This window comes from Serinus canaria, chromosome 2, assembly GCF_022539315.1.
Source record: "Serinus canaria isolate serCan28SL12 chromosome 2, serCan2020, whole genome shotgun sequence".
In the NCBI taxonomy this organism is placed as follows: domain Eukaryota; kingdom Metazoa; phylum Chordata; class Aves; order Passeriformes; family Fringillidae; genus Serinus; species Serinus canaria.
Window position 1 is genome coordinate 122,479,799 of NC_066315.1, and position 72,089 is coordinate 122,551,887.

At 39.9% G+C, this 72,089-nt stretch overlaps 1 protein-coding gene and 1 long non-coding RNA gene across 3 annotated transcripts; one reads left to right on the plus strand and one right to left on the minus strand.

Moving 5' to 3' along the window:
- Nucleotides 1-1,750: 1,750 nt before the first annotated feature.
- Nucleotides 1,751-13,144, minus strand: IL7 (interleukin 7). The gene is made up of 5 exons (XM_030230734.2): nt 12,046-13,144; nt 8,217-8,359; nt 5,043-5,129; nt 4,147-4,299; nt 1,751-2,827 (listed from the first exon to the last, which is right to left on the minus strand). The coding sequence occupies exons 1-5, from the start codon at nt 12,053-12,055 to the stop codon at nt 2,681-2,683; spliced, it is 540 nt and encodes a 179-aa protein (XP_030086594.2). The 5' UTR covers nt 12,056-13,144; the 3' UTR covers nt 1,751-2,680.
- LOC127059336 (uncharacterized) lies at nt 8,366-58,291 on the plus strand. Of its 2 annotated transcripts, XR_007777034.1 has the most exons (4): nt 8,366-11,993; nt 48,075-50,273; nt 54,674-54,739; nt 58,155-58,291. It is a non-coding gene; the product is annotated as an uncharacterized LOC127059336 (long non-coding RNA). The 2 variants fall into 2 exon arrangements; XR_007777033.1 differs by lacking the exons at nt 54,674-54,739; nt 58,155-58,291 and having other exon boundaries at nt 48,075-50,885.
- Nucleotides 58,292-72,089: the final 13,798 nt, after the last annotated feature.

Sequence of the window (72,089 nt, forward strand, 5' to 3'; positions counted from 1 at the left end):
TTGGTGCTCTTTTAGTATCTTCATCACTGACACAGTGAGATTGAGTGCACTCTGAGCAAGTTGAAGGACAGGATGCCATCCAAAGGGACTGGACTGCCATGACTTTTCAAATATCATGGATGGTGACTTAGACAGTTCGTCTGCCAGTTCCCTCAGAACCCAGAGATGTATTGCATCAGGTCCCATGGACTTGTGCACTTTCAGGTTCTTTAAATGGTCTCAAACCTGAACCTCTTGCAACAACATTGTAAAAATCCTTTTAATTTAAATACCTAATTTTTTATCCTTGACACCTTCCCATAAATTCCATATACTTCTAAATCCTGGTTCTGACCTACTCATTTCTTTTCTGTGACCAAATAAGTAAATAAATGCATAAGTGAAGGTGGCAGGGAGGTAAGCATTATGGTGATGATAACATGCACAGTTTTCATTCCTTTGCCTATTCCTGAAAAGCACTTTAGTGCCACATTAGTAAGTTCAGGAAACCTGAGGAAGTTCTCAAATTGAAGGAACAAATCAAAGAGTGCAAGTCAATGCATTTAGCAGTTAGTGTTTACATGTAAGTGGTGGCAACAGGAATCAGACAAGCAGGATATTTATTAAGAGAAGTAATCAGAAGAAATCAACAATTTCATAAACACTTCATTTAAATTTCTGCTCTGGATCTACCCTAGGTCTTTGGCCCAGGGTAGTCCTGGAATTGCTTTATTTCTCTCAAGACTTAAGTTGTGGACTGCTGCTGAAGAAACTTAAACTGACTGACCTCTCAATTTTGTAGTAGCTAATACTGCGTCTCTGAATTTTTGCTTTAACTCACACTGCCCTTTGCTTGCCAAGTGGTTATTAGGAAATAAGTGCTGGCTTTCAACTGTTCTTGAATTTCCAAAAAATACCAGAACAACTGTTCATCAGTCTCAGGGACCAACTGAATCCACAGTCTCCCGGGTCCTCTTTCAGATGAAAGGATTTCCAGCGAAGTCCTTGCAATTGTGGTTACGTTCTCTTTATCTGCAGTGTGATACTGGGAAATGTTTCCTTTCCCTGTTCCATAAAAGATTTATGGCTTGGGGTTGGTTTCAGTTTTTTAAGGTGTTTGGAGTTAAAGTTGCTATCTCTTATATGAAGAGCTAAAGAGAATATGTGAAAGTCACAGTTTACAAAGTTACCCCTCCTGCCTCATCATCACCATAAATACACGGGGAGTTGGAGAGAGTGGATTTCAGGAAAGCATGGCATGCTTTGCTCTTAACCTCTTCCCTCTCAGATTCAGTACAGCAATCTTATTCCAGTCAAATACATAAACTAGCGCTGTTTTACAATCAACTGAGCAAACAGTTCTTTGAAGCACATCTTACTGCTTTTTCAGGTGTCTGTTCTGAATACCAACATTTTTACAGAGTAGTTTTACAGAAAAATTCTTTTACCACAGATAAAACAATTTATGTTAGTTTACTTCAAACCAGGAAACAACAGGCTGACTTAACTAAAGCTTTCCTGAAGTATTCAGTCCAAGGCAGATGGCTGGTATGAAATGTTTACCTAAACTGGGCAGGTTACAAGCAGCTAAGAAATGGGTATTTTAAGACAGGAATTCCCCAGATGGGCTTCAAATGACTGACTATCTCTGAATAAGCCCTAAAAAAGGAGGGAGTAATGGTAGTCAAAAAGTGAACAGCTCAATTTCACAGAAGACAAATATTTTATTACCAAAGGAGTTATATCAAAGTAAGAAACTGCAAAAGTGTAATAACTATAAAAATACTTCTATTTATTCAAAATAAAATATGAGCACTTTATTAGTTAAATGCCAATATATTATTCTCTGACAATATTCACATATTTTAAGTCATGTTTGCCTAACATCTTAAAACATGTTACATAAAATAATTGCATATGAGAAATCACAATCTGAAGCTAAGGAATTCTAGCTCCTCCTGCAGCTAACTCTGGGTTGATCAAATTAATGAGTGTAGTGCTGTTTCCAGTCAACTGAACAACTCACATTCAGGCATCTTTTTCTTCTTCCACAGGATTCAGTCTTGCCTGTGCTTCAGCCAACAGAAGCATGCTGCATCTCTCAAAAATCAGTATCCTTCCTAAGTTTTTCAAAAAGCTAACTTTTTCCCTGTTTTTCCAAACCCAAATCAGTTAGCAGACCTATCAGACCCACACCAAAAACACTTCTGTGTCAGGAGAACATATCCAAGATAATCTGCTGCTTTGGTAAATTGTTACTTTTGGTCCTTGGTGTGTTTTGCATAGATATAAAGAAACCAGCTACTTTTTTGTACTCTTTTTCTTCATCTGCAGATTCCAAGATGTTTTTTGTAAATTCCAGTAGACATGTAAAGTGGCTGCTTTCAAATGACAGTATTATAAAGTTACTTGAAAAATCAGGAAATTCAGAGTAGTTTCCAGAGCACAAAGGTTGGACACAGACTTCTGCAGAGTTCTTTGTTTCAAATGCTGGTCTTCTATTTCCACTTCTCGGACTTCAGCAGCTTGCTTCAGCCATTTGTGTTTCTGTCATCTCCGGGAACAAGGTACAGTAGCCTTCCATCAGAATTCTGGCATAAAGTGTTCATATAAGCGAGCAAGTTTACTTGAAGAATGCATATAAAATGCAAAGATACCAAGTAATGCCACTTTGAAAGAAAAGAGCAGGATTCACCTGGAATCACCTGGAAATGATTTTTTCAAATTTATTCCAGCAGGATCGAAGGCTAGATATATTTTCTTTCAGTTCACAAACTTCTTGGTTACATTTCTTTTTGGACTGTTCACCTGTCTCTGTATCTTCTAAACGAAATACACGTGAGCAAACCTGAAACAAAACAGATTGTATTGTTATCTGAGAACTGCTTATTCTATTCCTGTAGCCATTTTTCAAAGCAAACCAATTGCCTTACATCTGAATACTGGAGAGACCCTGCCCGTGGAACTATGAGAATGTGGCTTTAACTCAGAGCAAATAAGGACACCTGAAACAAGTGTGTCCAGCTGAGAATATGTGCATACTCCACCACAGATTAAAATTTATCGTCCGTGGTCTGAAGGACTCAGAAAATAAAGCCAATTAATTTGTGAGCCAAATTTTGACTATATGTGTTGAGACTAGTGGAGCAAGACAGACCAGTTCCAGGGGCTGGTGCTGTGCCCTAGTGTTCAAGATCTCAGCCAGACGAAACTACCGTGGTTCTTGTTCATAATCAATGACTGCTCATAATTTTTTGCTAAATTACTTTAATTGGTCTTTAAGTAAAAACAGGAGTCCATTAAGTTAGGCAGGGGTTGCAAGGGTGGCACTAACTTCTATGTCTTGACTGGGATACCTTTACATTAAGGCCAATGTTGGATTCACCAGAGGTGACAAAGCAAATATAGACGCCACCATTACTTTGAAGTTCTCATCCCAGACTGTAAGTCTCTCCACTTCAAGGAGAAAACTAAAAAGCTAAATGAAGCCTTCTGAATCCATCTGTTTAAGCATTATATTTTTGGTGCCTATGTGGAGACTTTTTGATGTTGGTTAATATTTTTGTATTCAATAGGTTACACTGTGCCACACTTAAAAGCACACTCTTCCTTTGCTACAGTAGTCAGTAGATCACTGTGCTACATTTAAGTGGCACCTCAAAAGAAGATTCTGCCAAATAATAAAAACCAAATATTATCAAACCTAATCGTTCTTGCTGAATTTGAGAGATTGTAGTTAAAATGAAGACCAAAGAGATTACAGAAAAGTGAGAATCTCACCCTAATTGTTTGTTGAGACAAACCAAATTAGACATTACTCTTAGGGTTAGTGAGAAGTTACAACTCTGATTATACTCCAGAGAAGCTTAAATGCCTTCTTTGCACAAGTCTGGTCCTTGTCTCTCACTGGAGATTTAAGTGAAATTCAGTTCACTACTGAACCAGAGCAGGTATCTTCACCATAGACTTCCAGGTGATTTCTGAGTCTTTGCACTGGGCTTAATGTCTATTACAAGACAAATGCTATATAGAGGAAACTTCCTTTGGCATAGAACATGTGCAAGATAGTTGTATCTTTTAGAGGCAGATGTGATATCTGTGTTGAAGAGCTCTAAAAAATAAGGCAAGTAGTTAAACTATTACTCACTAAAGTTGACTAGAACTCACCTTTTCTTTTTTAGGTCTTTCACACTTACACTGTAGAACTTGTAATGTCCCACATGAGACAAATGCTGCTTTCTGTCTAAAGGCTTTGCTGATTCTCTGCTTATTAAAGAATCTAAGCATGTTGCACGCCATGCTCTGTAGTGATTCTATTTCCTGTCAAGAGAGCAAGGAAAATGTGTCCTGAAAAGCTGGTGCACCATTAATTATTCGCAATGTTGGTTTATCTTTAAAAAACCCCAAACCCTCCATCAATTACTATTGGTTTCACTTGCATTCATAGTGCAAATCTTTGTCAATAAAATACATAACTAACCTGACTTACCTGCCATCTTTTTGAGATATTTAAAGCAGCAATTTTTAGTAGTAATAATAGTAGTATAAGAATGTTAGGGAGAAATCACAGCTGTAATCAAATCAATTGATGCAGCCAGTCCCTTTACCAAGTCATGATAAAATCTGTAGCAACAAAATTGTGCTTTCTGGCATTTGAGATCTGCCCAAACTACTATTTTAAAGCTTTCAGGTCTGAAGTGAAAAGCTTAGCTAATATTAGTTCCTGTAGAAAAATTAAAAAAAGAGATTGGGAAATCATAATGTTCACTTCCATTGGCAAAAAGAAATGTGTCTGTTTTGTTTAAAAAATATAGAAGAATCTTTATAGTAGGGAAAAAAAAAACCCCATGTTTCTTGGACATGGAATTGCTTAATATTTAAATGTTTAAAATACCAATTTACTCAACACATCATATAATTCCAGATTCAAAAAACAAACCATCCTGAATATTGTGATTTGACTTTTAAAACAAAACATTATCCTATCACACTATGTTATCCCGGAGTGTACAAAGAACACATTTGGATTTGTATGCTCTACATTCTGAAAAGTTAAATTTTACCTCAGTATCATTGCAGAAAAAAACTTTGATATTTTGATATTTTCTATTCTTGCCGCACCTGTCACAATTCTCTGCAGACATATTTACCTGTAAAATATCATATATGTTTAGACATGGAAGTACTGTGTCAGTGCTCAGTCACCCTCCCAGTAAAAAGCTCTTTCCTGAAGTTCAGAAGGAACCTCCTGCGTGCTGGTGTGTGCCCACTGCCCCCAGTCCCATCACTGGGCACTGTTGCTAAGAGCCTGGCTCTGCACTCTTTGCCCACTCACTTGAGGTATTTCTACACATGGATGAAATCCCTCTGAGCCTTCTCTTCTCCAGGCTGAACAGCCCCAGCTCTCTCAGCCTTTCCTCATTAGAGGGATGCTCCAGTCCCTTCAGCATCTTCATGGCCCTTTGCTGGACTCTCTCCAGTAGCTCCATATTTCTCTCATACTGGGGAGCCCAGAAATGGGCACAAATCTGTTCAATTTAAATCTTCATATTCTATCGAATTGCTTTGTTCTTTGGAAATTTTGAGACATGGAGCAATGTTTAAATCTTACATTTCAATTGTAACATTGAACACAGTGTTTGTCAGTGTTTGTCTCAATAAATACATGTCTCAGCTCTAAACAGATGGTAGCACTCACTTTGTATATATAATAACAGAGGATGACGTAAGCAACATCATATGGTCTTTTGCCTGATTATAATATTTTATCAATACTTTATCCTCTCTTGTAGTTTTTTCTTCCACTTTCACACTTGTCATCAAGATGACAATGGAAGTCAATTCAACAGAAACTTTGTCTTCTTCAGCCTGTATCCAGACGTTCCAGCTAAACTGAAGAGCTTTAAAAAAGGCAGCTCAGGACAGTATTGTTTTAGATCTCTTCACTTAGCCATGCGTATGAGCACGTCAGACACTTAATTCTTAAAGTTTTTCTGCAGAAATTGCCTGTATTTCTGAAGTTCACCCAAGATAAACAGAACTTTATCCAGAAAGTGTTTGCAAAACCAAGAGTTTAGGGAGTCAAATATTCACTGACAAAGGAAAAACCACAAAACAACAAAACCAAATTAAAAAACCCAAACCACCAACATCAGGAAGCCAATGCACATCTTTTCTTGCAACACAACAGATATTGCTGCAGTCACACAGCACCAAAATTTATAATTATATATATATTTATATATAATCATCCTAAAAACTACATACCTGTCACTTCATTGTCTAACTGCTATGAGATTTTCTCATCCTCTCTAGTTTCCTCAGATCACCTTTAGTATAATGTACAGTAACCACATCTGAAGGCAGTTTATTGGCTGTGTCTAAACCAACCTAAGGGAAATCCTGAGCTCAGAAAAGGCATTAGTGAAAATTTAATTACATTACAGAGATCTAGTAGATGACTCACGATCCTGCTCTGCAGCAAAACCGTAGCTGCTCCAAACATCTGGCTGAGGAACTGAAAGCTGTTGACTTTGGCTCTGCAGTTGCAGGAAAGTGCCTGCTGGGGAGTTGCTATCACCCACACAGCACGCATATTATTTGCTGTTAATATAGTGACAATACACTGATTATACATAGAAGACATATTTCTCTTAAACAGTGAAAAGTAAAGACAGAAGAAAAAAAAGAAGCTTACACAGTAGTTGCTTGTGTATGTCTTCTAGGAGGTAAAAGCTTCAGAGCTCAGTACATTCCCATTAGTTTTCACAAACATTAATTCATGAAGGTTTCATTTATGTATTTATTTTGATACACAACATCAAGCTCCGTCCTACAAAAGGACAGTGGCAAGGCATTGCCCTCTCCAGGCCAGGACAGACCCCCAGCCTCCCTGACCCTGCATCTTGAGCAGGGCTGGGATGCACCTCATGGATCTCCACCACCAGAAGGCAGCAGGATCTGCCTCCCAGAGGGTGTTATTCCTTCATATAATTTCCTCTTACAGGTCAGCTATCTTCTAACTGCTCACCAAGAGAGTTTGGTTTTGTTCTCCAGGGAATACTTATCTTTGTCAGAAATATGGCAGTCAACTAAAGGGAACATTCATCTCATCTAATATGGCCACTAATATTCTCCCCAAATTTGATGCTTCATTCAGGATAAAGTCATTTATCTGCAGAGAAATACCTTCCTCTCTTCATAATCTCAACCAATATAACATGATCAAAATGTTAAAAGATGATTCCCTGAACAGCAAGGTATTTTGCTTCCAGATGAGGGTTGATGTGTCTTGGTTTGGAGGCCACTGCCCATAATGCTCTGAAGGATGGTGGTAGTTCATTAGTGTGAAGAAATGCAATAGCTCCTTGGAAAAAGGCTGTATGTTATTTGTATTTCATGCAAATAGATCTTGATTTAAGACTGCAACAGTATGACGAACTCTCATTTAGTAACAACCTGTCAGGAAAATCACTTTTTTTTGTGGGAATGCCTCTACTAATACAACTGTTTTAAGTGTTCCCCCATGTAAGTGTTCTTGACAGATTAATTTAATTGCTAATAATTAATGAGGAAGAATTAGGCAGTAAATTTTGGGCATGGACTGGTAAACTGTTAAGAAACTATTTTACAAAGCTATAATAAATGTGGCTCATAAAGCCATAATAGAGAAGATTTACACATGAAAATGTTAAGCTTTTCTCTGCTGCTATCTAGAAAAGATAATTTCTGTTGGCTAAATAAGATATATTAATAGGTACAAAGAAACCTATTAAGATACAAACAAACTTTTACTGTCCATTGAATACTTTGTATTCAATGGACAACATAAAACTTCAGTCAAGAACTCTAATTAGTAGAACAAATTACAAGTGTAATGCTTTCTTCTCTTGATAAAAGCATATAAACAGAACTAGTCATGAAATTACTTTGGAAAAAAATACTTTCTAACCAAATCTATGATGTATGGCCAAATAGTACATGTATCTAACTACATAATGCACGGCACAAAAAACTGTATCACAGTATTTGTACATGCAAATAGGCACTATCCACAGATTTCAGAGATTTTAAAGAGACTGAATTGTTGCACTCCCCTCAAATAAAACCAGCATTCCAGCATAAGGTGTGACTTTAAATTGGTATTTTATTATGTTTTAGCATTAGAGCTTTTATTATTAATTGTAGGCACCTAGAAATAATCAACATGTTTTGGAAGCCCAAGAGCTACTACCTACCAGCTCATTGATGTCGTGACTTAGTATATTCTCATACTTCACACGGATTTCTGTTGTTTTATTTCCCATTGCACAAGTAGATGCATTCACTGGAGACAGAACAAGGAGCAGTGGCAGAACTGGTAAGGTAGATCTAAAAAAGGCTGGATCACAAGAAGAACAGTTAGGTACATGTTAGTTAAAGTCACAGACTGTGTGCTGTATTAACAAATACATTCTGTAATCTGTTAAAATAGTTTAAAAGGGATCTTTGTACAACCAAACGACTTGTGCCTTGCTAGAGGGAAGGATTCACCTCCATATTAAGACACTCTTTGGGTGTCTAAACTCCCCATACCCCAAGATGATTCAGCCAGTGTGGATAAGTGTTGAGGTGTTGTTGAGGGTCCCCAGGACGAGGTGAGAGATGAGAATTTGACTCCAAGTTCTCAGAAGGCAGATTTATTATTTTATGATTATATTATATTCTAAGAAATTATATACTAAAACTATACTAAAGAAAGAGAAAGGAGACATCATGACAAGAATGAATGATAAAAATTCGTGACTGACCAGAGTGTCCAACACAGCTGGACTGGGATTGGTCATAAAATAAAAACAATTCACATGGAACCAATCAAAGATGCACCTGTTGGTAAGAAACGTCCAGACCAAGGAGGAGGTTTGCTCAGATTCCAAGCAATCAGATAATTATTGTTTACATTTCTTTTCTGAGGCTTCTCAGGAGAAATATCCTGGTGAAGGAATTTTTCAGAAAATACCATGGTGACAGATAAGAGCCTACAGCTATTGAGCTGACCAGCTACTTGGTGAGTGCTTGGACTGAATTCATCCTCAGGGTTCACTGCAAGCACTGAATTTTATTGGACCATAACCACATTGGACACATGTAGAGGAGTGTTTTAATCATATATGTTTAGACATTCAAGTGTCTTAACCTGCAGCTGAATCTCATCTTGACTGTCCCTCTTTCCTTTGATAACTTCTACAGATCCCCATGAACACACCTCTATAACAAAGGTGTGTTTAAACGTATTTTCAGGCTGACCAAATGTACAAATCCATGCTACTACTATCCATGTAACATGACATAAAGCAGCAACACAACCTTCTCTGCAAGATTTCTGCAATCTTTTTGAGCAAACTTCACTGCCCATCACTTTGTTTGTCCCTGTAGTGGACTGCCTTCTTTTGCTCTGACCCCTGGTCTTTTGTCTTTGTATGACATCCAGGAAAACATGAGGTCTGTGAGGATGGGCAGAGAGAAAAGACTGAAACATCAAAAGAGCCTGAAGAGACTGACAGGAGGCTGCAGGTGATTCACCTGGTACTGGGAAAGTAGGAGACCAAGTATATGATAATAAATGATTAGGAATAATTGGACTCTGGCCTATCGATAGTCTGGCTAGGATAATGCTTCAATTTAAGGTTTGGGAAAAAAAACCCCAAAGGTAGAAATTTGTGATGGAGGACTAGCAAAGATCACAACAAGTTCCTGGAGGAGTATGCAGTGTTTCTGCCCATCTTCAACACTGAGTAAGAACAATTGCACACAGAGTAGCTGTGGGATAGCAGCCAGGAAAGGAAGAGGGGATGCCCTGGCCCCAGCTGCTACTTCCCTTCCTCTCTGTCAGGGATGGGCTGTTGGGTACAGCCAGTCTAACACTCAAGAGATGGGCATCTCTGGACCTGGGCATCACAAGTAAATCACAGCCTCAGAGAGCAATTTTGAACAACTAAGAAAGCAGCAATAAAACTTGACCATAATTTGCATTGGCCCACCTGTATTCTGCAATGCAAGAACCACAGGCACACCACATGCTCACTGCCATTAAACAAAACACAGTCCCTTACAGCCCACCCCAACCAGCTCCCACCACACACATCAGACTGAATCCTCAAAGAAGAATGCATGCTTTTCCTCACTAGTGAAACCTTCTCTTTCTGATAGATTGCATTTGAACATGTGGTTATGTACACCTCTGTCCTAGAAATAGCAATGGAAAAATTTTACCTGTACAAGCTAAATCACAGAATTCTTGAGCAAGCTGCCTGACAAATTCTAATTGGAAATTTCATGGGTTGAAAACCAGATTTTCTGACCTTTTCATATACTGATCAACCAAGGTCTATTAATGTCTCAAGAAATCTAGCCTGATGAGCTAAATGAATCTTAAATGGATCCTACATGTAGTAAATTTAAAAACTCTGTAAGGTGACTCTATTATGATCTTCAAGCTCCAACTGGACTTCCTGACTTCCACAGAGCTTTATCTTTGTAAATCTCTATGCTAATTATATCTCTGTTGCATGATTTATCAGTTTGAAGGACTAGGATTAGTATTTTAAAAGACACAAAAAACATTGAAGAACTCAATCTCCCATTGCACCTCTCAATTCCAGAGCAAAAGATGAACTGCAATGCTTGTTCACCAATAGGGTAGTACAAACAATTTGGATATGCTGCTTCACAAACATACTTGAAGGGACAAAAATAGCAATCCTCTAAATTAAAACAATCTGACCCCAACACTTTAAACTTGGCTTGTCCAGCAACAAGTAGAGATATGAGATAAGATATTGTACAGATCACCAATCTTTTTTAAATGAGGAAATTACAGAATAAAAGTAGATCACATGTTGCACACTCATGAAGTCCCTTGAGCCACTGCAGGATGGTGATCAAATTTTTTCAGGCATTCCTAAATGAGTCTTCTGGAAAAAATATTACACAAGTGTCATAAAAAATTCTAAGGGATGTAAACTGAAAATTGAAAGGGATTTTCTTGAAGTTAGGTAACTTTGAAAGAATCGGAGTTTACAGCGCTCCATATGGCCAGCAATTCAAAAGAAAGAGAGCATCACTGGTAATAACCCATATTTCCAGTAAACTCCCTGAAACTCCTAAGTCATATCTGGAAAACCCCAAAAATTCTCCTAGAAAAGCCAGGAAGAGCTAATTTTCCAGTATTTCCACATATTTAAATAAATAAATAAATAAATAAACATAAAACCCCAAACCTCTTGGCTTTTTAACATTAAAACATCCTCCTGTGCATACGCCCCGAGGCACGTCCTCGGCGGCACCCAGCGGGACCCTCGCAGCAACCCCGGTGCCTCACAACCCACCCCAATCTCGGCGGGCCGCTCCCTCTATCCCCTTCCCCTCTCTGCAGCCCGCAATTCCGGCGGGGAACGGGTCACTGTCATTCTTTTCCCTGCGTCCCGCTGGACCCGTGCGGAGGGCGGGCGGGCGAGCGCTCCCGCCCGGGGGCGAGGCACCCCCGGCGCTGCGCCGCACCTGCTCCGGGGGCACCCGCGGGGCTGCAGGTGCCCACGGGAGGCAGGCGCCCACAGGAAAGGAGGTGCCCACGGGAGGCAGATGCCCACGGGGTACAGAAGCCCACGGGAAGCAGGTGGCCACGGGAGGCAGGTGCCCATGGAAAGAGCGGTGGGAGCAGCGCGGAGCGGCGCGCAGCAATGCCTCCCGCAGCTCCCCCACCCAACGCTGTCCCGCTGCCTGTGCCATTCCCGAGCCGCCCTTCCCGGCAGCAGGCGTGATGGGAAGCGGACTCTTTTACTTTCATTCTGCGGGGAAAAGAGCGAAAAATAAAAGCAAAACTGGGAATTTCCCCAGCCGTCACCAAGGGTTTAAAAGGCACCGGGAAGCACCGCGCCGGCAGAGCAGGAGGGACGGCGGGGCCGACGGCTGGGAGGCAGCGGAGCAGGTGAGGAGCCAGCGCGGCCGGGGTGCGGAGCGGCGCCAGTCCGGGGCAGGTGAGGCGGGGCGCCTTCTGCGGAGCGGGGCGATGCGGGGCGCGCTCCTTACCATGGAACATGGTCCGTGCGGAGGCTGTCGGGGAGCTGCGCCGACGGGTCCGCGGTCATGGTGGCGGCGCCGCCTCGGCCATGACGCCCGCAGCCCGCGGAGCGCCGCGCAGGGGCCGGGAGGGGCCGGGCCGGGCTCAGCAGCCCCCCGGCGCCCGCCCGCCCGGGGGGACCGCGGCGCTGTCCGAAGCGGCGGCGGGACGGCCGGGCTTTGCCTTTCCCATGGGGCTCCGCCGGCCGCGGCTACTTTCACTTTCTGCTCCGCCGCGGCGGTGCTGCCCGCGGGCCGGCGGCGGGCGCGGGCGGCTGAGCGGCCCCCGGGGCGGGCGGCATCCCCGGAGCGCCTCGGGCCCGGCGGAGCGGCAGTGGCGGGGCCGGGCTGTGCCGGCGGGGATTACATAGAGCCCCGGCTACACGCCCAGTGAGTGCCGTGTGTGCGGCCGGGGAGGGAAGGATGGATCTTGGCACTACGCGTGGAAAGAGCCGCTCATCTGCGGGGAGGATATCCTTGGAAAAAAAAAAAAAAAAAAGAAAAAACAAAAGAAAAAACAAATCACTGCATCACTGCGTGTTGTGGAGTCGCTTTTTCAGAGGAGAGCGGCTTAGCTTGAAAGCTGATGCGCTGCCCTTTCGCTCCCTCAGCTGCCCTTGGATGGGTTGTGGAAGGCGGGACTGCCAAGAGGGCTCTGTCTCCGGTCAAGGGTTACCCCAGGCTGTTGGCAAGGGCTCAGAAGCGAAAGTTGGATGGTTTCTGCACAGTTTGTCGTCTACGCCCTTTCCCCCCTACCCTCCGCCGTTCTCTTCGCCCGCAAAATCATTTTGTAGAATCTGAAAGGATTGAGAAAGAATGGTGGATGGCTCAGGAAGGTGTTTCAGCCTGGAAGACACCCAAATTCTATAAGGCAAAAATGTAGAAAGATGTGGTTTTCTTGGTGAATTCAAAATGCAAAAAATTTTGTGTGCAGTTCAAAAGGCTTGGAATAAAACAGGCTATTAAATATCTTAGTAGAGTCCCCTTCACATCTCCTGCCCAAAAACTTTCTGAGTTTTGAGTTCTGCATCACTCTTCCTGCTCTGCATGAGCACAGAGAGCTGATTCCATTACCCCTCTTTCTTATCACAAGACTGCTTTTCTAAGGGGAGATAGATATTGAGGTGAGAATATTAAGGAGCAAATATATGGAATGCTCAGGATGGTTTCCTCCCATTCTCTTGAACTGAAATTGTGCTGCTTCCTTCCTGTGTGAGGAGGTCCTTCATCCCTGTTAGACTCTGCTTTAGATTGGCCATACATTTCTCATTTCTTTTTCTTTGGAAAAGAATTTAGTCAATTCTTCTTCAAAAGTATTCAGTCAAGATTCAAGAGAGAGGAGGTTTTCCACCCCTTCAGCTTTGAGGAGCTTGATTTCACTAATGATTGCCCGTGACTACGATTTGGGCAAGGAACAGGGATCAGTATCAACACAAGGAGCGTCTGCACTTGCTTGTTCCTTAAATGAGTGCCAGCTTGGATGTGATATATTGTTCAGTTCTTGAATTTGAACAAGGATTTTGCCTCTTTCATGGATAAATTATCTAGTTCTTATTGTGTCTTAAGTTGTCACTTTTTTGCTTGTTTCCATTTACTGTTGTCTTTTTTCTCTTCTGTCAAATATGGTCTGAAAACATCTTTGTGCATTTCAATTTGCTGGCATATGCGACTCAGAGAATGCCACAGGACTCTTCTTTTGGGGAGAGATTAGTACCTGGTGTAATGCAAGCAAATTTGTGGATATCTGTTCTATGGTCTGGTATTTAGGGACTTGCACTTTCAATAGTCAAAAGTTTTGAAAACGCTGCACTGTGAAGCTCTAGTCACACAAAACTGTGTCACCAAATTCAACTTTCCTTCCAGGCAAATAGTTATTCCAATTTCTTACAACAGTACATGTGTGTTCACAAAATGAGATAGTTTATGCAGATTGTCAGGGAGCAAAATATCAAGGAAAAACTTCTTTAGCTTTTTTGGTTATGACAGTTTTCTAGCTGAAATGTCGGGAAAACCTGGTTATTGCTTCAATTTAATTTTTTTTCTTTAAATAATGAAATTGATGGAAGAAGCCAGTGTAGTAGCTTAATGCATTAATGGAAACATGACTGAAAGGTGATGCTGCAGTCTTTTACAAGAGTTTTGCTCTTTTCTTCAGTAGTGGCAGGATTTTTTTTTTTTTTTTTTTTTGAGATGAAGTTTGGTAAATGTATGGGAAACTTTTTATTCAAAGTGACAGATAGATGGTGTGATCTGTACTTTGTCCCATATCATGTGTTTAGATCGCAGTCAATCCCTCTTATGTGACCTCACCCTGGACCATGGCATAGACTTGTGATAAAGATGCTATTTGATGTATTTGTATGTAAAATATTCAGACTTTGTAACTTTTAAGTGGTTTTTAAAATGTCTTGAATCACTATATGCATTTTGCTTTCAAAGTGTTTCTTTTAGTGATTTAGGATTATTTTGGTGCTTCTTTCTGAAAAGATTACTTGCCAAAATATCAAATTCAAGTGTTCAGAAGAATTCTGTATTTTTTTTTAAATGAAAAACAAACACCAACCAGTGGAAAAATTTAAAGAAGGAATTTCAGATTGCTTATGTAAATATTGTCTGAACAACCCATTTTAATCAAGAAATCATGAAAAGATCCTGAACATATAAAAGTCTATCCCAAGTCTATACCTTGTTTAAATGACTGGTATGACTTTATCTGTTTTGCAAAACACAGTTGTAGCCGAGCTGTAATAGAGACTTCTTCCTCTGGAGTGAAATTACAGCTTGTCTGGGGCTGTGGGTAAAACCTTTGGAGGTAGAATAAAACTGAAATATTTCTGTAGAATTTCTGAGACATTAGGTGTCCCACTTCACTTTCACACCTGGTAAATTTACAGAGCTGACTGTTTTAATAGGAGATATATTGGCTTTATTATGTAGATAATTTGACTAAGTAAGATTCCAAATAAGCAGCCTCTGGAAGGATGTAGTCCAACGCAGGGCATTGCTGCAAATGTGTGTAGTTTTCTCTTTCACCCTATTTTTAAAAATAACTTTTTAAACCATAAAAGAGAGTACTGCAAATTGTGTATCTAACAACGGAAGGGCACCAGTAATTTTAGTTGTTTGTGTATGAACATATGTCAGTCACGTCCAATTCATTTCCTGGGCACAATTTCTCTAAATGAGTTTAAATTTAGAGATCCTCCTGACATGGTCAGATTCATTCTTGGAAAAGCAGGCATTACATATTAGCCTCTACCAGAATACTGATATTGCTACATGAGAACTACATGATTGCAGAGCACATAATTTCTTGTTACAATTCAGTTCTCCAAAGACTAAGTACATCTGAGATTGTTGCTGTCTTTTTCCAGATGTTGCTTGTCAGTTTCAAAAGCTCTTTTGATCCTGACTTTAGATTTTACTTTAGGCTTCTTGCAAATTAACAGTACCATTAGTGAATTATTAGTATTATTGAATAACATTAGTTAAAAAGTTATAAATATTTTTATGGCATCTTGAATAAAAAGTATGTGCTCCTGTTGTCACAAAGTGATGGAGCTCAAGAAAGTGTGACCACTGTTATGCTCTTATTTTTAAGAGTAAATATGTCTGTCTGATAGTTAATTTTTTTTGCAACTAACTTGGGGGGTTGGGGAGAAATAGAGATATATATTGGCCCCTACTCCTTCCTCTAAATAAATCTGAACCCACAAGAGAATCCCTGCTTAGCTGGGGTTCAGAGTTGTGTTTATTGTGCACCCAAAACTTTCATTGATGCTCAGGTCTGGGAAGCTCTAATCTTCTGCTGTATTTGGGCTAGACCAAGGGACCTAATATTATCATGGCACTAGAACACCCTCTTTTTATAAATTATTGTTGGTACTTTTTGTGTACAAATCGTTTGTCCTGTCACTGAGGTGAGCACTGAAAAAACCACTTGAACTGATTGATAAACAGGTTTTAATGTGGAATTAGATCTTACATTCTTTCAAATGTAATGTATGGATCTCTTTTTCTTTGGCAGGAGTTAAAGAAAAAAAAACATTTCTGGAAAACTATTAAGATAAAATTTGTGGGTGTGTGGGAAATGGATAGGAATGTTTTGTTATCAAGCTGCAGAATAGAAGGGGTAATTACTTTCTCTTCCTGTCTTCCTGTGCAGGATGATGCCAATAAAGATTTTATCAGGAGCAATATGGCAAATAAGCGAATTTTCAGAAACCACCACTAGGAAGGGGAGGTATCCCAAGGGCAGCACTACAGGTGCTGAGGAGATGGTGGCAATCAGGCTCCTCACTCCTGGCTGCCAGGGCTCTGCCCCAGAGCCCAGGGCATCAACCAGGCTTTGCCCCAGCCTCCCCAGATTGGTGCCTGCTGGTGCCTGGGGTGTGCCCAAACCCAGCAGGGACTGTGCCCCTGGGTCACATCGTCGGCTGGCGGCAGCTCCAGCGGGACAGTCCTCCTCACCTCGCCAGGTTTTGAGCTGATTCTTGTTTGTTTCAGTGCCTCAGATGAGGCTGAATGTGGGAGAAATGAATATTTCAGCCAGGAAAAATTATGAAAATCCTGTTCCTGCTTTAGAGAGGCACAGAAGAAAGAAAGGGTTGGGTGTTGGTTTCTGTCAATGCATATTCTTCTACTTTTCCTACTTTAGCAAGTGCCTTTTTAGGGAGAGGGGAGGTCTGGTAACAGCAATAATCATTGCAGATATTAACCCATATTGAAATTGTGACAATTACATTTTATTTCAGGGTCGTGAGATTTCCTTTGGGTTTGTTGTTGTGCTTTGAAGAGTTTATTTTCCAAAATTATAATGAAATATTTTTTTATTATTTGAGCAAACCTATATGTCTTAGTGGTCTTTCTTTTTACAATGTTATATATACAAATATAAAAATGCATTTATTGAATTTTTAAATTTTCTCCTCTCCTTCATTGCCCATCATTTGCTTTGAGAAAATGTAATAAGTGAGTTGATTTCAGGCAAACTGTCCCTGTAACAGTACTCAATTTCTTCTGGTTTTTAGCTTTTCCTTTTTTTTCTTTTAATATGATTTTAAATTATTTTTTTTTAAGAGAACTAGAAGTCTTCCTCCTGGTTTAAAACCAGCCAGAAAATCACCCTGAAAAGTCACAGCAACTTAATTGGAGCCACTGTGAAAGGGAGCAGAATTAAATATCTACAAATTTTTTAGAACCAGAAAACCTACCTGAGGAATGAGTGTCAGGTCTTAAATCTTGGAAATAAGATACAGGTGCTAAAGGTTATTTTTATCCTTGCTTTGGATTAATAAATGTCTGTGTTCGATTACAGTTCCAATGAAGGGTTTAGGTCTGTTGCTAAATTAATTAAAAGACATTTTTTCTCCATCTGAAAAAGGTATTGGAAGGGGGGGGTTTAGTTTTTCTTTGGTTTTTTCTGTAAAGTCTCTTCTCTGATTAAATGTTCATTTTAGGAGGAAATATTCTGTGTCCGTTATGCATAACATAAAGCTGGCTCCTTTTTCACGATGCAAAAACTTGCTTAAGTATGATGAATTCTGTGAACTTCAGGGCTTTTTGGTTTTACTTTATCAACTTTCACTTGATGTAAATCCATCCACTTAAAATACCTTATGAGATGTACTCTTGACTATCAAGAAGCTGCATTTATGACATAATGATAAACTTTCCTGAAGAGGAACCCTGTTCTTAAAAGGAATTTAATTTTTTAAAAAATCTATACAAATGGTTTGAATACAATACAATGGTTTTGAATAGAGAACTCTTATTGTAAGTGTGGATTTTGTGGGCCTAATCCTGCAACCTGTGCCTACTTAGCCCCAGTTTAACATACCTAGCTTGGATGTTTATTTGTGAGCAAAAGATTAATTTGCAGATTTGAAACTTGAACTTAGAAATTTCCCCTTTGAAGATTTGAATTATTTCTTACATTTATTTTGCTGCTGTCTGGAGTTGCGCTGAAATAATTCCAAATACGTTTCTATCTTTTAAGATTACAAATTATGTTTTAATAGTAGTGGAAACCATTACAAATGTGCCTTTCTTCCTTGAGTGTGTGATCTGTGTGTGGTTAGAGTGAGAGGGGGTGGTTAAGAAAGAGAAAAACTACAATTAAAATATGATCTAATAATGCAGTTTGCCCAGTAAGCATCACCTGGCAAATCAAAACAGTCAGTGCACGCTGAGACTTGAATTTCCTTTTTGAACAATGTATGCTTGTATATTCCATGAAGATCTAGCCACAGTATTTCGTAAGAACAGTGACAAGGTACTGTGTTTTTTGTTTTATGTATCCATTTTAAAGGGCTGAATTTGAAACAGTGAAAGGATATGTGTGTGCTTGTTCTGAGATCTTTGGCCTTTTATTGCCTTTGGTTTCTGTTGTTTCCCTCGGCAGAGATAACACCACTAGCTTTAAGAAAATGACCTGAAATGATTCTAACCTACAGAAAATTGATCAAATAATGATGTGAGCTATGAAACAAAAGGAAAGAAATGAATGAGTGCCAGTAGTAGATCTTTTTTTTTATTGTTTTAAATTGCTTTCACAAATTGTTCCCAAAATACTCAACAGTGGCATTTTTCAGAATGATGATGAAGATTCAAGCTAAACATGACTGTTGAGACTCTCCTTGCCTTGCATCCACAATTACTACTGTCTAATTAATCGGTCTTTAATAGGCTGTTGTGATTTCAGAAACATATTCTTGAATGTCCCACCTTGCATTGAAGGTTTGGGTCTCTTTCAAGGTATTAAAAAGGCTTGTAATTATGAAGAAACAACACCAATAGGAGATGTAGCTAATAAAAGTTGGTATATTAATAGTAAAGGCTTCCTGACTCTGCAGTCTTTAGCCCCTTCCTCTCTAGAAGTATTAAAGAAATATACTACACACCTCTTAGCTCTTATCCCTGGTTTATTTGTTGGAATTCTGGGCCCTACAGTTTTGGAAGGAAAAATAACTGGCCAGAAATTCACAAGTTATTTCACAGAGAGAGTTCCATTTTGCCACGTGTTTTATTTGCTGTGTTTTTTTATAGGGGCACTGAGCAGCTGTGGCATTTTCTCTGTGTGTCACACCCAGCGTTATCTGTTATCTGTCCTGACCCAGATGATACAATTTAGTGCCTTTTGTCTGTGTATGGCTAAGATTAGGGCAAGGCTGTGAGCAAGGCAGCTGAAGAGGTCTTTAGGTAAGACTGTGTGACTGGGACACCTCAGGAGGTGAATGGGGGTTTCAGCAGGGAGTTCTGGCTCTCTTTGGGAATGCTAGTCCACCACTGGTGACCTGGGCCCCTAAATCAGGAGGGCTTGTGGTGGAACTGCAGTATCTTCCACAGAGACAGAGCCTTGACATCATACACACTGCCTTGAGCTGCTTCTGAAGAACACCCTGGCAAGAGATCCTGTGCCACAGTGTTCACACATTTGTGATCCCTGAAGGGACTTCTGGCCCAGCAAATGCGGCCTTACTTGGGGCACTCCTGGGAAAGTACCAGTCTCAAATCCATGGGACATTCTTCTGCACTTATCCTGCCCCAGCTTAATGTTCCTGTGACCTGCTCTGTTTTTTTTGAATGCCAATACTTTACCCAGTGGTGGTCTTAACACATCTTGTGAACCTGGACAAGAGTCCTCCACAGTGCCAGTTGGTGAATATGGTAGCACCTTTGCTTCCGTGGATTTGGGCTAAGGTGTTCACAAGATGTAAGGACTGCTTCCACTTGTTGCAGATCCTGGGACACAAGCTCAAATTGCTATCCCCTCCATTTCCCTGGTGTGTAAACCTTTCCTCAGTGGGAATCAGAGTTCACTGTTACTATTTGGCAGGTAGAAGAATGGGAACTTCCTTAGTTTGAGTGCTTTTAAGAAAAGAGTTTCTATGTGAGTCTGGGAGACAGATGCAAAGAAAGTACCAATTTTTCTGCCTCTTGTAAAGAAATAAAAGAAATTTTTACTATTGTATAAACCAAGACACCTTGGCTTGTTAGCACTTGGAGATAGTAAATAGAGAATGGACCCAGAAGAAGTTTCACACAGGGTCTCAGTATGGAGATAGCCAGGCCAGGTCAGCTGAGGCATTGACCAACCTCCTCTAATGGAAGGTGTCCCTGCCCACAGCAGGGAGGTTGGAAAAAGGTGGTCTTTAAGGTCCCTTCCCAGCCCAAACTATTGCATGAACTCTCTTGATCCCACAGCAACCAAGGACCCTGAAGCCCCACTCCTGCTGCCTCACCATAACTGAGTAAAATAGCAGAAACAAACCAGTGCTATCCAGAGGGGTTACAAAATTGTTTAAAAGCCAAGTTTGTCTCACAAGAAGTGTTTTAGTTGATACAGTGGAGCATATGAAACTGTGAAGGCAACATTATATGAGAGTTTGGACTGGAATACCAGAAGTACATTCCTTTGATGCTGGATTGCACAAAGAACAACATGAGGACATCATGGTGCATGGGCATGGCTGTCATCACCCCCAGTAAGGCTCCATCTCCCAGGGACTGACTTCTCTTGGGCTGGGTTCTCAGTGCACTTTGGTATGTGGCTGTTAGTGTGTACACAGCTAACCAAGAGCTGCTTAGTGCATGGGAAATGCTGGGGATTACCAGCTTTTCCATTTTTCTCCTTCAAAGATTGTCAGTCTCTTCCTGTTCTGTCCTTTCTGTTCATGCTGTTTGGAGTCAATGTGTGGCACAGGGCTGTAACAAGTCAAGTCACAAGTGTCCTTTGGTCATCTAGAAGCCACCTGAGGAAGGATTCTGGAATAACTTTTAACCAGGTTAAAAGTTAACCAGAAGCTTAACCTCCTGGAAAACTGCCTCTCCCTGATTCTGTCTGTGAATGCCACGGGACAGAGAGAGAGAAACAGCAAGCGTTTCTCACAGCAGCTTGTGAGTATTTTCAGGGGGTTGTAAGGACGTATTAACTTGTTAGTATAAACAATCTGCAGGTGGTGTTCTTCTGCTTTGTCTCTCTGTTCTTCTCAAGGATGGAGTATGAGAAAGGTGTTTTGGTTAACTAGCCAATCAAATAGAATGTATCCCATCACTCCGTATAAACCCCGTGGTTCTCTTGAATAGAGCCTTCTTTGCCTTTTCTGCAGTAATGCCTCTCACCTGTTCCTGTGTCATTCTCGGAGCAAGAGTGACACTGTCAAAAGATCTTTTTGGCCATTCACCTGTAAAGAAGCTCTCCATTGTCAGTAACTTCTGGCTTGGCAAATTACCTAAGAGCCTGTCAAGAAAACTTACATCCTACAGTGACCTTTCAAGTTTGTCTACATCCCAGATGGAGATCTACCCAGGCATTGACCAGAAACTGATGTCAAAAATTGATCAGAACAAGACAGGACAGCCCCATTAGGGAGGGGGAAGTGGAGGACATCCTTCTCCTCCTTGCCTGGGGAGGTGTTTCCAACATATGCCTCAGAAAGTGATCAAGATGCTTTCCACAAGGCACATCTGTAGAAAATTCAATGGGATGCCAGCTTCCCTCCCTTGGATATCTGGATTCAGTGGGAGACCTGCCTCTCAGATTCTTCTGCTGACAATTAAGTCTATTACATGCCCTTTTCTAGAAGTATTTCAGAAAGATGCCAGGTCCAGAAATCTTAGCAGTGCTCAGGATTGTCGAGATTGGAGTTGCCTCTACCAAGCCCTGGAGCACAGCTTGGGTGAGTGGCTTAGGTAGGGCCAGGAGGATTATCCAAAGGCAAGGCAGTGCCAGACCAGCTGGTAAGAAAGTTATCAAATACTCAGGGATTCCTTCCCTCTCTTTTCATTCCTGTGCCCAGGGTGTGCACCAGGGATGGATGGCTTCATGTGCCAGCCTGAGAGGGCTGAAAGGAAGCTGGCTCCATGGGAATGATAAAGTGTGCCATGTTCACAGGGAGCTGGGATGTGACAACCTCCCCTTCCCAGATTTTCTGCACAATTTGTGGGCACGGGGGAGTAGAAGGCTACAGCATTTTGCTTTTTGCTACAGAAACACTTTGTGAGACTACTTTTTGGTTATCTTGCCTCACCACAGACACAAACTGAAGATTATAAATAAGTCAGATTCATATTTCTTTTAAAAGAATGTTTAAAAGAATAGCAAGAAGGTGAAGTGTACTTGATTTTTCTGGTGCAACATTAAATATTAAAATGTTGGAGATCCCCCTTGGAAAAGCTTAAGGGCTAGCCTGTTTTTTCCCCTTATCAGTTCTCCTCACTCTGTAGGGAGCCTGCCAGAATGAAATCAGTCTGGTGATAACTCCTTCTACAGAGATGGCCTGAAACACAGATGTGAGTCTGCTTATCATGGCAGGAGATGGGCTGATGGCTGGGTGGCATGGAGGTGGGGTTGGTTCCCAACTTTCCTGTGCTGACTGCCCCAGGGGTAAGGGATGCAGCTCTGCTGGCCTGAGCCATGTGTGCCTGTCAGGGACTGAGGCACTGCTCAGTACCTTGAACTCTTACAATGTGTTGGCATCACTGCACTCAAAGGAAACAAGGAAAGAAGTTTGAGAATAAAATGGCAAAGCCATGCATAAGTGTTCAGTGTCAGCCACAGCCAGGTCCCACATAGGTTTTTCCTTGTCAAATTACATCTCCACATTTGGCTGTTCCTGTCTGAACAGGAGCACCAAATAAACGGGAGGAGGAGAAGGGGAAGGAGTGGAAGGTCTGGAAATGACTTTCACCTTTCAGGCAGGCAGCTGAGGCAGCTCTCTGCATGGTGCCCTGGGTGTGGTGGTGCCACACGTGAACCCTGTCATGTGCCACATGGCAATCAGACAGTGGCAGCAGCTACACAAACCAGTGAGTCAGGAGAGAAATGTGCCCAAAGCAGGGCGGGCTGCAGGGGGTTTGGCAGCGTGTAAGAAGGTGCAGTGGCTGCTGCACAGGTTTCTGTGCCTCACAGTGATTTCTGGAGCAAGGCTGTAAATGACTTTAGCCCCAAATTCTCGAAGTTGCTAATATGTTGCCTCGCTTAGGAGCAGAGTTCTGCCTGTTGGTGCTCTCCTCAGGGCTCGTGCTTTTAAAAATTGAATTGTCCATTTCTTACAATTTGAAAACACTTTTGGAAGTGATGATTAAGATGGACATACAGGTTTTGGTTTTCAATATCTCTGTAATAAGTGCTGAAGAATTAGGAGATTAAAAAAATTGCACATGTGCAATAAAAGTGAATAAAGCCTGTTTCTCTAAGTCAGTTGTCTTTATTCTCTATTATTATCAGGATATCTCAAGTGTCATCCTTTACTAGTATCACCAAAAAAAGTTGAGCATCTTTTTTTTCCCAAGGCTTCTTTGAGGGGAGGAGTTAGATTAGAACAGGGTTTTTTAAGCTGGAACACCCCCTGCCCCCCCCCCCCCCAATTATTTTTGGCATTAGTTATGTAAAATTAATGATCCAAGATCTTCTTGGCTCCTGCTTTCTTCTTATGTCCCTTTGCCTTTAAGCTGAATAAAGAGGACTGTTCCCAGCCTGACAATACTATTGATAGATTCTTTTAGGAAAATTTAAGTAAAAACAGGCTGGTTGATTTCTGAAAGGAGAAGCACTGAATACTTGCTAGGACGGAACTTGTTCACTCTAGCTGCCCACAGGTAGGAGAAAATTGGCACAGCTCACACAAAACATTTCTAACGTTCCAGTTAAAACTTGAAATGATCTGTCATCTGTAGCAAATATTTGTTCTGGCTTTTGCAGGTATCTGTCAGTGCTGGCTGGGTCTGCCTGTATGTGCCAGTGTTAAAGGGTGGCCTTCCCTCACTGCTTCAGGGTGCTTACAGTAGGGTGGGAAAGAAGGACCTGCCTTGGAGCAGCATGGAAATGAGTGGCAAAAGCTTTAGGGAAAGGGTTTCATTGTTAACAGAGTCATGCCCAAAATAAAGGTGCTGCACATAGTGGAAACATTTGCATGCTGTTTCTTATGTAATTTATTATTTGTTTTGTCCTTTATCAACAAGTGATTTGATTCCCTATCCTCCTTTTCAATAACCAATGAAGACTTTGTTTGCTTTCCCCTTTCTGTGAGACAGTTTTTTTACCCATGAATACAGATTTGCCCATGAGTGCAGATTGATTTCAGAGGTACATGTTTCTGAATAAGATATGCAAAAATGTAGTGTCAGTAGAAGGGCCAAGGCTGAAAGATGGTTTCTTTGATTTATAAACTGATAAACTGGCAATTGTGTTGCTAACTGAATCCAGTGGCATTCACCACAGTGATTATTATGCAGTTAACTGCTTCATCCAAGTGCTGCTGGCAGTGAGTGTCATCATTAAACATTAATGTGGTGGTGACACACTCAGAACTACCACTGCTAAGTGTCCTCCTGATTGTTTCTCTGACATGGAAAAAGAAACATGCAGATAAAATTGTCTTTTATCTGATAGGTCATTTGCCTCTTGCTCTGAAGAAAACGACCCATTAGGTAGCAGTAGTGCTCTACATTTTCACAAAGTAGATACATTTTCACGAACTAGAAGATAATTATGGGATACTAGTATACTTCCATATGGGATATGGAAGGCTTGTTAGAAACCAGAGGAATTATTTCTGTTACATGTTTATTACCTCTGCTGGAACTTCAAGTCAAACAGTTCAGAAAGTCAAAAACTTCTGAATTCTGTCACTTAGGCATTGAGTAAAAGTGATGGTCATAAAGCACCTGATATTTTTAAATTAAAATTAATAATTTTAAGATGCCTTGTTATTTCAGATGCATTTGTAGAACAAAAACTGATTGAGCTCAGAATAAAGAAGATTTATTGAATAAAAGTGCCTTTCTTTTTGTCTTATCTGAAATCATATTGGAGAATTCTGAGGAGGTCTTTAACAAAGAAAGTTGCCTAAATTCAGCAACTTGTAAAAAAAAAAATGAGAATATATATTCAGTTTCATCTCCAAAACCACAAAGGCCCAGAGTCATTCTGGGTCCCTGTTTTCTGCCTTCTGGTTTAGGTGTCTGGAGCACAGCTCAGAGGTTGGGAGAGACATCTTCTGCAATCCTTGTTTAGTGTGACAGATTTGGGCCAACACATGCCGCTGAAACTTGGCAGCCCAGGTACCCTGCAAAGTTAAATTCTGCCTGGACATGTTTACCTTTTTGTTAGCTACAAAAAAATCATTTGAAGGATTATACCAAATACTGTGCTCTGATAACTGGAGATGTAGCCTTGCCAATTTGGAAACTTAAATGGCTGGTGGTTTACACATCAGATTTATACTGCAGTACAAAACTGCAGTGGGGGTGATGCTTTCCCTTTTGCTCATCTCTGGTTTAGGCCATGTCAATAAAACAGGCCTAAGGCAATAGGCAGTAAACTAAACTGTCAATAGATGCCAGTTTAATAAGGTCAGATATGCTGTGTAATTCTAGAAGTTTTAGTAAGTATTCCTTTAGCTGCTATAGGAATAGCTGATTCCTATAATCTCTGGTTAATTTGAGATTATAGCACTCTGACCTCCTGTTGTATGTATTTATCTGTAATTGCATGTGCTTCAAAAATGGATTAGATGATTTTTCATAGTAGTTTAACTTCTACGAATTCCTTCCAAATGTGCCAGACTTTCCTGTGCCTTATTGGTACAGATGTCTCTTTCTGGATCCATACTCTTCATTCTTGCAAAGATAGAGTTGGAAAAAAAAAACAAAAAACAAAACAAAACAAAACAAAAAAACAAAAACAAAAACAAAAACAAAAAAAACAAACAAACAAAAAAAACCACCAAAAAAAACCACCTGTGCAGAAGTGGATTGGTTTCTGGAATACCTATTGTCTTCCTAATTAATCTAAAAGTTCTGGCCTATAAATCTACACAGGCTACTACTCTGAAACATGGTGGCACGATCTGATACGTAAGGGTGTAAATGCTGACAGTGGAAGATGTACATTTTTCTTGCATAAACTTCAGTGATTCACTCATTGAATAACTTACCTCCTTGTAGCACCAAGTCACACTATAATGCAGTGGTTGTTGGACACAGACCTGCAAAGCTTCTTTCATAGTTAAACCATAACCTATACTTACTGTTTGAATATTGCAAAAGCAGTGTCTTTGAAAAAGCAGAGGTTTTACTTTCTCATTTGATATAATACTTTTATGTGTAATGTATTCCAAGTTATTGTATAGTTGATTTTTAACCAATTACCAGTATGCAAAACACCCTGATGTAGTACTGGTACCACTTGGTATGTAGTTGCAGAATTTAAAACATTTATAATCTCCACTTTTTTTCCATTAGATCTTTTTCCTTTTTAGTGAAAAGACAATATAGGAATTGAACAACTCTCATTTCAATCTTTTATTGTGCAAAAATTAAAAGATTTTTTGTGGTCAGGAGGAAAAAATTTCAAAGGCTCAAGAGAATAAGTAAGTTTATTAAAACTAAGGTTTCCAAACCTTAGAACTAGAATCAACTTAGTCAGTTTTGGAAATATTTAATTGTTGTCAGTACTTTACTGAAGAGAATTTGTTTAGAGCCAGCTAATACTTGGCTTATAAGCAAATATATTGTGTAAGGAGTGCTTTCCTACACACTGCATGATCACTGCAGCCTCTCTCATCTTAGCCTAATGCTATCTTTTAAGCACTGCTGCCAAAGGATTTGTATCTTATCTCAAAATGTTGGTTTCATGGGTTGATATGAGCAGCAAGCTGGCTAACATGAAGATGCACATTTCCTCCCAGTCGGGTGAGAAAGACTCAATGCCTTGACAGGAGAAGTGGCTTTAATTAAAACTTTTGCTTTATTGTAAATCAGATAATCAAGATGAGAGAGGGGATTATGAAACCTTGCAGTTTGCAGCCAACCTGATAGGCAAATCTAGGTTCACTCCCTGTTCTGGGTTTTTTTGAGTACATAGTGCTGTACTACCACCACTCTGTGCAGGAGCAGGGCTTAGGGTTTTGTCTGAACTGTCCTAACACAGCTCTTCATTCTTCATGATGGCTTTTCCTAGCAGAGCAGAACCAAAACTTGCTTGCCCTTTTCTAAATAGCAAAGGTCAAAAGTAAATGACACTCTAGTGTGCTTACATTTTTATCCTCAGATTTGTATGGCCCTGACAAATTATGATATATTGCATTTATGATCACGTGTGAGTTTGTATGAGTCGTCATGTCTGAGTTCTGCAGAGCTTTAAAGAAGCACGAAGCACAGATGTTGGAATGGTGTTTTCTGGCAACCTTCCCCTGCCTTTATGTCTCTGAACATTGTTCTGTGGGTTTGAAAAATGTAGCAAGAAAACATTTTTGTAGACATGGATGCTCTAAATATTTGTTCCTTGAAGGGTTTTGGAATTTCTGATGTGCAGAGCACTTGTTGGTGGCCTTCAGACAGCTGGCTGATCATGTTGAGCAGGCACTGCTCCAGACACTCCATGCTTCCAGGATGGTATCTCATCCAGTTCTGCAGGGTAGGCAGGGATCCTCTGTGACTGCAAATGGAAGTAGGGGGTTTTGTATATTCACTGTGATACAATCACATCATAAAAGCACTTGAGAACTTCCATTCTCCTAATAAACATGGGTAATGCTCCCTGTAATGAAATTATAGCCACCCAGGCCTTTTCTCTCAATTAAAAAAAAAAAAAAAAAAAAAAAAAAGAAGCAACTAAACAAACCATAACTTGTGTATGGTTTCATTTGCTCCTTTGCATATCCATGCTACTCTTAGGATTTACAGGGGGTTTTGTGTGTTTGTTAGAGTTCATCTTCTTCAGTTGTATGACGTGGCATTGTGGTGGTCTAATACATGAGATATATTTTAAATAGATTTTCCCCAGCCTTATTATTGAGGATTATATTCTATAATAAAAACTCCATTTGTCTTTCCTGTCAAGATTTTGGGTATATCCACATGTGAATGATGTGGACTTCTTAAACAATTTTCAGGTTTGAATTTCTGTAGGCTAGCCCTTCATTTCTGAACCCTTCACTGCAGAAAGAACAAGGAACTGGGAACAGCAAAATTATTCCAGAAGGCCTGGTCCTGAGATAAGTCAAACCCTGCTGTTACAAGGAACTGTGTAGAAGTGTTTTGCACCAGTTTTGCAAAACAGGCTTCCAGGTAGGGATGCTTGCTCTGGGGGAAAATGAGTCTATGTCCTTCTGACCCTGAGCTGTAATCCTTCAAATTCTTCTCAAACAAGGAAGGCTCACTCTGACAAACTTCCTTAAAATAAAGGGTTAAAAATTCAACCCTTAAAGGGTTAAAAGAGTTGTAGATGAAAATGGATTTCAGTACTTCAGTGCAATCTCATGTACCACAGTTCTTCATAGACTTTAGCTAATTAAGTGAAAACCAAAAGCAGATTCTTTCAGTCTTGGATACACCTCAAGATCAGCATCCCTCAGGATGAATTCTTGGGAGGAAGATGACAAACTGTCAGCACTAGGTAAAAATAATGGTTTTTTAAAAAGATACATAAATGAAGGGTGTGACTAAGTAGTTGACACTTCCAGGAAAGAGAGAGTCAAGAAATGAATCAGCAAACATGAAGGAAGAATATCTAAAATGTCAAAGACCAGACATCTGTTATGAGATATGAATTGTCTTCTTGTCTTCCACCAATTCTCTTTTTTCTCAGGCTTCTCTGTGTTCTACTTTTGCAAATGTAGTGATTAGAAGTATTTGACTATTCAAACACTTTGATTCAGAAATGAGGAGAGAAAACAAACATATGCCATGAAATAAATTATGATGCTTATTAGTATAAATGTAATAGTCTAATATATTAATCTTTTTCACTCTTTGTTTCCAGTCTTTGAATTTTTTTTTCCTTTCTTTAAATAGGTTATCTGATACAACCTTATGTAAAAGATTAACAGAATTTTTACTGGTTGCATATTGAACATATTCCTGTTCATTTTTTTACTTTATGTGAAGTGCAAACTTTTATAAATGATCTTTGTTGGGAGGCATGTCTGCAATTTATACTATTGAGAGCTATTCAATAGCAGTCCTTCTCAAATAAGAGAATTTAGAGCAACAGCTAAGAGGGGATGTTGCATCAGCCAACATTTTATGCAAATTAAAATTGTTTGAAAATTAGAGCTGCTTGCACCCTCTGAAGACTTGAAAGACAGGAAAAGTGCTGAGAAAACAGATGGGGTAGGGAAGAGGAAGAAGGGAAAGAGGAAAAGTAGGGATAGGTGAGTGGTTTAGACCAGTTGACTATCTCCAATTCCCAGATAAATTCTGGAATAAGAATTCTAAATACTTACAAGTAATTGAAAGATCAAAATGAGATGAATTATGATCAGCAAGGTCTGTTGAGTCAATATTATTTCTTTCTTTGTTAGGATAGCATGTCATTTGAACAGAGAGGAAGCTGTAAATTTAATCTGCCTTGGCCTTATTAGGGCTTTTGATACTGTTATTTATGACAGTAAGAGAAATATGGCCAAGATAAGGTACAACTAGCTGGGTGAGTGACCTAGAATTCACATTTCAAACAAACTTGTCACTGAGAACATTATCAAAGATGTAGAAAGTATATTTTGGAAGGGTGTCCCTTGCTAACCCATGTATTGCCTGTGTAATGGGGAGTGTGCCATGGCACTGTGAGGGGTGTAATGCTTGCTGGAGGATAAATACTGCAGAAAGCCTCCATGAGCTAAGGCAGTTCTGGGAGCAGGAGAAGGAGACTAAGCATTTCAACAGGAAGATGTGAAAGATCTGCACCTGGTAGCAGTGAGCCAATACAAAGCAAAATACAGAGTGTGACTGTAATGCAGACAATGAATAAACATTGACCTTTCTTTGCCATCTCTTTCTGTGTTTTTCCCACTACAATATGTGTGGACAGGGTATTTTCTTATGTCCTTTATGACCTTTGCCTGATGGATCTGCCTTTGTACTTTGGACAGCCTCATTCTGTCCTTCATGCTTCAAAAAGATTTTTGCCCCTCGTTCATTTCCTCATTTCATTTTAAAGTTGTATACTTTCCTCTTGGGTTCAGATAATCGAGGACCCACAAGTGATGTCTTTTTAAGTTTCATCTTTTTTTTTTTTTAGATTATTCAATTGCTTAAATTTTTTTGAGGTGTACTTCTTTTCTGCAAATCTAATATAATCAGTTCCTTTGAAGTGTTGTCTTCTACCTTGGTGTCCCTTGCTCCTCTTCCTCCTTTTTTTCCTTTCCCCAGAAATGCTAAACTAGCACATGATGGTTCTGCTGCCTGACCTACCTGTGCATGCACAGCTGATTCTCCTGGCAGCACTGCTGCCCACTGGAGCTCTTCTCTCAGGGTGAGCTCCCCTGGCACAAGGTAACAGGATGTTTTTCCCCCCCCCCATGCTTGCTCTGCCACACATTCAGCCTACATCAATTACCCAATCCCTTCTCAGCTGTGCTAACTGGTCCAGGCAACCACACCTAGAATTTCCTACATTTAGGGGCTTCCATTTATATTCCTGCATTTCTTTCACTGGTTCAGATGTCTGAAGTGTTTTGTAGAAGGACTGTTTGTTTTCATTCCCTTGCCAGCTTGTATTTTAAGGAAATTTCAGGACTTATTTTAAGGAATAATCATACCAGATCACTTTCTCATTTCTAGGTAGAGGATTAGCAGTTAATCAGTAAAGACACTTGCTGTGAAAAAAGGAAATATCAGTGGAAAGGTGCTGCTGAAATACAGATCTGGAGGAAGATGACTCAAGCATACTCAAGAAAAATAAAAGTTGACAAGCATACAGTTGCATACAGTTGACATCAAGAGAGCAGAGAGCCTTTGGAGCAAAAGGAAGTGAACTGGCTGATTGTTGCCTACCAAAGAGGAAGGATAGGATTTACTCATGGGTGAATCTAGAGACTGAGCACAGTGGGAAAGAGCTAGATAAACCAATGGGTGACTGATGTTCGTAATCAGTTTGCAAATAACTTCAGGCTAGATCTTTGAAAATGTATTCTAACCAAGGGAGAAAATTCCATATTTCTGTGGTTTCGCCTTTAGTCTATGTTGTGGCAGAGATAAATAAAAATTTAAAAAAAAAGGTGTGGTAACAATATGAAAATGCTGTTGCTAGGAGGCTACTGGAGACAAAATAAAATGGCCAATAGCAATTTTCAGTCCTGAGCTATAGAAAAGATTTTCAATACACTAAAGTTTGCCTCTCATACTCACTTTTTTCTTTTTGTTTTTTGATGCAAACAATTTTATATCCCCTACATAATTAAAAGCATGTAAAGATTTAGCAAAACCACACTAATGTGTTTGCTGATTCTTTGAAGTTTGGAGTTAAAAAGAGTAGTTTTCTGGGGAGAGAAAAGATAATTTAGTTGATTTTAATGATTATTTAAGGAATTACCCAGTAGCTCCTGGTTATGTTTAGCTTTGTCCCCAAGAACTGATAACTCATCTTAAAATCAATGGTTGTCTAGTGACAATTATATAATTTTATTATTTGCAGACAAATAAAATATTGTCTTGGCCTGTACTGATGGGCAGAAGTTGTGATTTTATCAGAGTCTGGGAGTTTTCAGCAAGACACATGCATTGTTTTTGACATTTCTGTAAGCCTCTCACAAATTTCTTGTTATGCATGGAGCAATTTCCATTATGTAATTTGTGTTTTTATTCAAGGGTGAAATAAGGAGGCAGACTTGGGTTTTCATTTGGTTTTGGCTTTCTTTTTTTAATTGTCTCATCTTTTAAAAATATTTCTGTAAGAAAAAATAGAATTCTGTGCAAGTCATCTTTGCTGAGAGCTTTGGCTGGCTGAGAACCAGCAATACTGGCAGAATCAGTGTTTGCCACTTAATTCTTCCAGTTCATCTGAGTAAGAGGGTGAGGTCCTTGTAGATGTGAATTTGCTGACTGGGAGCTGCCTCAAAATACTGAAAGAAAATATTGCAAAGGCCAGTCACAAGAACCATAATGAAATGAGGTCTTATTGAAATCAATGAGTTCTTATTGACTGAGCATTATTTGTGCTTTCACAGACTTGACTATTACAGATTTCTTTCCATTCTTTACAAGCGGCACTTGTTTTTCTGAAAACTGAAAGTGAAAATAAAGCACATCATGAATGTAAGAGAAAAAGTACAACCAACATCACAGCCTCAATTTATGAGGAGCAGGAATTTTCCAAATATGTTTGTTGTCTCTGTCAGCTTTCACTACTACAGCAGTTTCAAATCAAAATTACTACATTCTCTCAAGGAACACTACTTAGCATTGTTATTATTATTATCTTTATTGCTGGCATGAGTGCTTACACAGTAAGAAGGATTAGGTTAACCAAACAGTTCAGCCTGGGATAATAAAGTAGCCTGCTGTGGGTTTGATTGGGATTATATAGACATTTCCTAGACTAGAATACATGTGGGAGGTGTAGGAGGTGTCCACTCTCCCTCCAGGAGCACCCATTTTACTTATTTTGGCTGCACTTTCCTAGGAAGCAGCTGATGTATTTGCTCTCTTTGCTGTCATGGAGGGAAAAGCAACATTTTACTATGCTGGGAACATCTCACCAGTTCAATGGAGGCCTGCAGAGGCTGGGAAAAATGCAAGTAACCCTCTTCTAGGGCATGCTCCTGTGTAAAGTCATACACCCCTCTTATTGACAGTCTCATGGATTGTTCTTTTTTAACTTATAAATTGCAATATCTATTAACACTTATAGACAAAAACAAAACACATCATAAAAGACTTGCTTTAGTTTATCAATGAAGAGTAAGACTAATGAGTGTCATTTTAAGTGCTGCAGAACAACCCTGTTATGCCTGTAATGCCATCATTTTCCTTTTGTATCTATAAGGCTGCACAACTTCCTTTTTTAGAAGCAGTTTTGTACAAAAATTGACTTCTCCTGTTGTGGGCTGTACTTTGAGTGCAGTGATGAACATGGCACACGGTGGAATTCTGGCCTTAAAAAATGTTGCTTATTTTGACATCCATACCAATTAATACCTCATCGAAAAATCACACAGAAAACTTCATGTCAAAGTGAAACAGCAAGGTATTTTCTCACCAGCCAAGCACAATGGGGGATCCTCTTGTAAGGACTTAAGTCTAAATAATGCCTTTTTCTCCCCCTGGTTCTTGTTTCACTTTGCATTTTCTTCTGCTTAATGGAGGAAATAAAGGACTCCAGATCTTGAAGGACCATCAAATAAACATGAGCATTTAGTAAGATGATGTCATCTTCATATTTTATGGATCCATGGAGAGCTGAATTGAAGACACAAAGGAAGAAAAGGAAAATACTCATTACTTCTGTTTCTGACATTAGCTATTCTTACCACATTGCAGTGTCACTTTTTATTTCACTCATATGGAAGAGATGCTATAGAAAAAAATTTGGAACATGTCAGGAAACAACCCCAAGAATGAAATATAAATATTCTCATCAGCATTGGTTCTGTTTCTCCTAGAGGTAGACCTTTGTGTGATGCTGCATGCTGAGAGAGAACTCTGGCAAGAGCATCTTCCATCTTCAGGTGTGGTGCATGCAGGAGATGGAAGGTGAGTGTCAGATAGGAAGAGCCAGGAAAGTGCTGAGGAAGGAAAGGAGCCTTCTGGAGCTTCGCTGAAAGCTCATGAAGAATTGGAGCATTATGTTGGTGACTGTGGTGGTTTAGGGTAGGAAGACAGTGCAGCTAAAGGAACTATCGTTGTGGAAATCAGACCGCGAGGTCCTTTTAATCTGTTTAATGGAAGAGTCTATCTTATTGTTCTGTAAAATTTAGGGCTGGGAACGTGCAAACATGTAACCAGCGCATGGCAAAACCTTGCCTATGGCTCATGCTCCACCAGAGGGAGCCAGAACTGTCTTTAAAACGTCAGCAGGAAAGAAACGCTGGGAAAAGCCGCAGGCTGAGCCCTGCCCGAGACGCTGCCCGTGCCGCTGGCCAAGGCGGGGTTTTACCCTCGGAGCCGCTTGCCGTGCCCCATCACATCAGGGCAGCGAGGACACGCTCCCATCCACCCCGGCTGCCAGCGCCACCTCCTCGTCCTCGTCCTCATCCTCGTCCTCATCCTCATCCTCATCCTCATCCTCATCCTCATCCTCATCCTCATCCTCATCCTCATCCTCATCCTCATCCTCATCCTCATCCTCATCCTCCTCCTCTCTCTGCGCCCGTGCTGAGGAATCAGGGCAGCGCGAAGGAAGCCTGCGGTGGCCGTGCAGAGACACGGGTGCCTCGCTGCTGGTAGCCCTGCTGGGATGATGGGCAGAGGATGCTGCCCCTCATCTGCAGCTGCAGTTTATAGTTCGGCTGAGCTGAAGCAATAAATACAGGAGGCAAACTGGGGGGTGAAACTGGAATTAAAATATGCAACACCTGGCAGTGCAACAGAAAGTAAGGATCCTTTCTGGATCATTGAGTCGCGTGTGAAAAGAGATACTTCCTACTGACTGAAACACTAACAAAACAACAAAGCCTCTGATTCTTCTAGGAATGCTGGTGCTACATGGAAAAAACCCAGACCCATAAAGTCAGATAGTGGGTGGGTGATAAAGGATTTCAGAACAACTTGGAGTTTTGAAATTGACTGCAATGAAAGTTAACTGATCTCAAGTAAAAGTCAGTGATACTAAAAAATACTGGTGCTAAAAAAACATCCTTTGGCAAGTAAGTGTACCTTAAGGAGGTCAGCTGGAGCTGCTGGTTGAACTGGAAGCTTAAACTGAATCCCGTGCTGGAAATGTGGAGCTAACTGAGCGAGGCTGTACCCTGAGGGGTCTGTGAAGATGCCTTTCCAGGAAAGTTTCTGAGTCAACAAGTGTCCAGAATCTGAGACAGGTCTGCAAGCAGGGAAGCCTGAATGAATTTTTTGGAAAACTTTTAAATCAACAAAATATAAAAATGCTGTTGTTTTAAAGTCAACAATTTCTAGCAAGAACAGTCTAATTTTTGTAGGGAAAATGACTGTTTATTGCATCACTGGATTTTACAAAGCAAAAACCACTGTTCTTCAGGATTTGACAGTAATGTGTGTGAAAGAGAGCCAAAACCCCTCAGTTACAGAATCTCAGGATGGGTCAGGTTGGAAGGGATCACAGTGGGTCATCTGGTCCAGCCTCCCTGGTGAAGCAGGGTCATCCCAGAGCACATGGCCCAGGATTGTGTCCAGATGGTTTTTGACCATCTCCAGTGAAGGAGACTGCACAGCCTCTCCAGATAAGGTGTTCCAGTGCTCGGAGACCTGCACAGTCGAATTCTCGCTCACATTCAGGTGGAATTTCCTGTGCACAAGTTTCTGCCCATTGCCTCTTGTCCTGTTGCTTGGCACTACTGAGTGGAGAGTACTACAAGATCCATGGATCCATGCTCTTGACACCCCTCCCTGCAGTTACAGACATGGATGAGGTCCCTCACACAGCTGCCTCACCGCTGGGATCCACTGTGTATGTCCAGTCAGACGTGTTGGCCTGAGCCTGGACACGACTGCCAGGGCTGAGGGGCATTAAGAGCTGGCTAAAAGAGTGAATGAAAAACTTTGTCTTAAGGCAGGGGAAATGCTCTGGCTTCTAGAGTATGGTTTTCATTTATTTGTAGAGGGGTGTGAATGCGTGTGGATGTACAAACACTTGCTGCGTCACACTCCAGGGTGGAGTTAGGGTGTCTTCCTTGTGCTGTAGTGGGAGAAGAGTGAAGCACTAGGCAGTATCTTCTTTCTTTGGCTCTTAAAAATGTCACTTGACATATGTAAAACTGACCTAATCATAACCAGAAACTGAATTAGGTGACTTTTGCCAAGATCAAAAACCTCTTTTTTTTTTCAACTGCTTCTCATGCTGTACCTTACTGTAGATCTCTCCACCACTTTGCCCTTTGGTCTGCTAGAAGAAGCCAAATACTGAAACATGATACCCATGAGGATTATGCAAACAAAGGGAATATTTACATGCAGAGAATAATATTGACATTTGCATCTGCCTTACAGTGTCCCCTCAAATTACACTGAGCAAGAATATATTCAGGCTTCTTTGTTAGATTTGCTTTGTTAGATTTGCATGCTGTACGAATTATGACTGATTCTTAAAAATACCAAGTGCATTACTAGTAAGCTCAGACACCAATTAATGTGTGGCTAGAATTTATAGCCAACTTATGGTTGACAGCTAATGCAAAAAGCTGGAAGACTGTATACAACCAAAATGCATTTAAAATGTGTCATGCCCAGCAATGGGAAGTGCACTCAGATTTTTCTTCAGCCAGTTTGTTACACTGAAAACAGCCCTTAAATTAAAGAGTAATTTATCCTCTTTTTAATGTTAGCAATCCTATGACAAATGAGTTGCATGGGAAGAAATATCTGTTAGAAGCATCTTATCAAGTGCCTTAATTGTTAGGTAAAAATAACATTTTGTCTGACAAGGGAAGAAATATTTGCAAAATACTGATATGGGTGGGTTGTTTTTTCTTGAGGATTGTTGTTATAGAAATATTACAAAATCATAAAGCAAACACTTTCAATGAGAAATAGCTTTCTCTCATTTGGTCTTCTTTCTTTTTTTTTTAGTTCATTTAAAAAGGGGCCAAAAAACCCCTAGGAAGTCAAAGGTTAGCAAATATACTAGTCCAATTACTGACTTTTTTTTTTTTTGGTTAAAGTGACAAAGGCAAAAGAGGCTGTGCTGACCTTTATGAAAGAAGAGATCCATGGGGAAAGGTTTCTTTCTGATAGACAGGAAGCTATCCAATTCAACCATTAAAGGTAGTGAAGGAGGATGTTTAAGTCATCTGTTATCCCAGGGAGTCAAAAACAACCTCAGGCTGTTATTTCTCTAAGGCTAAAAGTGTACTTACACAGATCATCTCATTTACAAAAACTATAAAATGCTTTCATGCACTCATTTTAATCAAATAAGCTAGCTATCTGTTCATGTTTCAAGGTAATCTTTTAAAAATATTTATTGTTTTGCTTTCAGTATTTATTTTCTCACTATGCACATAATCCCAAATTTCACATTCTGATTATTATACTACATAACTCTCCGTGTCTTCTCTATAGTACAAGGCTTTCTGTTTATGCCAAATGCATAAGTTCCCAATGCATGTCTGGGTATAAAAAATAGTTACAGATAGCCAATATTTACTAAAGCAAAGAGTAAAAATTAGAAGTCTCTGAGAGGTATAGGTCTAATGATAGTACAGACAATAGTACTAAAACTCATTATGTAAACACAAATGATTGTACTGTAGGATAGAGGGTTAACCTTTGATATTAAGCATGCTACATGTTCATTTAGAGAAGAAGAAAATACATATTTTTTTTAAAAAAATCCTGACTTTAGTGGGCAGAGGAGACATCCAGAGTAGTATGTACCTGTTAGCATTGTCTCTGTTTGTTCTCCTTACAATGGATTGAATGGCTGCGCATGTTCTCTTTTGTTTGTTAAAACTTCTCTTATAAAGGCAGCCAAAACCATTGTTGAAAAATGTTTTTATTAAAAAAAGTATTGTACCTTAATTTGGGCAGTGCTCTCATTCAGGACTTTGAATGAAGCTCATGAAGAAATGCAGGGGGAAGAAGAACTATATAAAAAATGCAGCTCCCAATATAAGAGCTGAATCATTGCAAAAATGAAATTTCAATGCCACAATACCCACCATAGTGGATAATGAGCAGAATACATTGGAAGGAAGGTAGTGTGAGAAACAATAGCTCACTTTGAAAATTTAAAGAGGTTTATCGAACCTTGACAAAAATACAACAAAAGGACTACAAAAGGAAAATTCACAGTGCTGGGAACTGCCTCGTGGATACCACGTGGCCGGTTCATCTTCAAGATGGATGCTCAGTCTTTTATACCCCTGAGGGTTGCATCAGCCAGCCCTGGCTCCTCCCAAAGTCTGTCAGTCAGCTCTTCTTTGCCATTTGTCAGAACTCAGGACATCCCTCTGGGTGTCCAGAGTTGCTGGGACCCCTGCTAGGGGGCTCAGAGACCCTGGCACACAGCCCAGAACACCAGTGGGTTTGATTATGAACCATGGAACAAATTGCCACCTTTACATGAAGACCTAAAAGCCACAGCAGTTTAAGTAGTGTAATAATGAAGTTGTCACAGGGTGTAAATGTAGGTTTTAGGATTTTTAGTATAGGGGTTTTTGGGGACAAGATGGAGGGATTTGGGCATGTCTAGCCTTTCTTCTTCTTCTTCTCTACCTCCATCTTCACTGGTGATGTTGGCACATTTAGATTGGTTTAGAGTAGAAGCTCACTGTCTAACATAGGTGATAGGTATTGGAAAGTAATTGTAAATATTGTACACGTAGTTTTTAGTATATAAACATAACACCACCCTGGGGGCAGGCAGAGTGCCTCTGGCTGTCCTGCTGGATGGACCTCGGGTGGACAGGAGAAAGAATTTTATAGATAAGATGCAATAAACAACCTTGAGACCAAGAAATGAAGAGCCCTGACTCCTTCTTTAAGTGCTGGGCTGGGAAAAGAGACTTTCGAACTTTTCTCGGGATCACTCTGACCAGCTAGAGACCCTGACAGCCTTTTATCAGTGGAGACTGCTTTCTTGTAACTGGATTGGAGGTCAGGTGTTGCCATGCTGCTCCCCCTAAGCACCAAGCTTTTCCATTCCCAACTACCCCATGCAAGGGACACATGTGCAGCCTTCTTTTTACCTGTCCTAGACAACCCAGGCTGTCTGATGGCAACAATACGAGGGGGGAAAGGGAACTATGGGGAAAACAGAGGGCACCTAAACTACAATAACATAACTATACATCACTAAAACTTTTCTTAATATTCACACAAGAGTTATCCCTAAATTGCGAGAGCCAATCATCTCATTATCCATCTCTAACAGCAGCCTGGCTCTCCCACACTGACTCCATAACCTAACTAAGTGCATTCTGCTGTGAAACTGAAGTGTAGTTCAAGATAAGTCCAGCTAAGCAATTTAAGTTCAAGCATTTTGGTACAGATTGTTCTGATGTGTGTAGGACATCTCAAATGCCACATCCAGGAAGGGAGCCCATTCTAGTTCACAGGTTGTGACTTCTCCATGCAGTGCAGTTGGGGACAGGGTAGGTGGGACACCCTGTCCCTTCCCCTGCCGCGAAGTTCCACAGTGTGTGGATCTCCTGGCCCACCCCATGCTGCTCCTGGTCCTGCTGAGAATGTGACAGCTGAACTTTGCTGTGGAGTGTTGATGGCTGGATAGTGTCCCCAAGAGATGGCAACCCGCAAACAAGTTCCAAAATAAAACCTTTGTAGCCTTTGCCGTGCACTTTGGGCTCCCTCTGGGAATTTTCACTGGAACAGGACAAACTAATAATGATCATGGTTATAACAAATGGGACTTCAGTACGTGCTGGTGGTGTTGATAAAACTGGGAGCTTTCTGGAATTATTGTCGTTTATCCACATGGCATGAAAACTAAATACAAAGCTGAACACAAGTCAACAGAAAATTTTAAATGAACAATTAGATAAACTTGAAATTTTTAAAAATCTCCATGGAATATGAAAAGAGTAAGGAAAAAAAGCTTTTACCTAAAAGGATATAAGAAAATAAAAGCTGTTTTGGAATTTATAAACAATACCTTGAGAGATTGCTTTAATAAATTCAGGAATAGAAGTGGACTAATGGGCAAAAAATACAAAAAAAAACCCACAATGAAAACTGAAGCTGTCTTGGATTCATTGATGTACATATAATACATCTTATAAAAAAGCATGGTTTTAAATACAATAAATATATTTTATATGTATTTTTATAGATAGATAGATAGATAAATAGATAGATAGGTGTATATATATATATATATATATATATATATATATATACATTTTCCAATAAATATTTCCTAGAAAAATCTAAAGTACACATTTATTGAGAAACATCTCAGGTAGGATGACATTTGTTAATGATTGGTGAGAACAATCTAAAGCTAAAAAGTCATCTTTACCAATGTATATTAAAAAAAAGAGATAGCTGGTAAAGATGTATAAAATTACCTCATCTCTGTTTGGAAATATGTTTCTCTGTTTTAGATGCTTACTGCAAATGAAGAAAAATATTTTAATGAAGTGAAAGTACATGATGGGTAAACTGAATCCCTGCTTTAAAGCTCTCCTTTGAGCTCTTGACTGTGGGGCTGACATTTGTGGGCTGAAATGATTCTTGCAGATGTTTAAAATCTAGGAGAATCCCAATTTTCATGCGGAATTCAGCTCAGCTGTAATGACATGAAATGCCACATATTGTATATACATGCATTTCTACATGCTTTTTAAAAAATAATGTAGCATACACTTTGTATCAAGTGAACATTTACTTAAGCATATGTAGTGATGTGAGCATGACACGCTGATTTGTGTGGCAGCATGAAATTAGTTTTGTGCTGCAGTATTTAATGTCTGATGAATTAGAGAAAGTTATAATAGCTCAAGGGATTTTCATCCAACCGGGGTGCTTTCCCATTCATGCTCTTTAATAGTAACATCATATTTTAATTTAAATGTTGTGTGAGATTTTTTTTTACTCTTTTTGAGAGTAGTTGAATGATGAAAGCTGAACCATGAAAGATAGTTTCGTGTCGTTCTAGAGTATTTATTACTTCTGAAGTACTTTTTTTTTTAAAAAGGAAATTATAAAAGTTATTTTGAATGAAAAACATTGAAAGGGAAGATGAGAACAGTATAGATACAGCATTTGCAGTAATAATTTGTTCAGAACGTGTTGTTCTTGCCTGGAAAAGGATTTGTCTAATTACTGAAAACTAACCTTCTAAATCTGTGATTTTAACCTTTGCATAATGTAAGGCAATATATCATGTAAAGGTCTGGTTTTCATATTCCTTTTTCACAATTACATTTTGCATTTTGGTTACAAGTGGCTCAGGAACAAAGGCTTCTTTCACTTTTCAGAGGTGCATGTCCACAGCTGCATGCTGTTGATTTGACATGTTTTAGCACTTGTAGAACTTGCTAGAAAGCTACTGAATTGGAAAAAAAAAAGAAGAAGGTGGAAGTGGAAGTATGTAATTGCATCCCCAGACTAAAACCATGCTTCAGTGCATTCTCCTTTCTGGAGTTTTTGTCCTGAAAGGCGAAACAGCAATTACTGTCAACATGGGACACTGACCAGTCCCTGCAGCACAGAGGATGTGGATGTGTATGCACACACACAATCTTTCACCCTGGATCACAACTCCTGGCAGCAGCAAGGAAATGAAATGTAATCTCTTTTGGCTTCAATTTTGTCTTATCTGTTATGCACTGGAAAATACTTTGGGTGACTGTCCCTATGGACTGCCCCAGTCCTTATCTCACAGGGTGATAGGAAGCAATTGCACAGGATAAGCCAGACTGTTTACTCAACAGCACAGAGAGCTTTACCTGGAATTATGCCTTATGCAGGTGGAATGACTTCTCCCCCTTGCTCACCTCCTGAAGGTGATACTTTGCCAGGTGCCCCCATCAAAGCACTCCAGAGCCTTACAGCAGCAGTGGGAAATGATGTGCAGGCACAGTGGAATCCTTGAGGGGGGAGCCAGCTGGGAGAGGCATCCCTGGGGATCTGGGGGTTCCCAGGCCTTGCTGCCCCCCAAACTGTGCCACCCTCTCCCTGCTGTGACTGTCCCCCTTAGCAGAGAGGGGAGGGAAAGGCAAGGGCTCACTGTGTTTGCCCTTTGCAAAGCTGGAAGAGCCATGACTGGTACATAAACCCAGGCACCAGGAATCAGCCCACTGGGGTAGGGAAGAGCTTGTTTTTATATTTCTCCATATCTCAGCACAATAGAACATTCCATCAGCTTTCTTTGCTGTGATTTCCTTTTCCTTTTTATCTATTTTTTTATTTGCCCAGCAGTTTTGAACCCATGATATTTATGAAATCAAAATAACAAGTGCGAGATAAAATAGGTTTGCCTAATCTAGAATATATTCAAGGTGATGAAAGGTTTGGGATTTGTTTTCAAGATGTTCATGATAGAAATTGGCTCTTTTGTTAGGAAACCATGTTTTTTCAGTGGTTTCAGTCTCCAGAGCTAGAGAAAAACAGCTTGTTTTTCTTCTCTTCAAGGGCAGTGGAACTCAATCACATCCTCCAAAATTGCAGATAACAGAAGGTGATATTTGGCAATGGAGTGCTCATGTGAAAGACATGTTCTAAAAATCTTTCAGCCCTCAGGAAAATTCATGTGTCATGTGAGGAGAATTTTTCAAATTTTAGGTTGTTGTTGTGAAGTGTTTGAATAGGTGACCAGAATGGCACATATTTTTTAATAACAAAATGTAAACATGTGTGGTTAAAGGTGGCCTGTCTGCACTCCAGTGAGCTGAAAGGTGAAAAATTAAGGCCTTTTACTGGGACTATGGAAGATGCTTCTAGGTTCTGAATGGTAGAAAAAACAAGTACATGTCCCCTTGGAGCCTTTCAAACCATATTAAAATTCCTGGATTTGTCTGGACTTTTGCTCTGTAAACCCCATGACTCGTACATTTTCAGGTGGGTCTATTTGCAAGGAGCAAGCCTTATTCAGGGCACTCCTCTCTCCATACAGCTAAAAACGAGTCCCTGGTCAGCAGAGTGTTGGCAGCACAGGTCACTTGCCCAAAACCCAAGGTGTCTTGCCCACAGGTTGCTGTGTGTGCCCACAGCCCTTTGTTTTAGCTCTGCAAAAAGGGTCCCACCAGCAGCACTGTTTAGCTGCACAGCTACATTTTAAAGCAGTACAAGGCACTGTTCCAGTTGTTTTGTACAATTGGGCTTCCAGTACATTTTCAGGCTCACAAGGTTGGGGATGAATACTTAACTGCTGCACATGCAGAAAATGACAATGAATTTTTGCATGTTCACTTCTATAGTGTTGGTCTTTAATTCAGACCAGACAGTCTTTGCCTGAACACTCTCACCCTAATTCCAGCTCTCAGGAAACAAAGGGCGGTTTCAGCACTGTATACACAGGGCTTATGGACCATGGCTGGCTGTGCAGCCACTTCAGGAATGGCAGCCATAGCTGTGAATGTGTTACCTTTTGTACTTCCCAGCAGCAAATCCACTGATTGTTCCCAGAGACCTCCTGAGAAACAAGTTGCCGAGTGACTTGTGATTTAGCTCCAACATGCAAAAAAGCAACTTTCAACCTCTGTTTTTTCTGCTTTTGTGCTTCTTTAATCTCTAACTGGAGGTGTTGCAGCAGTTGTCCTGTATGGCATTCCTCTGACATTGCCTCAGGTGCTTTTTTCCCTTGGGTGGAAATAAGGACCCATGATTTCCACCCAGCACGTACCTTTCTAAACCTGTGGCTATCTGAGGACTGGGCAGCTTTGTCGTGGTAGTTGACCATGTGATTGTGCCTCTGATCAGCTCAGCTTCCCCCATGTTAACAGGCTGCTCCAGCCCTGGCTGGGCAAGAGGGGATTTCTTTCCCCCCAGAGCCATCCCCTGGAGGGGTGTGGCTGGACCCTGGGGTCAGGTCAGACAGCCTCACTGCAGCTGGAGTCCCACCTGGTCTGGGGTTTGCTGTGCAAAGTGGGCTGTCAAACTGTAATTCAATACAGTCATACAATGCTTCAGGCTGGAAGGGACCTTAAAGTTCATCTGGTTCCAGCCCTCCTGCCATGGGCATGGAACCCATGGAACCCATTTCCCAGATGGAGATAGGTTTGTTCTCATGCGATCAATCTTTTTCTAGTAACTGCTGCCAAAGAGTCTGTGATGTGGAGAATGTATTCATTTCTCTCAATCAATTTTCAGTTAAAAAAAATAAAACAAACAGGATGGGAAATATATATTGGCAAGGTTTCTGGCATATCTGGTTCCATGACTCAGCATTTCATAAATAAGTAGTTATTTATGTCTGTTTTTTCCTTTGTAAATAATATTGATGTTTTACTAGCAAATGGCAAACTGTCTTTTTTTCTGTTGACTTTCAGCTGGGGCCAAGGAATTTGCATGAATGTTACTGTTTCTGGCATGCCTAGAGACTTTTCTGGTATTGTCAAGAACAAAGTGCTTTAAAGAAATGCACAGCCAAAGAGGATTGAAGATCTGTGCACACAATGTGTGATAAATTTGTCAGCAATTAATTTATTCATGAAAGTCACAATAAACAGAGGGAGCCTCCTAGGATATACTACTGGAAATCCCAAAGGTATTTCAATTTCTTGAACACTTGGCTATGTGAACAGAATTTTCATTAAAATGCATGCATTTTTGTGCTGGTAATTCAGTCTGCAAAGCAAGCTGCTGGGTTTTTTCCTCCATTCATACATGCCCTTGAAGTATTTTTGGCAGCAATACCAGGAAGACAGTCACTTCACCAGTGTCTGATTCTCAGTGCTGCATGGCAGAGAATAGGGGGGTGTTTATGATGCCTTAATGGCAGCATGGGAGCAGAGGCTGTCACATCTCCCAGCTAAGGGAGCAAGTCATTCCTGTGGCTCACATGGTTCCTCTGATTAAGTGCTTCTTGCTGCTTTCAGGGAGCCATTTGCTGCCCTGCAGTGTTCTCTAATTCGCACACACTTGTGTGCATCTCCATTTAATTTGTCTCTCCCCCACTCAACCTGCTGTGCACCCTAGTATGGAAGAGCAGACTTAACCTCACAGTGATCTGCTGTGGCCCAGTATTTCATAGACAGAGGCCAAGACTGTTGCTTACTCTGATAATTTTACTAACAATACACCACAGAAGTGTTACCAAGTTTTTCAGCTTTAGATTGATCTTGATTAGGAAAAAAAAAAAATACCCACAATGTTGTGATTAGAATAGTCCTCAAACTCCTTTAGCACAAACAGGGTTAAATATTGAAGTGAAGGGACATTTCATTTTCTATCATGGAATTACAAGTGGTAACAGTGATGACTGTGTAGCTCAGGAGGTGAAAAATGACCAACCAGTGATGAGCAAACACTGGCAGAGAACATAAAAGCAGACACATAATTCACAGGCCAGACAGCAGGAGATAAGACACTGCATACGAATAGGAATATGTGGGTGTGAGAGCAAGCAAGTGCTGAAGAAGGGGATCTGACTGCTTCACTGAAAGTGCAATTACACAGAAAGCTCTTCTGACTGCATTTCATCAGTAAATACTACCCACTGGCATAAAACTGGTGAAAAAACCCCAGAGATCCGTATGAAAATGGCAGGCTTGCTTCCATGCAAAATAAATTACAGTGAGAAAAATACCAATATATAACATCTGCCTTACAAATAACTAGCTTTGCTCCTGTTTCTTTCAGAGAATGTTTAACTTTGGCTCCAACTTAGATGTTTTGTTCTGGTTTCAGCAGACCATTTGAACAAGACTGAATTCTGTATATCAATCACCTAGGTATGCTGTCTGACTAAATGTACCTTAAACCAAGTAAAAATTGTGCTTCTTCTATTTATTAGTACATTTCTTTTATTAATATCCATTTCAAAAAATCACTGAGAAACAGAATACTGATATTTTTTGATTTTATTAACACCCTATGCTGTAATAAAATATAAGCCTCTGCTTAGTCATTTGGTAAAAGATCTTTATAGGCTGTGACTGCAGGTGTGACCTAAAATAAGAGCAGTATCCCAGGTTATCAGGACATTTTTGGTTGGCTGCAAAGAAGAAAATGAGGATACTCCTTCCAAAGCTGTGTGAGAAAGAGGATGAGACCCAAAATGAAGAGAATTTGTTTCACCAAGAAGGAGCTTCAAAACTTTAAATTAAATGAAACATTATTTTTTTAAAACTTTTCTCCCTTTTTTTCACCCAGCTCTTAACGCCAGGTTTTAAGGTTGATATCTGTGGTTCTGTGGCTTGGGATGAGCTTGTAAAGGTTGTTGTGAACTTCAGCTCTCCTAAGATGCCTTTTCCTGCAGGATCAGCACTTAAACCTAGAAGAACCTCTGACAGTCAGGGGTTCAGGACATGGGGAGAACCTCCTTCCTCTCCTGTCAAATGCTGGCTGTTCCCAGTTTTGTCAGGTTCAAGCTGACTGGATTTTCAGAAGTAGCAAACTCAGGTTACGCTTGATCCCCTTAGAAGGATTTTAGATTCCGAGCAGCAAGGGTTCATTTTTCACCTCAGTCAGTACTTTTACCTTTGATTTTGGTATTGCATGTCTATACTGCCCTATTTGTTTTGGTACTGGCTGCTATTTCCTTGTTAATGTATTGAGTTTTTTAAAGAACAGATTTTAAAATGTATATTTATTATGGATTAAGAATACTTTTTCTCCCAAAGTCACAAACAGACAAGCAAAGCATTTTGCTTGCATGCCCAAAGCATTCAGTGAAAGAAAATTTATGAGTAAAATGCATAAACATTTTTCATTGTTCCAGTTGGTGAGCTCTGGGTCACTTCACTAAGTTTGTGGAAGTAGCTGATTGCACTCTGGATTCTTAAAGTCAGACTGGATTTCCTGCTTATCTGTTTACTTTAGCTGTCTTGAATGATCCAGCACATATGGCCTGATGCAGTAATACTGGGTTACAAGCCATCTTGGGTTTTTTGCTGGAGAGAGATTCAATTACTGTGGCTGTTTCACTCAGCCCTTATAAAACTTGGCTGGAGTTTCCTACTGTCTTTCAGAAGAAACCAAACTCCTTCACTGGAGCCTTTTCCAGGCTTTTTCAAGTTTCAGGATGACCCCATATGAATATTTAGTTCCATGGGTTTCATTTGTGTATTTAAGTACCAATACAAATCAGTGCATACTTCTCTTAAGGTTTTAAAAATTTATTGTTATTATTGTTGTTATTATTGCTCTTCCCAGCTGGTGATACTTACATTGTCTGGATCATTTGTTTAGCCAAATGACAAAAAACCCCAAATTCTTAAATGACAAACTCTCCATCCAGAAGTCTCCTGGCTCAGTCTTCCAAATTATGTGCCTGAACTACTCAATTTTTAGTAGTGTGTTTAACATTAGATTTTTAAAATTATTTGAAAATCAGGCAAAAGTGGCTGAATGAAATATAAATATTATTTATAAAAATAGGAGTCTCCATCAGGATCTGCTGTTCTGGCATTGAACATAATAATCAAGCTCCTAACCTTATTTATTCTGCTCAGCTGGATTAATTTTAATATCATACAGCCTGTAATATTTGTCAATTTTTCACTTAATTTTTTGTAATCTGTACGATTTCTATTATGTTCTGAGGATGGGGCTTCATTAAATAGCCTTAATATTTGGCTTTTGAATGATATCTGTGCAAAACCTTAATTTGTCTCTCAACGTGACCACATTGGAGTTCATATTCAAGTGGAAAACAAAGTGGGCAGTTAAATGGGAAGTGCATATTGTGTGGCCAGACTACTGGGGTAAGGGACATTTATGGCTTTATTTTCCCATGCTTGCCTAGGCAATGTGAGAAGGTAGGTAATTTTCTAAGTAGACACAGACTGATGTGGTTGGGTGTGAGATACTGCAGATGTATGTAGGAAGTGGGCTTGTGTGTGGGACAGGTTATCCAGCAGAATTTCTCTTTCTGCATATAGAATATCCAGGCTGTAGGTGAGCAGGAGTGTTTTGCTGTTTGGGAAACCAGGTCAGAATAAATGAGTGACGTCCATAAAAACACCAAAATATCAAGTATGTGATATTGTATTCTCTGTTCTCTTTTCTTCCAGAACACTTGGTTCAATCTACCCAAAATAATGAAACAGTCCCTTGGAAAGCATTATCAGCCATGTAATCATAATTCTATCATGAAATTATAGTATTCAGATTAGGAAACCTAAACATTTTTAAAATCAAGAGGAAACTAGATATGATGGAATAAACAAAAGCTGTTAAACTAATTGCAAACTGGAATACATGTTTGACAGTATGAAAATTACAAGTGAAATACAATTAATGACTAGAATAGTAACAATCTGATTTTACTCACTATGCAAAGTTTAATTTCCTATCTTGTAAACAACAAGCCTCATAAACAAGCCAGCAGCTAGATTGATATACTTAATCAGTTTTTATTAATATGCTGGTGGTGGGTGAGTTTTAAACAATGAACAAAGAATTGGAAATGAAAAGGATCGATGCTTTCAATACGAATGCAGAGTAATTTTTTTCCTTAGCAGGGTAAAGAAGCCTTGTGGAGGTCACTGGAGAGGAACTGGATCTCAGTCAGCTCTGGCAAGACTCCTGTGGCCAGTGTCATGGTCTCTGCTACTCCATCTGCCGAGGTTCTGATGCTGCTTCTTCAGCTGTGTTACCAGGGAGCCCCAGGGAGCCTCTGCACCCCATCAGCAGGGCTGCTGTGTCACAGTGCTCAGTGTCCCTCTGCTGACTCACAACTACCCTTGCAAAAACTGTTCCTCTAAGAACAAATCCTAAGGAGAAAATGTTTGAGTTTCTTTTTTGTTGATTTGGGTTGTTTTTTGGTTTTTTTTACCCAAGCCAAATAGTCCCAACAGTGGACCCTGGTTAGAGTGAAGTTCCAGAAAGGAGCATTTGGAATGGTATCCTTTACAAAGCCATCATGACAGTGGAATCATGGAACCATTAGGTTGAGAAAAAACCTCAAGACCACCAAATTCAGCCATTAACCCAGCACTGCCAAGTCCAGCTCTAAAGCATGTCCCTAAGTGCCATGTCTGCATGTCTTTTGAATACCTCCAGGGGTAGTAATGTCATTGCATGGCCAACTGAAACACCACCTGAAATACTTCTTCACTGACTGTTAACTCTGCTAGTCACTGATGTGTACTATAAGGAATATGAGTTTCTGTGATTATGATTAAATTGATTTTTACTTGTCAATATTCTGGTAGTCTCTGAAATCTCATATTCTAATTATATGCTTGATAAAGTGGTGGGTTTCTTTTCTCTGCTTTGGACTTTTGACATGTTTTAAGAGGAAATGCATCACCAAGATTTACCATGCTGAAGCCTTGAAGGACCAAATACTATTTGTGGGATGTGCAATTATGGTATTACCAGAAGAGATACCATTTAAGGTTTTCCACATATTACTAAAAGTCTTATCAACAAAACATTTTGTCATTGGACAAGCAAGCACCTTAGCCTTTCTGACAGCTCTTGTTCGAGAATGCCATTATAAATTTAAGATATTGTAGTACAACCTCTTGTTTTTAACCTAAAAGCAACAAGAGGTTGCAAGAAAAAAGCTGTAAGCTCCACAGACTGATGCCTTTCATTATCAGGAAAAGCTGACGTTAGTGTGAATTCTTAATTAATACTTCAAGTCATCTTGGAGCATTCCATAGTGTTTCACCCATTTTATTTGTAACCTCTAATCCTGATCAGTCAATGATCAGATATATGAATTATAAATTCATATATTCAGATATATGAATTTCAGCCAAGGCATCTTCACCAAAAGGCCATTTAATAATTTTACTCTATTAAATATAATTTTATGAAAAGGAAACACTGCCTATAGCACACTTCCATGTAAACAAAGCCCTAATAAACTGGAGAGAAGGAGAACAAAGGCAGCTGGGAAGGTTCAGGATGCAGAGTTGATCTGCTCCTGGTGCCTAAGGCCTGGCTGCTCTCTTGTGTAACTGATTGTATGAACCCCTGAGCTAAATGTAGGGCCTAAATGCACTTAATGAACCTTAGAGTGCAATCAAAAAGACAAATATGATAAGTCTGAAATATGAGGGTTTTTTTCTTCTTTGGAGACCTTTGGATTCCTCTTCATCTTGATAAAAGCACCATTGTATCCTGCAGTGTTTGCCACTGAAACTGTGTTCCAGCCTAATGCTGAAACCACAAAAATCTGAGTAATCACCCTGTTTTATTCTTTACATTGACCACTGTCTCTACTATGGCATCACTGAGGGAAAAGGAAACAATATTCTAAAGACACTAACCTAGGTTAGTTTAACTTAATCTCTGGCTTCAGCCTACAGTACTTGTCAGAAAAATATATTAATGTGGGACTTTTACTGTTCTCAGAGTAGCCTTTGTCAGGAGTTTGAAATGTCTGAAACAGGATAATGAAAGAATCCTTAAAGGTCTGCTTCAGTGTTCTGATCTTTCTTCATTTTTTAGAGCTTTTCTGAAAAAAATTCAGTGTGCCCTTCTGAAAAAGAGCTGAGAAACCAGTCACATTAAACCATATTTCTTCTCCTGTAAACTCCCCCCTGGCTGTACTTGACACTATCCTATGTTGGATTTTGCAGCTTTGGCTCTGAAACAGTGATCAGTATCTATGGACCTATTTTACAAACTTAATTTCAGCAAGGAAAAGAACAGCATATTTGGATTGAAAAAGACCTATTACATTCTTCCCTCTTCTCCCTCCTGTAAGCACAAGTTCATTTCTACAGTACACTGTCTGCTTGCTCATAAATCTTTGCTTAAAAATCTAGAGCTTTACATCTCTGAGAAGACTGCAGCAGAGAAACACTTTTTCCTCACACATTTTCCTGAGTCAAAAATTCTTCCTAATCAGCTGTGCACATTGATATACTGTTCTACTCTACTATCTTCTGTTTCTGTTTCTTGCAAGGAGCAAGAGGTTTTTACAAAACTTTTCCTGTTAGTAACTATTTTCAGCTCTTACCTGTGTAGTCCCCTAAGATAGTGAAAATATGGACTCCATTTTTATCTAATTTTCATATTTTTTTCAAGAAACCCAGCACAACTATGCTTTCATAGTCACAAAAATGTCTGTAATATGGCACAAATATTATGACCACAACTTTTTAAGTAACTCACATGTACATATTCTATTTTCTTCTGAATGCAGAAATACTTGCTTCTGCCAAACTTTCTTTGTGAAATGTGACACTTGCTTTCATTGAGTAATTTATCCAGCTTTCTCTGATCATTTTCTCATGTTCATGCATATATACTAGCATCAAATGCTGTTCTTGGGGTACATCATGTTGGCAATAAACTAAAATTTTACGGTTTCTGGAGACTTAGATCAGGTTTTTTAGTCATTTGTTGTGATCTTCCCCCTATGGGCATATAGAAGCACTGTGAAAATGGGTCTACAAATGGTCTTTTAAATCAAATGGATTGATGGTTCATCAGTCTGAAACTATAGATAGGTGTAAGTACAATACACCTAATATAAGAACAGCAATGAAAATTGTGAAAAATGTTGGATATCTCAGAACAGTAATTTTTGTTAGACATATTTTTATTTTCATATAAAAAGCAGTCTTTAAATCTTAAAGGATTAAACACTCTGAGTTTCTGCCTTTATTGATTTAATCTACAGCCTTCTGTCGTATGCTTTGAAATACTGACCTGCAGAGTAACTGTGCCACTGAAGGAGCACTCACAGCCTGATTTCCCAGAATGGTTGTAGGCAAAAGTCTTTCTTACTTGCACAAATAGTTCTCATGGCTGTGGGCACAAACTGCATCCTAGTGTGCCCACGGAGGCAGCACTCATAGTGCCAGTCAGTGCAGCACATGGGAAGCATCTGGAGAGCAAAGGAATGTGCACTGAGATCTGACCCTAACACCAGGTGGACTTCAGGGGGAGTTTCCTTTACAGCTTTGCAGGCTGTGGACCAAATATTTTAGGCTTTGGAGGAGAATGTTTTGGGGCCCCACTCCAGGTTTGGTTTCATCTGAAAGAAATTTCGTGTGGGTGTTCAGAGCCTGGTCCCTGTGTGAATGTAACTGATAAGTGAGGGTGACCAGAAAACTCATCTCAGAGGTACACTCCTGAATTGAAATAAGACTGAAATCAGGACATCCAGAGCTAGTCAAGCATCCAATTGTTCTCTTCAGCATACTTGTCATACCCAATTCAGGAACATAATGAGTCACAAAAGCAAAATATTCCAATGCCTGTTTGCTTAACTTTGCCATATGTGGGGTTTGGAGGTTTTTTGTTTTTGTTAATTGGTTGGCTTTTTTTTTCATTACATATTCTCCAGTGTCTTGTCTTATACAGAAGAAAAGGGAAATGCCCTAAGGGACCTAGATTGCTATTGTGATCAGCCAAATTTCTGGATGAGTGCTTTGAAAAATAGCTCTTCCATTGCTAAAACAATGGCTATACTCCTCAGCAATGTTGTGCAATCCATCAATTTTGCATAGGTTTATGGGTTGAAAAGAAGCCTAGAGAGAAGAAGCAAACAGAAGAGGAGGACTCTAACTAGGCAATAAACATTATTAAGTCCCTTTAGTTCTCAGAATTTGAAATGTGCAGTGTGAGATGTGTCATTTAGTCACACATGCACTGTCAGAGCACCCTCAGGGAGCACTAGTCTGGCATTAAAAGTTCCCTTAGCAATTCTGCTCTGAGAGGAAGAAAAGGCTGAGCCAGATGGGGAACTTAAAGCCTTTGCCAAATCATCACCGAACTTCAGAGGATTTTTTTTTTTTGTAGGAAAAAGGAGAGGAAAACAAGGGAGAACAGGATACTCACAGAGGTTCTTTGCATGATTTAGAATGGATTTTGTAGTGTAAAATAAGCTTGCATTTTCATTCATGGTTTATATGTACTAGGAGAGTACTAAGTCCTACCTGGCTTCTCTTCCTTTTAGCTGAAGGAAAAGAAAGCGATTTTCATACCACAGTTCTTGAATTTGAAAAAGAAAACACAGGCTGGTTTTCCTCAAATTTAATGAAGTGCAAATCAAAAAATCATTCAAGCTTTGTCCTAGTGAGTATATGCTTCAGTCTTATCCTAAATCATGGCAAATAAATTGTGGTGTTCAAAACTCTGCATATCACTACACGTGCTTTTTATGATAATAATAGACCTTCCCAATGACACAGCATCTTTTCTATCTTAGCACTGAATATTATGTGGGAGGTTCATAAAATTATAATTTGATTTTTATTATAACAGTACAATACATTTTCAATTCCCTATAATCTTTTTAATGCCAGACAAATATCCTTTGCATACAGAGTTATTATTTTTTTACAATCTTCAGGACTTCCTAGAAGTATAAGGAAATGCAGCCAAAAAAGCCCTAAAACATAGAAAGTCTTGCTGTTGACACAACGAATTTAGGCCCAGTCATGACCTATCTTTTTGAGTGCTCACCTTTGCAAAGAAGGCACAGTGTGCAAGGCAGTCAGTGCTTAGTTTCTCAACTCTCCTGTAGCTGGCTCCATAGGAGAAATAGAATTTCTGAAAATGTCGTGATTTTTTCCCTATAAATTCCAGAGATATAATAGAAAGTTAGTTCTATGGAGACATGCATCTGAGCCTGAGACATGCATTCTGACTCTTTGGCTGACAATACTTGCAAAGTCTACAGTGACTCATAAAAATGATTTTTAAAAAGGAGGAATATTTCTTAATTTAAACAAATGTAGTCAAAAATTAGAAAGCCTCACTGCCTTCAATAGAATGTTGATCAAGAATTGCTAAGTTAAGAAATAAAGACAATATTCTGCTTTTCCTGTGGCCTGTCTCCCGTGGAGGACCCTGGGTCTTTTTTGTTTTCTCTCTGTTTTGCTAGCATTTAGTCCAATTATAACACCTGTACTCAGTTCTCCAAACACCATGAAGCAATGGTAGATAAAAGAATGTAGATTACAGAAGACTGATAGAATTGTGGCTCGAGATGTATTTACAGAGGCTTTGAGATTTCACCTGAAATCCCTCTAAGGTACAGCTTGCCCATAACCTCGTTGTGTCTTTCTCAAACTTTCAGCATTAAATTTTACAGCAAACAAACAGACATATACCCAAAGCATCTCCACTGTCTCATCTCTCCAGAATGACAGACCATGTAAGCTGGATGGTTCATATTTTGCATGAATTAAATTATGTCTAAAGACCTGTTATCTGGAGCTCTGATGATCTTTGTCATTCATAATTTAGAAAGTAGCACAGAATTCAGACTTTGTTGTGTATATTCTGCTGCTTTTCTTGAGATTATGACTTTAATTCTACTGTATCCTTACCATTTTCACTAACATGTCCAGAAATAGTCTTATATCAACTTTAGAGATTTTAATCTTGATGTTTTATGTCATTTCAATGCACAAACACACATGTTCAGTAAGATCAGAATCAGGACCTTAATTTTTCCAAAACAGGCGAAATCTTGGTGCAAATAACACAAAGGTTAAAAAATAAAATATATGTTATATATATATATATATGTATGTATGTATGTATGTATTTATACTTTGTACTACTGTGTATATACTGCCATTGTGTCCTTCTTTTCCCAGTCCAGTCCAGCATGCAGGCTTCTTGCTTTCAAGCTCAGCTGCAGTCAGGAGCAAAATCAGTTTCTGTGCCTTTATCATACTGGTAACCAATGTTAGGAGTGAAGATGTGCACAGGAATGAGAACTGAATTTAGAGTATGGGGCTGCCTCTATTATCAGCACACTTAGCATGGCCAAGTGTCCAGGGCTTATGGACTACCCAGTGTCATTCAATGCATTAAATTTGTAATATTTTAGACCCTATCCATGCCAAAAACTCCCTGTTCAGATACAGAAAGGTATAGCACAGGGTGTGGGAAAGAAAAAAGGGTTCAGTGGTTTGGATGTGAATCATTGTGTTGCTTGCACTTTATTTACTGTAGTAGGTGCAGCCCCAATCTTTATATACAACCCTCTGAGTGTGGTGTACTACTGAGGAGGAGTCAGATATGATGAGATGTTGAAAGATGTGACTGGTTTTAGTCATAGATTTGATTGGGAAGATATTAAAGTTCATAAACAGCAATTTATAAAATCCATTAACTGTTGCTATTTTTCCTACAGAAATAGCAGAGCTCTTCTGGGACTGGAAATGCCTTCAATTTTGAACATGAGACCAGAGGAGGACAAGTATATATTTTTTTTTTCATAATTGTAGTACACTTTCAGATTACCCATTATGCTAGCTCCATCAGGTTGGAGCTTGACTACCTTTTTCTTAGGATAAATTAATTTGCCTACATTTTTCAATAAATTTGTGAATATGAAATAACTTATATGAAAAAGAAAAATAATGAAAGATAATTAATTTTGTATTATAAAACTGTGGGTTAGCTTGATCTTGTTAACATACCCTGTACTCATAGAACCATAGAATTTTTTGGATTGGATGGGACCTTTAAAGGTCAGGTAATCCAAACCCCCTGCAGTGAGCAGAACAAAAAAATCACTAACCTATCAGCACTAGCAACAAGCTTTGGAGCCTCCTAATTTTTGATGATTTGCAAGGGGTGTATACCTTTGCCAATAGCCAAAAGATTCCTGACTCATTTTCCCTGGTTAAATTCTCTAACAGTAATAATATACTGAACAAATGCATTCAAAGAATATTCATAGTGCACAGAGGTTTCATCAAAATTTCTCTAAGTATTTCTTAGAATACTTAGAACTCTTTGATTTGTGTTATTGACCAAGATAAAAAGCATGATGTTTCCTTTCAAACTGTAAAACTCTGGATACTACTGAAATATTTTCATATGAGACCAAACAGCAGGGTTTTCTTCTCCCAACCTCATTCTCAGAAATGGTTGGAATACAAAGACTGAAATATAGTGGGGAGAAAAGGTACAATTCAGGTAATAAGTGGAAGAGATAACTTTCATTTAAAACTACTGACAATTAGAAAAGTTCTAAAGAATTGGAAGTAAAGCCTTTGCACATGAAGCAGAGTTCTGCTCAAGTTTGTCATGGGCAGCTTTGCCTATAGACAGCGATGCATGAGACATTTCTATTTTTGTCAAGTATCTCATACCAAACACTTGCTGAATTGTTGGTAAAATTCCCATCAGCAAGTTGGTTAGAAATTGCCTAGTGCTTTTTGTTCTCTTGGGCTATGTGACTTATTTTGTTATGCGTTACTTATAATAAAAACAATTAAGCTCCAAGCCAGGGCTCTGTAGGTATGGCCAAGTGCTCACACACTTTGCTCATAGCAACTTGCAGTCTAATGTGAAACAGGTCCCAACAAGCCATGGGAACAAGAGTAGACAGTGATCAAGCTGCACATGTCAGTGAACACAACAGCACTAAGAATATGCTTTCATGCTGCCCTGGCTCTGTCTCTCTGCCAGTAGTTGATCTCAGTGACATAAGTTCAGGCTTAGAACATGTAACTTGGCAGTACTAAATCACTGAAGATAGTTTTAGAGGCAAATAAATGCAATGTGTGTGTGTTCATCAATAGATACACGGGCATGCTGTGTCTCAGGTGCCTTCTGAGCTCCCTCTGGTGTGGCAGTGCTGGCAGGAGGCAGGGCAGCAGCCCCAGCTCCTCGGCTGCAAGTGCAGGAGGGCGAGGCTGCAAAGGCTCTGCCATCAGCAGTTCGCAGGGTTTGGACGTAGCTCAGTAACAGAGACTTGTTTATAGCTCAGACTTAAAAGCACTTATACAGGCTGTCTGAAGTTCCTGAGGATTCTCAAATTTTCCTGCCATAGCTGTTGTCACAGTGACTGCAAATAAAACTGTCCCATGGGTAATAGCTAGAGCCTCATTCCTGAAAATATTTGTATCTATGTATTCAGCTACCTTAAAATAACATGTGCAATGAGTAAGCTATAAACTTTTATATGGAGAAATTAATGACCCATATGTGTTCCCTTAGTGATGTTGTAATCTACTTGCTCTGTAATTAAGATTCAGCACAGCAGGGATTATTATTAAGACAAATCAGTTTCCTGAGAGAGTAAGGGCAAAATTGTTCTTTTGGCTCGTGGCCCTGATGTTACAGATGAACTTTGTCCTTGTAGAAGGCTTATACTCTTCCTGGCAATACCCACGCTGCTTGATCAAAGGTGACTTTCAAATTCAGTGAATAACATCTGCTCTGCAGGCTCATGATTTGTCACATTGGGCATGGTCTTGCTCTGATAAGATCAGAATTCTTGGAAGAAATAGCAGCAACAGAGATTTGAAACAACATTTGTCAAATTCTCCAAATGAAGCAAGCTTGGAGTGGACCTGAACAATGAGTAGGATATCCTCAAAGCTTACTTTAAGTTACACCTGCATTGAAAAGCAGGAGTCTTTTCTGTATGGTCTTGTTTGCTGTGATTCCTAGAAAATTGTGGACCAGAATACTGAATAGGAAATCTTCAAAGATTACCTAAGTAATATCTGAATTGAAAAGCAGGAGTCATTCCTGTATGGTCTTGTTTACAGTGATTCCTAGAAAATTGTGATTGCATGCAGTCATGGTGAGTGACGTAAGTTCTTTGGTATCAGAACTGAAGTCAGTGTAGATCTTTAGATCAGCACAATGCTAAGGGAAATGCTGCCAGATGAGAATTCAACAGAGCCACTTTTGCTCATTGCCACAATTGTAGCCCAGAGTGCCCCACATTACAAGTTCTGAAACTGTCTTATTTCACTTTCTGCAGATGTATTTTCTTCCCCAGGTCTATAAGAAAATCTGAAGTGGATTACTTGTTTATTTTTATTGCCTGTGGACCAGCAAGTTTGGGGAAAACCATCATGGAAACAGAGTATGTTTTAGGGACAGTTACAGATATGGAATAGTTTTATGGAGGCAGGCATACTAAACACAAGAGGTTGCAAAATATTAGATCAGGCAATACCACGATTTTTCACAGGATCCCAGAATGGGTAAAGGTGGAAGGGACCTGGGTCATGTGATCCAACCTTCCTGTTCAAGCAGGGTCTTCGTAGAGTGAGTTGTACAGGATTGTGTCCACACTGCTCTTGGATATCTGTGTCCACACTGCCTCTTGCCCTATTGCTTGGCACCCTGAGCAGAGCCTGGCTCCATCCTCCTGACAGCCTCCCTTCAGATACTGACAGACATTGATGAGTTTATCTTTCAGTTGTTTCTTCTCAAGGCTGAACAGGCTTAACTCTCTGAAACTATTCTCTCAGGAGCAATGCTCCAGTCCCCCTGTCATCCCCCAGTAGCTCTCTGCTGGACCTGCTCCAGAAGCTCCATGTCTCTCTTGTTCTGGGGAGCCCAGAACTGCATACAGGGCTGAGCAGGGGGGCAGGATTGCATCCCTTGACCTGCTGGCAGTGCTCTTCCTAATGAACCCCAGGATACCACTGGCCCTCTTGGCCACAAGGGCACTGCTGGCTCATGGACAGCTTGTTGTCTGCCAAAACCCCCAGGCTTTTTTTGGCAGAGTTGCTTCCCAGCAGGTCAGCCTCCAGCCTCTCTTGGTGCATGGGATTATTCCTGCCCTGGGAAAGAGCCCTGCATTTGCCTTTGTTGAATTTTGTTAGGCTCTTCTCTGACCATCTCTTCTCCTTGTTGTCCAGGTCTTGCTGCATGGCTGCACAGCACTCGGGTATTTGTCTCTCCTCCCAGCTTTGTATCATCAGCAAACTTATTGAGGAGCCCCTCCATCCATCCCATTGCTCCAGTCACTGGTGAACAAGTTAAACTATTTTGCCTACTTTCTGTGTGATGCCTGAATCATTTACCACATTCCTTATCTTCAAGCCCAAAACATCATGAATTATCATTATATGTAAATTATCATATCTATACATCAACATATTTATATATATAATTCACATACAATACATTTACATATTACTTTGGGTTTGTGAAGCATGGAAGGTCTTACAGAGTATCAACTGTTATTGTGGCAGATGGCTCTGGGTCTGCCAGACATGTTGAGACACTGTACTTCCTTAGGTGAAAAACTAGGAATGCTAACTGAGGCACAGAAGGAGATGAGAGGGCAATGAAGTTTATAAGAACCCCTGATTTTTATTGGTCCATGAATAAATTACTCTCTGCCTTGGCCCTGGTTTAAAGATGTAATAAATTACTATGAAAGCAAACAAGAAAATCTTTTTTTTTTTCTAAATAAAAGCTATACTAGTTTATATAGTACTCTTACAAGGAGCAAACTGTGATTTCCCATCCAATTTCTTTGATTTTTTTTTGTTTTGTTCTGATGGTTTTTTTCCTTATACAAAAAGCCCCCTGTGATTATTTGATGAACAAATAATACACCCATTTTTATGCTGCCCTGTGCTAACAGAAGCACTTATCTCATATCTTGACAGTTTGTCAATCTGGAACATGCTGTTGGCTGTGATCTCACAGGCACATGCTGAATTAAGTTATCACTGTCCTGCCACTTTGCAAGGAATGTGGTTTGTGTGTTTTGGCAGTGTCCACCTTGTTTCTCTGTCTGATTTACTGGGAAATAGTCTCACATTTTTTAAAATTTTTTTATGAGGTGAGAGCATTTCTTCCCTCTCATGTTATTTTTTCTTTCCATCTTCCTTTGCTATATCAGTTCACTGGCGAGAACAAGCAGATAAATCTGTCTTGTCCATGACAGAATTTCTGTAACTCATGCTGCAAGGTACCCTTTATCAGCATTTGCATCCAGGGGAAGCAAACATAGCAGTGCTCAACTTTACTGCAAAAAGAAATAGAGGTTTGAGTGTCATGAGCAGTTCACACATGGTATATACCTCAGTATATACCAGTGCTATTAGAAGAAAATAATACTCAGATTTAAGTGTGCCATTGCCTTAAAGAGGTTTACACTTGGGTAAAAGACCCTCAGGTAGAGGCTGGCTGTAGCAGGAGACAAAATTTGTACTTTGCCAAGCCAGGCATGTGTTCCTTTCCTTTTCTCACGATCTTTTCTAGCTGCTGCTTTGCTATTCATCACAGTTCCCAGTTATGACTCAAACATCTTGTTGAAATACATCAAAGAGTATTTTATCCCAGCCATGAGCACATATCTCATTTATGTGGTGTGTTTTAAACTATTCCACAAGCTCTTCTTATGGAGGGCTTTGTTTCTCTGTCAGAGAAATTGTTTATTTCCCTAGTTCTCAGGACAGCAAAAAGCCCTCTTGAAAATGGACTTATCTGTTTCCAGCCCCAGTCCTGGCTGGCTTGGATATATCAGTTTTCTACTTAAGGACTATGACATTTTCAGAAGGAATTCATTCTCAGCTAAATAAGGCTTGAAAATGGGACAGACTTGCACCTCTCATCTTGTTCTCACAGTGTGTGGTGGAAAAAGGCTTTTGCAGTCTGTGCAGGTGTCTTGCATAGTTTGGCTGTCCAGTGTTGCTTATGACATATCTGTTAGCCAAAAAAAGGTCAAAAACAAGTATAATTTGGTTTTGCAATTGTCTGTGAAAAGCTTTACAAATATTTAATAAACAAATTCACATGAGTTATAGAAGGAATTAGTATTAGTGGAACTAGATAAGAAAGTCTAGAATATTTCTATGCAAATGCATCCTGTTGTCACTTAGTAAAAATTACCAAGAAAGAGTGATGAAAGCACAGTCAAAACACAGACAGGTTTGGGCTTTATTTCAAGTGAAAGTTTCTAGTTTCCTGCAACTTTTTTCTTCTTATTAAAGTAAAGCAAGCAAAAATTCCAATAAACAACTAATGGATTTTTTTTTTCCCTATGTTTTTCTAGTGAATTTCTGTTATGATTTAAAATGTGTCTTTGTAACCATTAATGATCTCTGCATTGGTCTGACTTCCATCTGTCACAGACATATTTTATGAAAAATCCTTTTGCCAGGATTTTTTCTCTTGAGAAGCTGAGAGGCCTCAGAAATGAAATGTAAACAATAATTATCTGCTGCTGTGGAATGCAACAGGTGCATCTTTGATTGGTCCATGTGAGTTGTTTTTACTTGATGACCAATGACAGCCACCTGTGTTGAGGCTGTGAGCAGTCACAAGATTTTATTATCATTCTTTTCCTTTCCTTTCTAGCCTTCTGATGAAATCCTTCTATTCTTTAGTGTAGTTTTAATATATAATTTTCTTTGAATATAATATGTATCATAAAATAATAAATCAGCCTTCTGGAACATGGAGTCAAGATTCTCATCTCTTCCCTGGTCCTGGGACCCCTGTGAACACCACCACACCATCTACTCACAAATACTGGGTATCAATTATCTCAACAATTCCTCTTTCTCCATTTAAAAAGAAATCTCCTGTGGATGATATCCTAGATTAACAATAGAGGAATTACATTTATCTGTAGTGAAAAATACCATTATATTACAATGAAAAACTGAAAATAAATTGCCAATATTATTTGGCCTGAAGCACAGAAGAATTTGGGAGCACTTGCCTGAGGCAAGTGATGAAAGTCTTAGAGCAATTATTCTCTTTACACTCAGGTATATTTTAGTGAAACTCAGTAATATAATAAGTTAAAGATCACTAAACTGAAGATCAATAAAAATAATTTTATAAACCATGCATGGCTGTGGTTGGGTTTTTGTGTGAATGGGAAGAGTGGGAGAGAGAGACCTGAGTCCTGCCACATTTTCTACAACACAAATAAATAAACAAACAGGTTGTGAGTGGATTAAGAACCAAATATCTCATGAATGTGTTCTATGTTCTGATGTGTTTTCTCCTTTTCACAGGCATTTAGTTCATAAAAATCTTAGTGTGTCAAATTAGATGGGATTACAGCAGCCCTTCTTGCCTTGTAGTACAGAAATGCAGGATAACTAAAGATCCCCTCAGCAAACCCTAATGCCCATTGTTAGTTTGTAATTTAAAACATGTGAATTCACCATACCACAGATGAAGGGGGAACAAGAGGCTTCACTTCGATGCACATTGCTAATGTATCTCATGGCAGCTATAAATCATGTAACTACTAATTTGACATCTAGACATACAGAAGGAAAAGTTTTCACAGCCAAATATTTTTCTTTTCTTTCCTAAACAGAAGATGAAAAGAAACATTTGGACTCTAAGAAAAACTACTCTTATTTGAGCTATTCATTGCTTGAGAATTTGGATTCATATCTTCAAAGAAATCCATCAATTTGGGTTTTGTTGCAATATCTCTGTCTCTTAGAATGGCTTTAGTAATTTTTTTAACCACCAAAGTGTTCCCTGCTTGTGAAAACCACTTAAATATTGCCACAAAGGTACTTTGATCTGGAAAAGCTGGTGTTTCAATCACTGCTCGGGGGCAGCTGCTCTAAAGTTTCTAATTTTTTTTCTTTACACCAAAAGCATAGAATACTTTAACCATTTTATCTGTCTTGAATAAAAAGCTTTAGGTGTTTAATATGGATAAGAGAAGCATGCTTTCAAGTAATGGAAAAACAATAGGAAAAGCCAAAATGAATGTGCAGACCTCTATAATAAATCTCTTTTTACCCAGTATGATTTGGAAGTTCATTTCAGAGGGAGAGCTGAAGCTGATTTCTTTCATTCCCCAGCATCACAAGAGCATGCTTACATTGTTGGACACTGCCATGGAAAAGGGAATTTTAAACTTGTTCTGCTCAAGGGTGAGAATTCAGAGCAGGCAGTGATCTCTGAGGCAGCATGAGCACCTCTCTCAGTTTGGCACTCCTGACAAAAGAAAGGCATCAGTAAGAGCATTGTCAGATCATGACAGTATCTTAGGACTTTTCATAGAATCATAGAATTGTTTAGGTTGAAAAGGATATTTAAAGTCATTGGTTCCAACTGTTAACCCATCAATGTTATCTTCACCACTAAGCCATTCTACGGCCACAATTTTTTCCAACACTTTCAGGAATGGTGACTCAACCACTTCCAATAACCCTTCCTTTATAACTTTTAATGAAGATTTTTTTTCTAATGCCAAATCTAAACCTCCCCTGGCACAACTTGAAGCCGATTTCTCTCATCCCATCACTTGTCACTTGGGAGAAGACATTAACCATAACCTTACCATAGCATCCTTTCAGGTGGTCATAGAGAGTGATAAGGCCCCCTGTGATCCTCCTTCCCTCCAGGAAAAACAATCCCTGCTCTCTCAGCCATGACCTGTGCTCCAGACCCTTCCCCAGCTCCACTGCCCTTCTCTGGACATGCTCCAGCACCTCAGTGTCTTTATTGTAGTGAGGGGCCCAGAACTGAACCAAGGATTTGAGGTGCAGCCTCACCAGTGATCAAGCAGGACCTGCCTTTCCCAAACCCAGGCTCTGGGCCTGATCCTCTGGCTGTCCTGCATGTGCTGTGGAATGGCACTCAGGATGATCTGCTCCACAACCTTCCCTGGCCACAAGGGCAACTGACAGGACTGTAGATCCTCAGACCCTTCTTCCAGCCCTTCTTTAGATGGGCATTACATTTGCAAATTCCCTGTCAGCTGGGACGTCCCCAGTTAACCAGAACTGCTGGTAAATGATTGAAAGTGCTTCAGTGAACTCTTCCACCAGCTACGTCGGTACCCTTGGGGGGATCCCATCCGTCCCCATAGACTTGCAGGTGTCTAAGTGGTGTAGCAGGTACCTGACCAATTCCTCTTGGATTATGGGAGCTTCATTCTGATCTCCATCTCTGTATTTCAGCTCAGGAGGCTGGGACCACAGAGATTGACTGGTCTTGCTATTAAAAGATTGAGGCAAAGAAGGCATTGAGTACCTCAGCCTTTTCCTCATCCTTCATCACTAACTCTCCATTTCCAATAACAGATGGAGATTGTCCTTAGCCTGCCTTTTCTTGCTGATTTTTTTATAGCACAGTTGTTTGCCAGTTTTTACAGCAGTAGCCAAAATAAGTTCTATTTGGGTTTTGGCCCTTCTAGTTTTCTCCCTGCCTAACCTCACAACATCCTTGTAGTCTTCCCACATTGTCTGCTCCTCCTTCCAAATGTCATACAAAGTTCCCTGTTCAGCCAGACCACACTTCTTCCTCACTGGCACATGGGAACAGCCTGCTCCTGGACCATTAGGATTTCCTTCTTGAAGAAGGTCCAGACTTCCTGGGCTCCTTTGCCCTTCAGGAGTGCCTCCCAAGGAGCTCTGTTAAACAGTCACCTAAACAGGCCAAAGTCCACCCTCTGCAAGTCCAAGGTGGCAATTTTGCTGACCAGAAAAGAAAACTCCATAACTTGGTGACCACTGGCCATCACATCATCCACCAGTCCTTCTCTGTTCACAAGAAACAGGTCCAGCAGGTGCCTCCCTTGGGAGGTTCCTTCTCCATCTGCATCAGGAAGTTACCTTTCACACACCCCAGGAACCTCCTAGATGGTTTCTTCCCTGCTGAATTGTATTCCCAGCAGACATCCGGTAAGCCAAACTCCTCCAAAGAACAGGGGCTAGTGATTCTGAGACTTCTCCCAGCCGAAAATAGAAATATTAATTCCTAATAGAAATAGAATATCTCCTCTGCCTCTTCATCCTGTTTGGGTGGTCTATAACAGCCTCCCCCCTTGACATCTGCCTTGTTAGTCTTTCCCCTGGTTTTTCATGCATAAAAATTCAACACTGTTGTTGCCATCACTAAACTCTAGGCAATTGAAACACTCCCTAAAATACAGGACCACTCCACTGCCTCTCCTTCCTTGCACTCCAGATGCATCAGTCATCTCACCATGTCTCTGTGAAGGAATCTATGTCATAGATTTCCAGCTGCACAAAAAAAAGCTCTTACTTTTCCTAGGAGTAGAGTATATTCTAGAATTAGACCTAATTGTCTAATTAGATCTGCTATGTTGCTGTTTTCCTCCTTCTGTTGGTTTTGCTGGTCTCACTCTGGGCATTTGGCATTCATTGGCCATGAATGTGCTGAGGACCCAAATGCCGTATGGAGTCAATAAACTGGCGCACCAGTTCAGTGATTCAGCTAAAAATCTTGTGTTGAAATCTAAGGCCAAAAAAGTCATGCTAACCTTCTCAGTAATTTCAAACATGTCTCATAGAAACTGCTATTCAGGGAACATTTACAGCTACAGATGGCTTGCAGTCAGGAATAGTTTTCCTATGAATTTCATTATCCAAAGGGATTAATTTCATCTTGTCCTGTGCCAGCTGGGTGCAGCAAAGAACAGTTAGTTACTCACTGCTCTTTATCCTTCTAACCACCAAGTGTGGGACTCTCCTGCTTTTATTAGCAATGATGGAGAGTAAACAGTGTTCCTTTGTACTCCATCTCCATGCCCATATTTTTATACTGGATAATGGATTTGGCTTGTGCCTGTGTGTTTGCTAATGTCGCTCTTTGCACTAGCTCTCACTCTGCCAGTTTTGTAGTGCCTGTAGCCAAGCAGTTATGACCCCATATGATACAAGACAGCACTCTGGCAGTTTGCAAAATTGGGCAATTCTGGAAAAGCTTACAGGACCAAATGGCTGTTCATGAGCAACACAACAAGGGCAGAGGAGATGGATAATGCCAATCTGCCCCCTCCACTGCAAAGACGTGAATGCAATGAGTAGCAAGAGCCCACATTTTCTCCTTAGTTATCTCCAATTATCAGCTGAAGTGTCCATCAGGGAGTATGAGAGACACATTTGGCTTCAAGAACAGGCTGATTATTGCTTAAATCACAGCCTAAATGTACTTGCTTGAGAGTGTTAGCTTACTTCCTGCCATTGTCTCTGTCCAGTAATGAGCTGTCATGCTACACAAGTATCTACACCTACCTGCCTTGTCTGGTGCAGGATATCCTCCTAATCAATCTGTCCAGTGCAGTCCGTGTGCACTTTGCTATCTTCAGTTGTTATTCTGTGCCCTGCAAACAGGTTGGAAACACAGCTTTAAAGCTGTAGATATGCAAAAATGCATTAGCTGTATTTCTGATGTTTAATGTAGATAAAGTAGCATATCTCTAAATTTAATATGAAAGCTTTTTTTGTAGAAGTTACACTTGGTGCAGTGTTGGGTGCTGAGCTGGGTGCTGTTGATGATGATGAGATTTCATGCAACCCCCACTGGGATTTACAGTGGAAGGAAGAAAAACAGTCCAAGTCTCCCCATCTCAGTTCTACCTCAGATATTTTCATAAAGATAAAAGGACTTGAGAGGTCTTGTCAAGAGCAAGCAATGGGCCTGTAATGTATGAAAGGAATTTTTAGGTGCTCTTTACCCCCTTTTCCTTCCTGAATAGCATGTCATAAAAACTGAAATTGAGAGAACCTTGTCAAAAATAAACTATTCTTGAATACTTTTCTGAACCTGGGCTTGAACAGTCTTTCTGTTGTATAGCAAAGGTGCCAGTTTTTCTTTTATTTCACACATTTAAATATTGTAAAGATATTTTTGTGAGAGTTCTAGTTTTGCTGCAAAATGTTGTGCAGTGCAGAATTCTTCATTGCACTTGTAATGTCCTTCTGTTTTGGACTACCTGTAAAGTCCCGTGACAACTAAGGATCAGAAGGAAACTATGAGTTTCAGCTGTTAACAGCTGTCATTTCTTGTGTGTGTGAATGTTAATAACATCCTACCCCAGCAGGTGGATGAATCTGTCCTCCCAAATTTGGCAAAGGTTTTCCTTCACCTTAGTACAGAAGCAGAACATTTTTTCACCCCTCTTCACAAGAGTGATTTTTCATGTGGTTCAACTGTGTGTAATTCTAACTGACACAGCTGGGATATTTTGATCCCTAAGTAACTTTTCACATCTTCATTTTTGCCAATATGATTTTCTTTGCTTATTCATAGTCTTTGAAAGGGCTGGTTCTCATTACTGATGGATAAGTGTGCATTCCAGCTCAATATGAAATAGTTGGGTGGAGAGAACAGCTGTTGATACTTCCACAATAATTTAGAAAGCCAGTGGGTTGTAGCTACAAAACAAATGAGCCAGATTGTGCACCTTAACCACATTGAGTTTGCATTTACATTTAATCAGTTTTGTTTCTTTGCACAAAGAACATTACTGCATGAACAGTCCAATGGAAGTCCCACAGATCAATGGAAGTACTTCTAGAACACAGTGCTGTCGATAGGAAGCTGGCAGAACCTCATTCTTTTCTCTGAAATTTCCACCTGCCTCTGCTGAGCTAATTTTTCTCCCTTCAGGAAAGCTACTCTGAACTATTGGAGCTGTGCTCCAGTTCAGCTGATAACAGTAGGCACTTTTTGCAAGTGAAGTGTTAAATGACAGAGATTACCACTCTTGGTCTGTAGGCAGCTATGGTTCCACAGTTCAGAACCACAGACTCTCCCCTTCTCCTTCTCCCCACCAGTACTAAATACAGCAGAGAATTCCTGGTGCCCTAAGGCCATGATCAGCAGGCATGTGTGTCTTTTGTGTCCAGGTTCAATTTTTTTCCCTTGTTAAAGGTGGCTGCATTTCTCCCTGAACCCCAAGAAACAAAAGTCCTGCTTTGAAGAGCTGATCACTGGTCTTCCCCAAACAGCTACGTTTACTGATCCATGGAAACAGAAGATAAAAGCAGAGAAGAAGCATTATGGAATCCTATTTTTTGTTCCTGTATAGAAGGAGACATCTTATGGGGGATTTTAATGAGTTCTTGGGCCAAACAGCCCACAGTGCAGCACTCCTTGGTGTTCATGACAAGTGACCTTCATTGCCACACAGAATGTTATGCCATGGGTAAACCTGCCTGCAGCTCATTTGATTGCTATCAAATTTTCCTTTCTTACCTTTCTGTGCATTCCAATATATCTAAAGAGTGTGACAGAAAGAAATTACATAAAGCAAATGAAATAAATAGTTTTGACAGAAACACAAGATTTGCATTGCTAATCTAAATTGATTGTTTTCTTTGAAATTATATTTTGGTAAGGCTCTTGTTTTTATAGAAACAAATTTACTGGAAGAGGGATTCATGGCATTTAAGAACATTTCTTGAACTGGAAGCTACTGGAGCAGTAGAAATTTTCAGAATGGCGTGTATTTACAGGCCCAATTGCCAGAGAGCAAGAGAGCTCTCTTGATGAAAAGTCATGACCTTTCCACATCAATTTGTCATTGTTAACTTTCTGGTACACTGAAATTGGCCTTTAGGAGCAAGAGGTGACAGTGCCTTGTAGTTCTAGAACATTTAGTCTTGCCTGCAAAAACTCAAATGGTCAAAAGGATACTTTGATTACAAATATTAGGAAAAAAGTCCCTAATTCTTAATCGTTGCTCTTTAATTACAAACCATTGTCTATAAAGAAGTAGAAAAGATCAAGATTAAAACTCACAGAAATTTTATTTTACTGCCTTCAAATCTTGGTCGCTGTTTTATCTGGAGCTACCTCTGTCAAAACTTCCTTTTTTGTCAGATTTTGCTGTGTAGGCTGAGATGATTTAGGATATTATTCAACTTGACACCTGAATGGTTGTTGCAATGATAATATGCTGACTTTATTCCATTACTTTCATTGCTATTGATTCAGTTAGTTTTTCTTCTGTGTTGGTATAAAGATGGCCTATTTCAATATGTGAAAACCATGTACCCATAGGAATTCATTTCATGCATTTTTCTTTTGATGAAAGCTTAGTAACATTTTCAGAAGCAATATCCTTTAATAAAATCAAAGCTTCCAAACTAGTTGTACAGGGAAATACAATTCTGACCTGTTTAATCTTTTATGAGCTGGTGTATACCACTTTTTAAATGCAAGTTTCTGCAAGTTTTTCACATGTTTGATTTATAAATTTATTACTTCACATTAGGCTGCAGTGAATTACCATCAGCATATTTTACTTGTCTAGACTACAGCCTCTTAAATATAATTTATGTCCTGATAATGAAGGCAGGAATTTATAGAACCCTGAAGGACTACCCCTTAATGCATCTTTCTTTTGTCTTTGTTGAATCTTTCCCTCTATGCATATCTGTAGCTCTCTTCTATCTTATTTGTCACCTTGGTAGGCCCACCATTTGCCAGGGCAAAGTTCTAGGAAGGCAAATGCAGGATCCTGCCCCTAGGGAAGCATAACCAGTACAGGCTGGGGGCTGACCTGCTAGAAAACAGTTTTGTGGGGAAGACATGGGGGTCCTGGTGGACAAGAAGCTGTCCATGAGCCAGCAGTGTGTCCTTGTGGCCAAGATGGCACGGGGTATCCTGAGGTGTATTAGGAAGAGCCTTTCCAGCAGGTTGAGGGAGGTGATCCTGCCCCTCTGCTCAGCCCTGGTGAGGCCTCACCTGGAGTGCTGTGTCCAGTTCTGGGCTCCCCAGAACACAAAAGATGAGGAAGTACTGGAGAGTGTCCAGTGGAGGGCTACAAAGATTATCAGAAACACCTCTCTGATGAGAAAAGGCTGAGTGAGCTGGGACTGTTCAGCCTGTAAAAGACAGAGGGCAATCAATACATCATTTATTGATACATACACATATCTTAATGGTGGATATGGAAAGGATGGTGCCAGACTGTTTCCAGGGCACACAGGCACAAATTGAAACACAGGAAGTGCCTTCTGAACATGAGAAGAAACTTCTTTACTGTGAGGGTGACAGAACACTGGATGGAACAGGCTACCCAGAGAGGTTGTAGAGTCTCCTTCTCTGAAGAATTAAAAACCTGCCTGGACATGATCCTGTGCAACCTGCTCCCATGCTTGAGCAGTGACATTGAGCTGGATGATCCCCAGAGGTCCCTTCCAACACCAGCACTTTTGCTGTTCTGTGATTCTGCAAATCTGTTCAGAAGCTGAAATTGATCAAACACTGGCAGCTTGTTGATTGTCACTAAAATAGCTCTAAAAGTTGTTTAAGCACAGTAGCTGTAGCAACAGGGGATTAACTTTTCACCCCAACGCACTATGTATGGACAGCAATGGTGGTATGGAGATGTGTCTGTGTGGAGATATCTATCTCTGAATGCAGATATCTTTGTTTCCTTAGAAATCAGGGTGTTGGAGATGAGCAAAAATTAAAACACTTGCTAATATACGCTGTCAAGGGCAACATAAGTAAAAGACGAACAGAGAGGCAAACTCTTCCAGGTGCAGAAGGAAATGTGGATATTATCTAGGCATGTGCTCATGATGACATCATCTGTTACATGGTGGGGGAATGACCAGGAGTAATTCTCTGCTCGGGGGCACTGGCATGGAGCTTTGACTTCCACAGGATGACAGAAGGAGCTTTGCTCTGTATGGATGTTAGGGAATCTCGTGCATAGCATTAAGTGCTTACAGGAAGAAATGGTATTAGCAAATGTTAAAACACATCAGGACTTGCAGGAAGATGATAGAAGATGTCAAAATAAAATGGGAAGAAAGAAATTACCTGCTTTGCAAAATGTTGCATCTTATTAGTGGGAACAAAGTATCTTCTTATTTTCCCCTCCTCCCCCCCCAAAAATGTGTCACTGGTAATTTTGCATGGTTGCAAGCACACAGACTTTTCAAACAGAAATGGTACCTGGAACACATATAGAACACACAGAGAGGTTAACCCTACCAGAGAAAGAGAGTAGTATATACAAATTACAGTCAATAAATGTAAAAAATATTGAGTGCATTGCAATGTTGTTTACTTTGCATTCCAAAATCAAAGCAAATAATTCCTGCTTCCACTCTGTTTATAATAGATATTTCTTCTTCTGTAGATTTCTGTGGCATTGGAAGTAAATTAATCTCAAACTCTATTTCTGTTATCTTCCCCAAATCTACATTTTCAGCACAAAGATATTTTATATCATTGACATAGGTCTTATCACAGTTATAGGATTGAGAGGTTGTAAAGATCATTAAAACCAATGGGGTACCATCAATGAAAATGCAATGATAAAGTCTGTGCCTTTTTGTATGCCTTCCTTGGGAGAAGTAATATATTGAGTGATAATCTACAACTGCATCTCATGTGTTGTTTACAAGATAAATGGCACTGAAATTCAGGCAATTAGTACAAACTCTTCACAGAGCCAGAGATGCAAACATCAAGTTGAAGCAGCACCAAATCCATCAGTGCTGCTAGACATTTTTTGCTGCCTTTCTGAGTGAAGTTTATCCTCACTTTCAACAGGCTGTGAAAACATTCCAATAAAATATTTTTTTAAATTGTAAATCCTTCAGGAGTACAGCACTGAAAGGTGCCATCCGAATCTTTTCATTCGATTCACCCACAGTCATATGTACCTTAAAAACAGAAGGCATATGAGAAGCCACCAAACACTCTTCTGGGTTTTTCCTAGGATATAGCTGATCTCCAGCATACAAGGTTTCAAAATGGTGCATTGTGACCCATCTGTGCACTGTAGGTACAAATGAGTTCCTCTTAGTCCTCTTAGAGCTCAGGGCTCTGCTCTACAAGACTGCTGTATAAGTTTTTCTTATGTCAGATGGAAACTGTAGGGGAAATAGTACTTTCATTGGTTGTTTTTATTTTAAGGTTACAATAATAATGGTAAGCATTGTAGAAAGTAATGGGATGCTTATTATGGAGCTGTGGGAACCTGTGTCCTTTAGTTTTTCTGTTTTAGAGCAGTATCATGTGTCAAAAAATACTGAGCCAAAAGTATTGACCAAGGATTTTGCAGCCTGACACCAAAAGGAAAATTGACCCAGTAAACAGATAAGCTTAAGGAAGAGCAACTGAATATGGTCCAGGACAGGACACTCTGAAAGCCCAGAGCTTAGTGTTTTCCTCTGACAGGTAGGAGATTTTAGCTTAGTTTGCTGCTATTTTAGCAAAAATAAGAGAAAAGTTGCATATCTACTTATGAATAAACTGCATTTGTGTTGCTGAACTGCAGGTGTAAAGACTGATATGCTTCCTTCCTTGGAGCTGCAGTCAAAAAGGAGAAAGTGATTATCTCAATGAGGAGGTCCATGCCTCCAAATCCTCAACAGGGGAAGATGACTCCTTCCTGCACAGAGATTTGTATTCAAAACCTGTAGAAAAGCAAGATTCTCCAGATTCCCATCTCCAACAATGAATGTCTATGCACTGGGTGCTGGCCTTTCTGAATGCTGTGCTGACTCCAGATCGATGTTAACATTTTCCAAGTGTTAATTCCAGTTTAAAACAAAATCTCTGGTTACTGCCAGCTAGTCATTGTTCTTTCTTTACTCATTCATCTTGCATCCCTCTTCAGCTTTATTTATGTCAGTCTCTGTATGAAATAGTAACTGGTTAAATTAATAGGGACTTCTCAGTTGAGTTTTGCCTCTAAAAACACTACCATGAACAGGAGCCATAGGCACCTTGTTCTTCCTCTGTAACAGATTAAATGAATGTGAGAAGATGGGCTGGCACTGTGGAGCTAGCCTGATTTATGCATGAAGAACAAGAACTATCAATAATAATAATCATACTGGGAAAGGGAATTTTTACCTCTCTATTCACTTTTGCAGCAGTGACATTTTGTAGTGAATATGTAAAGAAGCCTGGAATGTCTTCTGTTGTACAAAACCAAAAATATTCAATAGGAAGCACTTGTGTCTGCATGCAGTTTCATGCAAATCAAAATCTCTACTGCATCCCATTCTCTTGATATGATGTAAATCATGTACCTAGGACTTTCATGGGATTTTGTGTCTGGGTGCAAGTTACCA

Excerpts from the sequence above, each read along its gene's own strand:
- IL7 (XM_030230734.2), bottom strand. Across the intron at positions 4,300-5,042 it reads TTTTCTGCAATGATACTGAG|GAAATAGAATCACTACAGAG; the intron begins GTAAAATTTAAC and ends CTCTCTTGACAG. Across the intron at positions 2,828-4,146 it reads AAAGACCTAAAAAAGAAAAG|GTTTGCTCACGTGTATTTCG; the intron begins GTGAGTTCTAGT and ends GTTTTGTTTCAG.